Source organism: Phyllobates terribilis, unplaced genomic scaffold (assembly GCF_046119375.1).
Source record: "Phyllobates terribilis strain yellow unplaced genomic scaffold, ASM4611937v1 Scaffold_47__1_contigs__length_9908305, whole genome shotgun sequence".
In the NCBI taxonomy this organism is placed as follows: Eukaryota; Metazoa; Chordata; class Amphibia; order Anura; family Dendrobatidae; genus Phyllobates; species Phyllobates terribilis.
This window is the reverse complement of record NW_027362807.1, coordinates 425596-497684: the sequence shown is the minus strand read 5'-3', so window position 1 is coordinate 497684 and position 72089 is coordinate 425596. Positions and strand designations below refer to the sequence as shown.

Sequence of the window (72089 nt, the reverse complement as noted above, 5' to 3'; positions counted from 1 at the left end):
GGAATAACAGATGGACAGAACTGGAGAGATGAGGACTCTGGAAATGTCTGGAGTGAGATTTATTAATGTGTCTCTCCATAACCAGGATTACACAGTAGTGAAGAAGACCTCTAGTGATCGCTGTCAGGACCCTGTGTCTGAGGGATGGGGAAGACCCCTGAGCCCAATCACAGGACCTCCATCTCACCCCCTGATACGTGAGGATATCAATGACCAGAAGATCCTAGAACTCGCCTACAAGATGATTGAGCTGCTGACTGGAGAGGTGACACTGCTGGGACATTATACAGTAATGCTATGAAAGGATCGGGGAGATAACGGTATCATTGTATGTGTCAGGTTCCTATAAGATGTCAGGATGTCGCTGTCTATTTCTCCATGGAGGAGTGGGAGTATTTAGAAGAACACAAAGATCTGTACAACAATGTCATGATGGAGGTTCCCCAGCCCCTCACATCACCAGGTAATAGACAGGACTAAATACACACGGCCTAAAATTATCTGTATGTAAAGAATGAATTCAGTTCCTGTATGTGTTTCCTCCAGATCTATCCAGTAAGAGGACAACACCAGAGAGATGTCCCCGTCCTCTTCTTCCACAGGACTGTAAACAAGAAGATCCCAATGTTCCTCAGGATCATCAGGTAGATGGAGAGAAGCTGTCATGAGATCTCCCCTATGATGTGTAGACAGCTGTGAAGGTCTTGTGCTCAGTCTTGTTTTATCCACCAGTATTATATGGTTTATACTTGTGTAATGAGAACGGTGGAGATGGCAGGATTAGAGCTGATCATAGATGGGACTTCTCCATGTTTACAATATTTGTTTCAGGTTGAAGATCTGACCCATATTAATACTACAGAGACATATGTAAGGGGTGATGAGTGGTGTAAGAAGGAGATTCCTACATATGACTACCCAGGTGAGTAGCGACCACTAACTGCTGACAAATCACAGATTCTTCTCAGTCACGGGCTGTGGCTGCTTTATCGGTGGTGTAGTCCAGCTGTATCACAATCGTGTGATCACCATTTTACCGCTAGACCACAACATTTTCCTCCATCCGAAAATGTTCACATTACTTTGTGTAATTGTAAAAGATCTTTTCTGTAAAACTTACAACCTGGAGGATCCACCTACCCCCTGGGATTAGTAGACGCTGACCCTTACCTTCCCAGATCTGTAAACTACAAAGCCAAATGGCAGCGTACGCAGAATGTGCTGACAAGTGAGAAAATCAAAATTATGATGGGCCTGTAAGAGAAAGCGGAGGGTAATGATGCTGTTGGCTTCCTAGACCCCTGATATCTTATTGGACGAATCTACCTTCTCTCCCTTCTGTGCTGCTGAATGTCCTCATACGGTCCCTACAAGACCAGGTCCAGTCTTTCTGGCCAAACTTCACTTTTATGATCGACAACATTAAATGTGCGGTGAGGCCAAGTGTGAATTTCTGTACAATAACAACAGAGTTTCCCTTTATCCTGAGTTTTCAATTTCTTTTTAAACCAACTAACTTCAAACAGGATTGTGATAAACTACATAAAAAAACATTACACCTGTGCCATGGTACATATCTAAGCTGTGCGTGGCTGATGGCTGTAATATACATTTATTCACGCCTGCAGGAGATGTGTTGGCTCCAGCCCTGGTTTCATGGATTCACTCCGCGTCATAAATTCCATTGTTTTCCATCCTAAGGAATTCAGATTACTGCACAATCTCTCCTGAAATGGGGGCATTAATACTTTCTCTACTCTCCTGGTCAGGACTCATAGTAGCTCCAATGGTCCACCATAAATGAGTGTGACTCCGGTTTAGTGTTCGAGCTCTCCCTTATATATACATTGTTGTTGGGGATGTAACATATCTTTTATTTTGTCTTTTTTTACAGGTTCACTTTGTTTGATTGTGATGGGATTGGCCTGAATCACTTATGTGAGTCTGCAACTCCCTGGTAGTCTTTAAAAGAAGGTCTCCATTACCTCTTCCCAATGCCCGAGGTCTAAATTTAAGACGCCTCATCTCTGCACTATTATAAAAAGTTCTCTTTGAATGTCTAATATTTCTTCTTGAAACTCATCTCACAGAAAATATTGGCCCTTACGATAGTTTAGATTACTAACAGCCACCGAGCCCCATACTCTAATTACCCCAGAGAGGTTTCACCACTAGTTACTCACTATTTACTGATGGAGACTGTTGAGTTGAATCATTTCAGTAGATGTTATTGTCTATAGTCACAGTTTTTGACTGCAGCAGTTAGTTCCCAAAATATTCTGATTTAACCCCTTCCTGCAGCCAGTTTTGTGTTCCTATCTGGGCCCATTTTCAAATCTGACGTGTGTCACTTTATATGGTGATAATTTTGGAATTCTTCACAAAGGATAATAGGAAACAAATGGACCTTACAAACTATTTACCAACTTCTCTTGAATCCAACAATACTCTATATAAGGTTGTACAGGTTGTATAGAAGGAGCGCCATTTAGCTATCTGAATGCAGATCTTGCTGGAATATATTTCAGACACAATGTATTGGGGGCACTGTTCATTGTCACCTGGCAGCTCAAAAGATGGCTACCATGAACAGACTTGGTGCTATATACTTCATTTTCCATCTCAGGAATTGCCTTGCTCATCACCCTTTAACCCCAAGAAGAATAGTCAGGTAGCCGGGTCAGAACCAGGAGGGCAGAGAAAATACCAATCAGAAGACACAAGAGTAGTCAGTAAACGGGCCGAGATCACAACAGGAAACAAATACACAAGCCGGGAGCTGAGCACAGAGGATTGAACCAGAGGAGAACAAGGCTGGATCTGGCAGCTTCCGGCAATATACCATAAGCTTTAGTAGGGTGTGGTGCTTTCCGATTGGATGAAGCAGATTACTCCAGCTGGACAGCACACACACCCATACTGCCAGACTGGATGGTACTACAGGTCCCAGGCTACCTAATCTTAGTGTTTGGACAGAGCCTGTGCTGCCCAGAGCTTCTGGTTCCGACGTCTCCTCCATCACCAGCGCTTCCTGCAGAATGATTAAGTCGGCGCCTGGTGACAGAAGCAGATGTTGGAGCAGATCCCAGGGGAGATTGGACACACCATTTACAGAAGCCTTAAAGAAGTTGTCCAGTACTTTTTACAATTGCCCAATGTCTCCCAATGTATTTACCCTGTAGCCTGTGAGTGACGCTATCGGGGATCACGTGATGCCTGAGAGCGGCCAGAGATATTGCCGCTCACAGGCAAGAAGGACTGCAGAAGGTAATTACAAAAAGACTTATGGGCACAGGGTAAATACATTGGGGGACATTGGGGCAATTGTAAAAATTACTGGACAACTTCTTTGGTATAACAAAGCGACTCCATTTTGTAAATTATAACCCGAAGTGAATTAATCTATAGACGTAGCGATTATTTTGATTCCACAGGCACTTTCCGGAAATTAGCACGCAATGGATGGTGGAGAGTGAAAATTGCACATTGGCCATTTTATTACCCAACACATAGTGTCCAGATTGTGCTCCAGGAGACACACACCGTAAATTAAGTGGGTTCTTCTCACTATAGTAATGCTAAATACATGGATGCTGAATGTGGTTTGGGCACACTGCAAGGCTCAGAAGCGAGGGGGAGATTTGACTTTGGGAGAGCGGACTTTGCTGGATTGATTTATGGATGAGAAGAAGTTTTTATTGGTATAATTTTTGCCTACATAACATTTTTTGATGGCTTCTTATTCCATATTTTGGAGGCAGAATGAACAAACAGTTGAACACCACGCTCCACTGGTTCATCCTATGAGGTTTTCACGTTTCACTGTCATTCTGTCAACAACTTGTCGTTTCTACAGACGTTTTAAGTAGAAATGTTCAAAAATATAAATTTCAGAGATATTTTATTCAAAATTAATAATTGGTTTTATCCTTGGCAGATGACTGTACCAGGAGATCAGAGGAACAGCTGACATCTTCAATTTTTAAATCTGATGATCTTGAGATCCCACAGGACACAATTGAAGTGAATGCCATTACTCCAGATAAACCATCATCCCTTCACAGCAAAGATCTATCATCTAGTCCTATGAAACAGGTCCTGTCCTCTGACTCATTACCGACTACTAAGGAAAATCAAAATAAAAAAATAAGCATTAAAAAACAAACTGCTCATAAAGGAACGAAGTCATTTTCATGTTCAGAAAATGGAAATAGTTTTACCCTTGAAAAGTATTTTCTTAAACATCAAAAAATACACACAGCGGACAATAGATTTGTTTGTTCCAAATATGGGAAATGTTTTAACGATAAATCAGCTTTGGTCAAGCACCAGAGAACTCACACAGGAGAGAAGCCTTTTACCTGTTCAGAGTGTGAAAAATGTTTCAACCAGAAAGCACATCTTAATATCCACCAGAGAACCCACACAGGGGAGAAGCCTTTTTCATGTTCAGAATGTGGGAAATGTTTTAACGATAAATCCGCTTTGGTTAAGCACCAGAGAATTCACACAGGAGAGAAGCCTTTTACCTGTTCAGAATGTGGGAAATGTTTTAACCATAAATCAGATTTTGTCAAGCACCAAAGAACCCACAAAGGTGAGAAGCCTTTTTCATGTTCAGAATGTGGGAAATGTTTTAACGATAAATCATCTTTGGTTAAGCACCAGAGAACTCACACACGGGAGAAGCCGTTTTCATGTTCAGAATGTGGGAAATGTTTTAACCATAAATCACCTTTGGTTAATCACCAGAGAATTCACACAGGGGAGAAGCCTTTTTCATGTTCAGAATGTGGGAAATGTTTTAACCAGAAATCAGATTTGATTAAGCACCAGAGAACCCACACAGGGGAGAAGCCTTTTTCATGTTCAGAATGTGGGAAATGTTTTAACCAGAAATCATCTTTGGTTAGCCACCAGAGAATTCATACAGGGGAGAAGCCTTTTTCATGTGCAGAATGTGGGAAATGTTTTTACAATAAATCAGCTTTAGTTAAGCACCAGAGAACTCACACAGGGGAGAAGCCTTTTTCATGTTCAGAATGTGAGAAATGTTTTAACCAGAAATCATCTTTGGTTAAGCACAAGAGAACTCACACAGGGGAGAAGCCTTTTTCATGTTCAGAATGTGGGAAATGTTTTAAACAGACATCAGCTTTGGTTAGCCACCAGAGAATTCACACAGGGGAGAAGCCTTTTTCATGTGCAGAATGTGGGAAATGTTTTTACGATAAATCAGCTTTAGTTAAGCACCAGAGAACTCACACAGGGGAGAAGCCTTTTTCATGTTCAGAATGTTGGAAATGTTTTAACCAGAAATCAGATTTGATTAGGCACCAGAGAACCCACACAGTGGAGAAGACTTTTTCTTAGTCTTTTTTTTTTTAATCCAATACATTTTTGAAATTTTTTTCATAAGTTCTTTATTTTTTGACAAAACAAGAAACCAGTACATACAATAATAAAGTAACATACCATATTGATCACATACATTCATCTCTCCTATATATCCTTTCAGCTTGCCCATTACTGCCTGATAACTTGCAGTTCCTATATCTTCCAATTAACATTCCAAATTCTTGAAATCTCTTACAGTTGTGCTCAAAAGTTTACATACCCCAGCAGAATTTTTCCATTCTTGGCCTTGTTTCAGAGAATATGAATGATAACAAAAAAAACTTTTTCTCCACTCATGGTTATTGGTTGGGTGAAGCCATTTATTGTGAAACTACTGTGTTTTCTCTTTTTAAATCTTAATGACAACCAAAAACATCCAAATGACCCTGATCAAAAGTTCACATACCCCAGTTCTTAATACCGTGTATTGCCCCCTTTTAACATCAATGACAGCTTGAAGTCTTTTGTGGTAGTTGTGGATGAGGTTCTTTATTTTCTCATATGGTAAAGCTGCCCATTCTTCTTGGCAAACAGAACCTTCACTTTGTTGTGCTGTAGCCAATGACAGGTCGACTTGGCCTTGTGTCTTGGATCATTGTTATGTTGGAACGTCCAAGTAGGTCCCATGCGCAGCTTCCGGGCTTATGAGTGCAAATTTGCCTCCAGTATTTGCTGATAACATGCATTCATCTTTCCTTCAACCTTTACCAAGTTTCCTGTGCCATTGTAGCTCATACATCCCCAAAACATCAGTGATCCACCTCCATGCTTTACTGTAGGAATGGTGTCCTTTTTATCATAGGCCTTGTTGACCTCTTTCCAAATGTAACGTTTATGATTGTGGCCAAAAAGTTAAATTTTTGTCTCATCATTCCAAATTACCTTGTTCCAGAAGTTGTGAGGCTTGTCTCTATGCTGTTTGGCGTATTCTAGGTGAGATACTTTGTGGCATTTGCACAGTAATGGCTTTCTTCTGGCGACTCGACCATGCAGCCCATTTTTCTTCAAGTGCCTCCTTATTGTGCATCTTGAAACTGCCACATCAATAGTTTTCAGAGAGTCCTGATGTTCAGCTGATGTTATTTGTGGGTTTTTCTTTGCATCCCAGTCAATTTTCCTGGCAGTTGTGGCCGAAATTTTTGTTGGTCTAACTGACCGTGGTTTGGTTTTTACAGAGCTCCTGATTTTCCATTTGTTAATCATAGTTTGAATGCTGCTGACTGGCATTATCAATTCCTTGGATATTTTTTTGTATCCCTTTCCTGTGTTATACTCTTTTTGCCTCCCTTTCCTGTGTTATACAGTTCAACTACCTTTTCCCGTAGATCCATTGACAATTCTTTTGCTTTCCCCATGACTCACAATCCAGAAATGTCAGTGGCTGGATGAAAGATTACAAGCAAACAGGTCACAGGTGAGGATGTTACCTTTAGTAGCCATTCAAACCCATTTGGGTCAAATTCTGTGCATGTTATCAGGCCAAAATCACCAGGGTACGTGAACTTTTGCTCAGGGTCATTTAGATGTTTTTGGTTGTCATTAAGATATAAAAAGAGAAAACTTAGTAGTTTGACAATAAATGGCTTCACCCAACCAATAACCATGAGTGGAGAAAACAAAAAAACTTTATCATTCATATTCTCTGAAACAAGGCCAAAAAATGAAAAATTCTGCCGGGGCATGTAAACTTTTGAGCACAACTGCATGTATGTGTATATATATATATATATATGTATATATATATATGTGTATATATATATATATACATATATACATATATTCAGGAGCTTTGCTATGCTTTATAACTGTCAGTGCTGCACTGACACCAGTTAGGTAGATCATGCACTGCACATGACCTAAATAACTTGTTAGCTCTGGTCACCCGGATGTTGTCATGATGACATCGAGTCACCATGGCACTGATCGGCCCCTGAGGTGTGGGCTAACTAATTTCTGATGACATATGGGACATCACCGCTTTCAGGAGATATTATTTAATAAATTATGGGGTTCAGTTTCACCTATTAACCCTTGTGTACCTGACAAATTTGTAGCAAATACAAAAATTGTATTTTTACCACTAAAATGTCATATTTCCATGACTCAATGTTATAAAATTCTGTAAGGCGCCTATGGGTTCAAAATACTTACTACACCCCTAGATGCACCCCTAGGCAGTGAAGTTTCCAATATGGGGTCACCGGGGGGGGGTGTTCTGCCACCTCGGGGGCTCAGCTACTGGAGCCCACAATCTATTTTAATGAAATCTGCGTTTTGCAAGCCAAAACCCAAAGCAGAAACACCGAACATGAGGTCATAGAAGGCATATTACCTAAGTGGTCCAGGGTGCCGAGTGTGGCGCATACTCGGTACCTTGGACCACTTAGAGCAGAAGTATAAGGCATATTACCTATCTTGTCTGCTTGTCTACAAGTTTTGACCTGGCCCTCACGTTGAATACTTCCTCTAACATCTAACCAGCATCTTCTGGGCACTTGTCTTGTTATTATTTTTAGGCTACCCCAGTATCATTGACATGCTGCACTAGGTCTATTGCTTTATATGCTTGGCCTCATTCTACTTGTACATACTTGCTCCTTTGTGGTTCAGAATACATGTGTGTGTGTGTATGTATATATATTTAACTATTTGTGTATTTATACAATCACTGTATTTTATGTAGTGTGGGCACCCGTTTCTACAGTGCCACCATGTAACCAGTTGCTTGTGAAATAAAGGATTTTTGACTGACCTCATGTTCGGTGTTTCAGGCCTTGGAATGGAAGGAGCACCATTTGACTTTTTGAAAGTAAAATTTGCTTGAATAATTAGCGGACGCCATGTCGCGCTTGGAGAGCCCCTGATGTACCTAAACAGTGGAAACCCCCCACAAGTGACACCATTTTGGAAACTAGACCCTTCAGGGAACTTATCTAGATGTGTGGTGAGCACCTAGAACCCCCAGGTGCTTCACAGAAGTTCATAACATTGAGCCGTAAAAATACATTTTTTACAGCAAAAATGTTTTTCAGTCACCAATTTTGCATTTTCTTAAGGCTAACAGGAGAAATTTCACCATACCATTTGTTGTGCAATTTCTCCTGAGTAAGCCGATACCCCATATGTGGGGGAAAACCACTGTTTGGGCGCACGGCAGGGCTCAGAAGGAAAAAAGGCCATTTGACTTTTTGAATGTAAAATTTGCTTGAATAATTAGCGGACGCCATGTCGTGTTTGGGGAGCCCATGATGGAGCTGTGTGGCAGTTTGTTTTTTGCGGGCCAAGATGACATTTTCAGCAATACCATTTTTATTTACATTTGTCTTTTTGATCACGTTTTATTCCACTTGATGTTTGATGATAAAGCAATTTTTTTGCTTAGTTTTTTATTTTTACCGTGTTCACTAAAGGGGTTAACTAGTGGGACAGTTTTACATGTCAGGTCATTCCAGACGCGACGATACAAAATATGTGTACTTTTATTGTTGTTTTTTTTTCCACTTTTTTACTTAGTCCCACTATGGGACTTTCACTTTCTGCAGTCTGATCGCAGCTATAATATATTGAAGTGCAGGATCACTGCTGTGCATTATAACCTGTCAGTGCAGCAGACACAAGTTACTTTGATCATGCACTGAGCATGATCCAAGTAACTTGCTGGTGTCTCGGATGTTGTCATGATGACATCGGGTCACCATGGCAACGATTGGGACCCTGAGCTGATGGCGCAGGGTGTCCGATCCAAGAGCAGAGGGGCTTCTGTCCCTCTGTTCGGTCTCTAAATGCTGCGATCGCCGGTGTTAAAGTGCCGGGAGCCGAGTGCCAGGTGTCAGCTGTCAGAATTAACTGACTCCCGGCGTGATCGTCATGTTGTAATAATACGTAGGTGCCATTTAACGAGTCACTCTGACTTACTGGCGCCTGCGCACAAGATCCCTGCAGTACAATGAACATAGAAGAAGTGCGCCTTGGGTAAAAGGAGAAATGCGCAGGTGTGTGGTTTGGCAGTGGCAGCTGCACGTCACAGGGCCCTGAAGTGCAGGGGAGGGGGGAAACATTATAATTCACACAGGAGATGGAATTTCTTGCAGGCCCTGCGACGGGAACGCATCAGAAACTTGCTGTGAAATGTTTTTTTCTTCCTACAAGACCTCTAATATGAGGCATACAGGTAGGTATAGATTTACATTTCTATCACCTTTACATCATTTTAGAGGTCGGATAAGTCCCAGCGAGTGACAGATTCCCTGTAACTTATCTACTACAGCCTCAACTGAGGACCAACACAGACTCGTCATATGGTGAGAACTTTGTACCCACTTACAATTTCAACCTTTTTTCCACAATTTGTGATGTCAACAAATTCATCAGGAATATCCCTCTTAAAAAGCATTCTGACGATTGAATTAATGTACATTGTGGTGAATTGAATCCAGAAAACGCCTTCAGGTCTTTACGCTTTATGGAGCAACTTTCACTGTTCTGCTTGGAAAAAGAAAATACTCCTAACAGTACTGCTGATAATCTCATCAAGATGTCATTAGTGTACCAAATCCAAATTTATATCCAGTACAAAAACACAAACCAGCTATGGATCGATTACAAAATAAGAGAATCAGAGCTGAAGACGCTTTCTGAAAAATTCCAAGATGGATGAATTTATACCAGCAATATCCAACCCAGTTTACAGTGCGCCTTACAGCAACTCCGAACCAAGAACAACTTATCAAAACCTCAGACATAGGAGGATCAGTGGTTGTCACGGATAAAAGGATTATGTGAACTGGGGTGAAGATATGCTGTTTGACAATAATGTGTACAGGCGTTTATCAGATAATCCAACTCAGTCTGTTAAAACTAACATTTCTACTTTGTTGGAACAAGGTTTCAGTTTAGGGTTTTTTCAAACAAAGAAAATGGAGTATCTCAAAATAGAAAATCCTGTCATGCCAATATTGTATGCTCTGCCCAAAACCCATAGAGGAATAAATCCACCCCCCATGAGACCAATCGTGTCTGGCATTGGCTCTCTGGGTGAGAGGCTGGGGGAGTGGGTTACCCGACTCCTCCAGCCCCTCGTCGAGTGGACATCTGGTTTCCTTCAGGATAGTACTGACATGTTGCAGGCCATGAGTGACATCATATGGCAACCATAATAATAATTTTTATGGCGCCAATATATTCCGCAGCACTTTACAATTTTAGGGGGGCTTGAACAGACAAAAAGACATTACCAAATAAGCATAACTCAGATATTAAAAGGAGTGAGGGTCTGCTCGCAAGCTTACAGTCTATGAGGAATAGGGGAGACACAAATGGTAATATATACATATGTTGTATAATACAGCCATAATATGCTAAATAGGGTAAATACATAACACTACATGAACTGGTCGCCAGCCAGTATGTGTGCAGTACAGACAGAGCCTAATCAGTGCATGGATGGTATGAACATGATTTTGAAGAAAATTTTGATATGGGCCAAACTGTGACAGTTAGACAAGTGTGTTAATGCGATAGGCCAGTCTAAAGAAATGGGTTTTTAGGGCACGCATAAAACTGTGGGTATTGGGAATTAATCGAATTGTCCTGGGTAGTGCATTCCAAAGAATTGGCGCAGCATGTGAGAAATCTTGGAGACGGGAGTGGGAGTCACTGGCAGAACAGAGGGCACGGGAAGGGTGGTAGACTGAGATGAGGGAGGTGATGTAGAGTGGTGCTGAATCGTGGAGAGCTTTGTGGGTAAGAGTGATAAGTTTATATTGAACTCTGTATTAGATGGGCAACCAGTGCAATGACTGGCACAGGGAATGTAGCATCGGCGTCTCTGCCTCCTGCCGGGCAGAGATGCCGTTCCCCTCACCGCCGCGGCCCCGGTCCGGCGTCTTCCTGCTCCCCTGTTCCTGCTGCGGCGCTCAGCTTCCCGGGCACTGTGCTTAGGGCGCGCGCTCCCTCCCTCTTCAAGGGGCCACACGCGCTGTCCTAAAGAGTCCCCAGCCAATGGCCGGAGGACTTCTCCTATATAAGGCACCTCCTCCAAAATGGAGGTGCCTGTGCAAAGTTGTTGTTCCATGTGCTAACACTTGCTTCAGCCCTCAGGTCCCGCCAGTCTGTCTATCAGTCCAGCCCCCCAGTCTGTCTATCAGTCCAGCCCGCCAGTCTGTCTACAGTCCAGCCCGCCAGTCTGTCTAAGGGTTCTGCCCACCTGTCTGCCAACTACCAGCCGCGCCTGCCAGCCCGCTCACCTGGAGCACCTGCCTGTTACCTGTTGTGTCCGCCAGCCTGCCTACCCGGAGCACCTGCCTGTTACCTGTTGTGCCCGCCAGACAGCCTACCAGGAACACCTGCCTGTAACCTGCCGTGCCCGTCAGCCTATCTACCAGGAACACCTGCCTGTTACCGGCCGTGCCCGCCTGCTTGCCTACCTGGACCACCCGTCAGCCTTCCTGCCGTGCTTTTCCGCTGTACTGGTTCGCTCCTGTCATCTGACCCATGGGAGTCACCTGCTCTCACACAAGGTCGGTCCCAGAGTGGCACCTGGTCCACCTGTCCGGTCCCTCCCTGGTTCACAGAGTCAACTAAGCCGCCGTGTGACCTGGGTCGGTCTGAGTAGGCACTTAGTTACGCCCCTCTGGCCCCTCCTTGCACCGAAGCACAGAGGTTCCACCACCCGGACCCGTAACAGGGAAGAGGCATCAGTGTATCGGTTGGAAAGGAATATGATCCTGGCTGCTGAATTCAGGATGGATTGGAGAGGGGAAAGTTTAGAAAGAGGGAGCCCGATTAGTAAAGAGTTGCAATAGTCCAGATGAGAATGAATAAGAGCTACAGTAAGAGTTTTTGCCGAGTCAAAGGTAAGAAAAGTTCTGATTCTAGAGATGTTTTTGAGGTGTAGATGACACGAGCGAGCGAGTGATTTGATGTGAGGAGTGAAGGAAAGATCTGAATCGAGTATGACCCCCAGACAGCGGGCATGTTGCTGGGGAGTAATGGTGGAGCCACAAACGGGAATGGCAATATCGGGCACAGGTAGGTTAGTGGAGGGAGGAAATACGAGTTGTTCAGTTTTTGACAGATTCAATTTTAGATAGAGGGAGGACATAGTGTTAGAGACAGCGGAAAGACAATCACTGGTATTTTGTAATAATGCAGGGGTGAGGTCCGGAGAAGAGGTGTATAATTGGGTGTCATCGGCACAGAAACGCTACTGAAAACCGAATCTACTGATTGTTTGTCCAATAGGAGCGGTGTATAAGGAGAAAAGAAGGGCGTCTAGGACTGATCCTTGAGGAACCCGGACAATAAGGGGAAGTGGAAAGGAAGAGGAGGCAGCAAAAGACACAGTGAAGGAGCGGTCCAAATTTTTCTTGCATAGCTTCTCACTGTATGCATCGATCCCCCACAAAATAGCTCTTTATGCTCTAAATTTTCACAAGAAGAAAATACAGTAATTTTTCATCAGATTTACAATTATTTGTTTTGGATGTTGTACATTTGCTCATACAAAACAATTATTTTTCATTTAATGAAACATATTACATGAAAATCAATGGAGTTTCAATGGGGGCAAAATACTCCCCCTCTTTAGCCAACTTAGATTTGAGCTGTGATGAGGAGTCGTATGTATACAGCGTGGACAATCCATATAGAGACTTTATATGGTGGTGCGGCAGATACATCGATGATATGATCATCATATGGAATTCCGATGTATCTGCTGTACAAATTTAATTATTTCAATTGCAACCCATTTAACTTAAGGTTTACTTTCCATCAAGAACGGACACACACAGATTTTTTGTATTTAAATCTGGTTGGCATTCCCTCTAAAATTATGATCACCTCAACTTTCAGAAAAAGTATATCAGGTAATACAATCCTGCACACAAAGAGTCATCACCCAAAACATAGAACTAGAGGTGTACCTGTAGGGAGATGATCCGGGCAAAACGTAATTGTAGCATGGAAACTGACTAAGAGAAGTAAGAAACATCAGAAATAGACTATCCGAGAGAGGTTATAGCAATTGGAGGCTAAATAGAGCCGAAAAAATAGTTGAGGACAAAACCCGGTTCAAACATAGATCTAATCGGATCATAAGGACGTCCCCCTACACTTGTCCTGCAATACAGCAATCAGTTTTCACAATTAAAAGAATCTATTATAATAATTTATCCATTTTGAAGGAGGAACCAGATATAGCTAAAATAATCAAAGGTGGGTGTAGTAGTATCCAGAAAAGCACCATCTTTGGATCGAGCCTCTCTCTTAGATTTTTGACAACTACACAAGCTGCTTCCTCTAGTTGGCTACACTTAAAGGGTTTTTTCAAGTGTGGAACAACATCCGGCGAAACATGCCAATACTCCCACAAATGTCAGAATTTTAATGACTCAAGTAACAAAAGCACCGATCAGATCAAAACGTCTCTTAATTGCAACACGAGCAGTGTAATATACATGATGGACGTGACGCGCCCCCTGGGCCAGTGCTGTAGTGCGGCGCGCGTGCACGCGGGGAATACCCGGAGCCGGATCCGATGGGGGTAGTAGTCTTCGTGTGGCGGTGACCCGGTCCGTGCCCAGGGTGGTCAAACTAAGTGGCAGTTATTGGTATGATGGTATTAGTGTCCGACTACGCCACCCGTTGAATGCGGTTATGAAACCGCCGCTGCAGGGCAGACCGCTGAGGCCGGTGGTATAGGTGTGCAGCGATGTTGATATAACCCCCAACGGGAGAGGTATGGCCTCAGGGCAGCGGATGTGGATGATGTTGGGAGTGATGGTGTGGATGTCCCAGCACTAATGGTGCGACAAGGAAGCACGGAGACGCGAGGGTACAGTTCAGGGCCTTTACTGATGGTACAAGGCAAATTCCCCCGGGAGTACTGGCTAGTAGTTGGGGCCTGGTTAGTCTGCGAGTAAGCCGGAGTTCCCCTGGCCAGGTGGAGTTGTAGGCCTTCCCGTTAGTCTGTACCCTTCCTGGCTACCCTGCTTTCGGCGGTTACAAGTAGCCCACGTCCCTGGGTATACCGTGTGGTGCTCACCCGTATGGCTGGTGACCTGGGGCCTCCTGTTAGCCTCCGCTCCGGGATGGCGGTGCTGGTCCCTTCGTTGTGACAGAGCCTCCGGGCTTTTATGGCCAGAGGACCTGGAATCCCCTGCCGGATGGATTCTGCTGCTGGGTATATCTTAGTCCCCACAGCCTCGGACTCCTGCGTCCGGTTTTAGTACCTTCTCCCAGGGCGAGCTCTGCACAGCTCCAGCCCCTGGCGCTTCTCCTTGGCTCCTACATAGCTCCTGATGTCTATCTGTCCCTGTTTCTGCGTGTCCAGACCAGACTCCGTCTCTGTCTGGAACTCCTCTCTTCTAACCCTGCCTCAGCCCCAGTTTATGTAGGGGAAGTTCTTCCCCTCCCAGGACTGGGCAGGAGGTGTGGCATGCTTAGGATTCCTGCCCAGGAGACCTCCCACCTGCTCACAGACGTAATATTGCTATTACTGTGGAAACCAGACCCCTGTGGTGCCACATTCCCCCCTAGTGAAATTTAGTACTCCCGGACTAAACATATATATATTTTTTTTAAAAAAAACATAACAGGGTATAAACAGGAACAATACAATAACAATTAAATACATGAGATGGTCACGGCGTGTCCGTAACCGGGAAGCAATAAGGGTGTCCATTTCACCAAAGAACAGGGAGCCGTAACCAGGTAGGGGTCTGTCCTGCCCCGAGTCTTTAACAGTCTTTAGTCCATTCCTGGGTTACGCTCCAAACATATTTACAACAGAGTTCCGGTTACTCACTGTCCATAACCTGTCAGTCCATATAAAGAAATCTGTAACTGAAAAACATAATTAGCAACGGCTACAACAAAACAGGTAAACATAAAATAGTTAAAGCAATTAGCCAACTTAGATTCTCCAACGTACGGGCATCTGGCCTCTGGTAACCCTAGTGGACCTACGGAGCTCACTAACTGGTCCTGCACTACAGGGTGAAGGAGGTGTTATGGGCAAGCTGGGCAGCTTTCTGCGCACTCTTTGGCTCACTAGGGGCACGGCAGGCTCACTACTAGCAGAGGGTTGATCCTCCTGTACTGCTGGTGTGGACTCTTCTGCCTCTTGGGCCGGCTGCTCTTCCAGCTCTACCGGTTCCTCTGTAGGCACTTGCGGGGCTGGCTGGAGAAAGGTGAGGACGGGTACCACGACAGCACCGTTTACTTGTGTCCAAGACCGGGGGAAGTCTCCGAGTACAGTCCTGATCATTTCTTCCCTTTCCTCTGCGGGTCGAGGGTTTTCTTGATCTTCTTCTTCAGGGTTTTGCAGCTGCTCGGGACACTTCTTCAGGTGGTCTCTGGAGACAACGGCTGTGGTTTCTCCTCCATCCTTACTGATCACGCAAATCTTTGGGTTCTCATGGCTTGATGGCAGTACGGTGTACGGGTCCTTCTCCCACTGGTCGTCCAACTTGTGGAGCCGTCTTTTCCTCTTCAAGACCTGCTCTCCAGGTACCAGGGGAACAGCGGGAGCATACTGATTATAAGCCCTCTCTTGCCTTTCCCTAGCTTGAGACAGACTTCGCTCCACGCTCTCCTGCACTTTCCGATACTGCTGCTGCCGTCCTGTATCCCAGTCTGCCTCTGGCGAGGTGTCCTCAGGCGTCAGGACTCCCATATCCAGGTCGATAGGCAGCTTACCAGGTCTCGCTCTCATTAGGTAAGCCGGGGTACAGTTGGTAGAACCGACAGGGATGTGGTTGTATAGGTCCACCAGATCAGGCAGCTTCTCAGGCCACAGACTGCGTTCTTCCAGGGGCAGTGTTTTCAGGAGGTCTATCACCACCTGGTTCATCTTCTCGCAGAGTCCATTAGTTTGTGGGTGATAGGGCGTTGTCCTTATCTTCATGCAGCCATACAGGTTGCAGAACTCCTGGAAGACTTCCGCTTCGAAGGCTGGCCCTTGGTCTGTCAGCACTTGGTCCGGGTACCCGTGTGGACGGCAGAAGTGCTGCTGGAAGGCTCTAGCTGCTGTTTGAGCCGTTAAGTCCTTGACCGGGACCACCACCAGGAACCGGGAGTAATGATCTACGATTGTGAGGGCGTAGACATACCCAGATCTGCTTGGAGCCAGTTTCACATGGTCCAGGGCTACCAGTTCCAGTGGCTGTCGGGTGATGATGGGCTGCAAGGGAGTCTTCTGGCTGGCACGGTCCTTCCTTCTTAGGTGGCACGGTCCACAGTCTCTGCACCACCTCTCGATGGCTCCTCTCATGCCTACCCAGTAGAACCGTTCACGCAACAAGAACTCCAGCTTCTTCCACCCGAAATGTCCTGCTCCGTTGTGGTACGCCTCCAGAATCATAGCCGCGTCTCGTCTGGGGACCACTACCTGCCAGGTCAACTCATGTGTTCGAGAGTTAACCATTCTCCGGCACAACTTCTCCCTGTAGAGGAACAGCCTACTTTTCTCCTTCCACAGTTGCTTAGTCTCCTCTGGGGCGTCTGGGTAAAGACTGGCATCGGCTTGGGTCAGCATTTCCTTCACCAGACGGACTGCGGGATCACTGTCTTGCGTCTCCGCCCAGTTGTAGTGGGGCAAGGGGTTGAACATCGCGGAGCGCCTGTCCTTCACACGGTGGGAATACAGGGTAATCCCATGACGGTGGAACGCAGGGAGCTCAACTTCTTCCAGATCTTCTGGATCTTCCCCTACGTCCGGTAAGTTCGGCATTCTAGACAGGGCATCCGCGTTGGCATTGGAGCGTCCTGCCCGGTATTTGATGGTGAATTCAAAGTTGGACAGGCGAGCCATCCATCTCTGTTCCAGAGCACCGAGCCTTGCAGTGTCCAGGTGAGTCAACGGGTTGTTATCCGTGTACACGATGAATTTGGAGGAGGCAAGGTAATGCTTGAAACGTTCGGTCACTGCCCACACTACTGCCAGGAACTCCAGCTTGAATGAGCTATAATTCTCAGGGTTCCTCTCGGTGGGTCGTAGCTTTCGGCTAGCGTAAGCGATTACCCGTTCTTTTCCTTGCTGGATCTGGGACAGCACGGCTCCTAGCCCGATGTTGCTTGCGTCCGTGTGGAGGATAAAGGGCTGGCTGTAGTCTGGATATGCCAGGATTTCATCCCCCGTGAGGGCCATCTTCAGCTGGCAAAAGGACTCCTCTTCCAGCTTTTCCCACCTGAAGGGCGGCTTCTGGTTTTTGGCTTTTCGAGATTGACCTATCAGGAGGTCCTGCATAGGGGCTGCCATTTTGGTGAAACCGGGAATGAATCTCCGGTAGTAGCCTACCAACCCGAGGAACTGCCGCACTTCCTTTATGCTGGAGGGTCTTGGCCAGTCCTTAATTACGGTGATCTTATCAGGGTCGGGAGCCACTCTGTCAGCACTCACCACGTGTCCCAGGTATTGCACCTTTGGTTTCAGGAGGTGACACTTGGAGGGTTTCACCTTTAGGAAGTAGTTTGCCAGAGCTTCGAACACTTCTGCCAGGTGTTTCAGGTGGTCCTCGTAGGTCCTGGAATAGACGATGACATCGTCCAGGTATAACAGGACCGTCTCGAAGTTCCGGTGTCCCAGACAGCATTCCATCAACCGTTGGAAGGTTCCTGGTGCGTTGCAGAGCCCGAACGGCATGCAGTTAAATTCGCTGAGACCCATCGGGGTGGTGAATGCGGTCTTCTCCCGGTCCGCCTCTGCTACAGGAACCTGCCAGTACCCGCTAGTGAGATCCAAAGTAGAGAAGAAGCAGATCTTAAAGCAGCTAAGGACTCTTCTATCCTTGGTAACGGGTACGCATCTTTGTGTGTGATACGGTTGACCTTCCTGTAGTCTACACACATTCTCATAGTGTTGTCCTTTTTTTTTCACTAAGACTAGTGGAGCTGCCCAGGGGCTACAGCTGTCCCTGATTACCCCAGCCTCCTTCATGTCTCTAAGCATCCCCTTGGCGTGTTGGTAGTGTGCAGGGGGTACGGGTCGGTATCTCTCCTTTATGGGAGGATGGTCTCCCGTGGGGATGTGGTGTTCTACCCCCTTTACTCGCCCGAAGTCTAACGGGTGTTTACTAAACACTCTCTCGTACTCTTGAACCACTCGATAGACTCCTTGTTTCTTGTGTGAGGGAGTGGAGTCAGTACCCAGTTGCTGACACCAGTCCTCCATTGGTTTCTTAGAGCCGTTACCTTCCTCTGGTTGAGATGGAGGCAAGGGTTCCACGGCCTGTACAGAATTCTGGTTTATGGTGAACAATTTGGCTAGCGTGGCATACCGGGGCAGGTGTACTTCTCTCTCACCGATATTTATGATGCGAACGGGCACCCTCCCATGACGTACATCGACCACCCCCCGTGCTGTCAAAATGGTGGGCCTACTGTCTGAGTAGACGGGTTCTACCATTGCTTGGTAGTCTCTACCTCTTAGACCAATAGCTGCCCGGCACCAAATCATCATCTCACTTTTTGGGGGCATGGCAATAGGGAACGGGTCACACATTCTCACGCTACCTATCTCACCACCAGATAGTTCCACCTGTTGCCGCTTCATCAGTGCCCGGATCTCTTTTTGGAGCACACGCTGCTGGCCGGAACTGGCGTTCTTGGTAACCTGCTGTAAAATGAGAATCACCTCTGCAAGACAATTTTCAATTACATTGGTTCCCAGGGTGATTCTAGGGTGACTCTCATGACGGTCTATGTCCACTATAATCAGTCCTTGTGCCGCCAGTTCGACTTTACCGATTTTAATGGTCACCTCCTTGAATCCCACCTGCGGCACGGGCTGACCATTGCTGGCGATGATACTCAGGTCGTCGTCTGGGTAGCGGGTTATGTCCGAATCATTCCAGTACTGCTTGAAGAGCACGTACGGGATGGTGGTGACCTGTGACCCAGTGTCTAGTAGGGCACTCATAGGAATGCCATCCAGTACCACAGGCAAGATTGGACGTCCCCCTACGTATTTATCACGCCAGTTTGATGGGCCTGATGGTCTTATGCCTGGGGGTTGGCCCTCTACCCCAGGTTGTGCCCGTTTAAATGACAGTACCTTGCCACATGTCCGGGTTAATTGCAGTGGCGGCAAATAGGTCGTCCGTCCTCGTTGTATCGATCGCTGGGTCTTCCTCTGGCCGGTGGGGTCCTCCTTGGTCGGCGCCACGGGATGTCCTCCGGTCCGGATGCCAGCTCGATCTTCCCTGCAGTAGAAACCTGTAAAGACTGCACAGTTCGGGTTAGCGCGGCAACGCTTTTAGTTAGCTCTTGGACCTGATGGTGCAGGTCTGTAGCTGGGTCATTGTTTAAAGCCTGCGCATCAGCTCCCACAGGCCCTGCAGACAAGGGCGCCGTCTCCTGGTGATAAGTGATAGCAGGGCGCCTGTGGGTCACAGCGCCACCTGGTGCCGGTTCTCGGAGCACCCGGATGGCTCTGTCCTTGAACTGTGCAAAGTCCAGGTCAGGGTCCTGTAAGGCCATTGCCCGCAACTGGGTTCGGTGGGCATTGCACAGTAGACCCTCAATGAATTGTTCAGTCAACAGCTTATCTTCATTTCCCACGCTGTCAGGGTCTGCCTGCTTAATGGCTCTCAGGGCCTCTTGTAGGTTTAGAGCATAGTCTCTTATACTCTCATGTGCCCGTTGTTTGCACCCATAAAATCTTAGTTTTATTTCGGCTGAGGTGCGGGTGTCAAATGTGTCTTTCAGCCGGGTTAGTATGTCTCTGACAGTCCTCTTCCTCCCAGGTGGCCAGGACTTTACCTCCCTTTGGGCTGCCCCGATTAATTGGGCCACCAGGATGCTCACTTTTTGCGCCTCCGTGAGGGGATACACCTGGAAGAGGCTATCCAGCCTTTCTCTGAAGTCATTTAGGGTATGTGACTCCCCGGAGTACTGGGGTAGCCAGGCTGCCCCCGGGATATAGGGCATGGTGAAAGGCATGACCGCAGCAGCGGTGGCGCTGGCGGCGGTTGTGGCGGTGAAGCTCTCCTCCGTATCCGACATCCTCCTCCCCCCTAGTGGACCGTGGCCTACCTTGCGATGATCCTCTTCCGTAGGCCGCGGCTTCGCAGTGGATCGTCAGGGTTGAGGACCTTCCGTCGCGCTCCTGTGACGTCGGCGTCTGCTGGGCTCCTTCCAGGACCTTACGCAACGTCCGGACGTGAGGCGGGGCTTCAGTTCTCGCGGGCTTTCGGAGTCCACGCCCCTCTTCTTCCCGCGCGGCGCCCTCAAGATGGCGTCCAATGGTGGGAAAACTCCATGGATGGCGGGAAGAAGGCAGAAGATGGCGTCGGATGGCGGGAATCGGCTCCAGATGGCGGGAAACGACTCCGGACGGCGGAAAACTTCACCACAGGTAAGTATAAAAGTCTCTTTTTTTCAGGCACGCAGTACCCGGTGGTTGCGGGCACGTAATCCTGCCGACTACGCCAAAATTGACGCGCCCCCTGGGCCAGTGCTGTAGTGCGGCGCGCGTGCGCGCGGGGAATACCCGGAGCCGGATCCGATGGGGGTAGTAGTCTTCGTGTGGCGGTGACCCGGTCCGTGCCCAGGGTGGTCAAACTAAGTGGCAGTTATTGGTATGATGGTATTAGTGTCCGACTACGCCACCCGTTGAATGCGGTTATGAAACCGCCGCTGCAGGGCAGACCGCTGAGGCCGGTGGTATAGGTGTGCAGCGATGTTGATATAACCCCCAACGGGAGAGGTATGGCCTCAGGGCAGCGGATGTGGATGATGTTGGGAGTGATGGTGTGGATGTCCCAGCACTAATGGTGCGACAAGGAAGCATGGAGACGCAAGGGTACAGTTCAGGGCCTTTACTGATGGTACAAGGCAAATTCCCCCGGGAGTACTGGCTAGTAGTTGGGGCCTGGTTAGTCTGCGAGTAAGCCGGAGTTCCCCTGGCCAGGTGGAGTTGTAGGCCTTCCCGTTAGTCTGTACCCTTCCTGGCTACCCTGCTTTCGGCGGTTACAAGTAGCCCACGTCCCTGGGTATACCGTGTGGTGCTCACCCGTATGGCTGGTGACCTGGGGCCTCCTGTTAGCCTCCGCTCCGGGATGGCGGTGCTGGTCCCTTCGTTGTGACAGAGCCTCCGGGCTTTTATGGCCAGAGGACCTGGAATCCCCTGCCGGATGGATTCTGCTGCTGGGTATATCTTAATCCCCACAGCCTCGGACTCCTGTGTCCGGTTTTAGTACCTTCTCCCAGGGCGAGCTCTGCACAGCTCCAGCCCCTGGCGCTTCTCCTTGGCTCCTACAGAGCTCTTGATGTCTATCTGTCCCTGTTTCTGCGTGTCCAGACCAGACTCCGTCTCTGTCTGGAACTCCTCTCTTCTAACCCTGCCTCAGCCCCAGTTTATGTAGGGGAAGTTCTTCCCCTCCCAGGACTGGGCAGGAGGTGTGGCATGCTTAGGATTCCTGCCCAGGAGACCTCCCACCTGCTCACAGACGTAATATTGCTATTACTGTGGAAACCAGACCCCTGGGGTGCCACAGACGCACGGCCGGCAATCCACAATATGTCGGCAGCACAAAACGCCGGTTACAGGCTGGAATCAGAGAATGTATTAATGATATCGAGAACAAAGGGGCAAATAGAAACATATCACAAATCTCCAAACATTTTATACAGGAACACCAAAGTCATCTCGGCACATTAATCATTTATGTAATTGATAAAACACATAAACCCCTTAGAGGTGGTGATACGGAGAAGATACTGAGAACCAGAGAGGATGGTGGTCTGTCAGCGAAACACCGGGGTACCGCATGGTGTAAATCTGAGAAGGGACATCATGCTTTTCTATTCCATCTCCATCTCCACCCTCCTCTTCCTCTCACACTTCTTATCGCCATTTGCGGTTTCTCCATCTCTTGATCACCAGGATTAGAGCCTCCTTTAGTCTCTCCACCTGCCTTGAAACCCTGCAGTCTCGGGTCTTGACATACGGAAAAACTCAGTTCTTTATGGGGGCTGTATACAAGTCTACTGAAAAGACGGCCCGTAAATCCACGCTGTGACTAGTCTGTCTCTCCCCGAATGATCTGTTCTCCTTCCGCAGCATATGGCTGACACGCCAACTTGTCTCCACCTTAGATACCCAGCGATTGTTAGCGTGCGGCTTCCACACATGTTGTTCTAATAGGAGTTTTTTCTTATCCCGCTGATTTTGAATCATTGTCTAAACCTCTGTTCTGTATGCATTGCGGTCTATTGTTAAATTACCGGTCTTGTGTATTTTGGTGCCATATAGTGAGTAAATGTCATCACTAAGAATTCTTATAAAACATAAAATATATAAAAATGTACTATATTATCATAACTGTGCTCCTCTTTATGCGTGTACACACAGTCACAGTGTTTCAATCAAATTTATGTAGCATGCGTTAGAAATAATAAATCAATACCAAATTTGGCATTTTATTTAGCTTAAGTTGAAATTATTTAAGCTAATGTACAATAATATGGAGTCACATATTGTACATAAGGGTTTATCATCTCTCCATAGCTAATATGAGATCACATATACTCACAATAGATTGGCAGCAGGTTTATACGTCTGTATTTATATATGATTAGTTCTATGTATAGCTGCCTCACTTAAAGTGCACCTGTCAGCAGGATTGTGCAAACTAAAGTACATACACAGTCAGGTGGGCGACATTACACGGATTGACATGATACCTTTGTTGATGAAATCCATCCAGTGGTTCTTGTGTAATCTTTATATTCATTTCTGAGATAATGATATGCTCGTGCTCTGGGGCGGGCATTTGGGGAGGGGCTTTATCTTGGTGCTCTGCTTGTGTATTCATTTGTCTGCTTTCTGATAGGTCACTGTGCGTTCAGGACCTGCCCCTATTTTAAATACCGCATATGCAATTGGGTATATGAAAGTCTGACATTTTTATGCATGAAAATGGCGCCTGCACAATAGCGTCTCTCATTTGCCGATAGATGCTACTGCGCAAGCGTGGCCGGCGGTGCCATATTGTTGGAGGAAAAAAAAGAATTGCCTGCAGCACAATGGCGCCCGCGCATGCGCAGTATCACATACTAGAAGTAGATTAGAAAAATTCCAGCACCTTCTCCGTATCCATCACAAGAGATGTGAAGTTAAAACGTCCATTTTATTAGTTCCATTAAAAAAGCGCCATATGTAAGGCAGACCTTACGCGTTTCCAACCAAACAGGGGTTCTTAATCATAGGTTACATTGCTGTAGTTAAAAGACATATATATATATATACAGTTATATGAAAAAGTTTGGGCACCCCTATTAATCTTAAGCTTATTGTTTTATAAAAATTGGTGTTTTTGCAACAGCTATTTCAGTTTGATATATGTAATAACTGTTGGACACAGTAATGTTTCTGCCTTGAAATGAGGTTTATTGTACTAACAGAAAATGTGCAATCTGCATTCAAACAAAATTTGACAGGTGCATAAGTATGGGCACCTCACCAGAAAAGTGACATTAATATTTAGTAGATCCTCCTTTTGCAAAAATAACAGCCTCTAGTCGCTTCCTGTAGCTTTTAATGAGTTCCTGGATCCTGGATGAAGGTATTTTTGACCATTCCTCTTTACAAAACAATTCCAGTTCAGTTAAGTTTGATGGTCGCCGAGCATGGACAGCCCTCTTCAAATGATCCCACAGATGTTCAATGATATTCAGGTCTGGGGACTGGGATGGCCATTCCAGAACATTGTAATTGTTCCTCTGCATGAATGCCTGAGTAGATTTGGAGCTGTGTTTTGGATCATTGTGTTGCTGAAAGATCCATCCCCTGCGTAACTTCAACTTTATCACTGATTCTTGAACATTATTGTCAAGAATCTGTTGATACTGAGTGGAATCCATGAGTCCCTCAACTTTAACAAGATTCCCGATGCCGGCATTGGCCAAACAGCCCCAAAGCATGATGGAACCTCCACCAAATTTTACTGTGGGTAGCAAGTGTTTTTCTTGGAATGCTGTGTTTTTTTGCCGCCATGCGTAACACCTTTTTGTATGACCAAACAACTCAATCTTGGTTTCATCAGTCCACAGGACCTTCTTCCAAAAAGAAATTGGCTTCTCCAAATGTGCTTTTGCATACCTCAGCCGACTCTGTTTGTGGTGTGCTTGCAGAAACGGCTTCTTTCACATCACTCTCCCATACAGCTTCTCCTTGTGCAAAGTGCGTTGTATAGTTGACCGATGCACAATGACACCATCTGCAGCAAGTTGATGCTGCAGCTCTCTGGAGATGGTCTGAGGATTGTCCTTGACTGATCTCACCATTCTTCTTCTCTGCCTTTCTGATGTTTTTCTTGGCCTGCCACTTCTGGCCTTAACAAGAACTGTCCCTGTGTTCTTCCATTTCCTTACTATGTTCCTCACAGTGGAAACTGACAGGTTAAATCTCTGAGACAGCTTTTTGTATCCTTCCCCTGAACAACTATGTTGAATAATCTTTGTTTTCAGATCATTTGACAGTTGTTTTGAAGAGCCCATGATGCCACTCTTCAGGGGAGATTCAAACAGGAGAACAACTTGCAAGTGGCCACTTTAAGTAGCTTTTCTCATGATTGCATACACCTGGCTATGAAGTTCAAAGCTCAATGAAGGTTACAAAACCAAAAAAAGTGCTTTAGTAAGTCAGCAAAAAGTAGGTAGGAGTATTTAAAACAAGAAAATGATAAGGGTGCCCATACTTATGCACCTGTCAAATTTTGTTTGAATGCAGATTGCACATTTTCTGTTAGTACAGTAAACCTCATTTCAAGGCAGAAACATTACTGTGTCCAACAGTTATTACATATATCAAACTGAAATAGCTGTTGCAAAAACACCAATTTTTTTAAAACAATAAGCTTAAGATTAATAGGGGTGCCCAAACTTTTTCATATAACTGTATATGGACTGAAAACAAAAGAGGAAATAGGGTGGAGACCAATCTCTTCCCTTTCATTGGGAATAGGATGAAGACTGTTTCGTTTTCTGACCTTACTAGCCCCGCCTCTTTTGTACTCCGCTACTGGGCGCATCGCTCATTCTCCATCTCCTGTGTCACGCTCGGTGGGTGCGCATGCGCAGCCGGCGGCGCTCGTGGACTTCTGGTCAGGCGCACCTAGGAGGGCGAAGAGTTCCACGCTTGCGTTCCAAGTCTCTTCTGTAGTTACGAGATGCCAGATGGCGTTCATGCGCCCAATACACCGAGCGTCACATGTACATATCAGTGCAATTTGATAGGGCACGGGCACTATTTAAGGAGCCAGTTAAGCTATAGTGGTTAACGCCCCCTGGAAGAAGCGTGGCGAAACGGCGTCGTCGGGGTGCAGCACCAGGATCACTGGGTCACTTTCTCTCTCCTCTGGCTGTAAGTAATTGACATTATGACAACTGGGGATATAGTGGTTGGGTCTCACCACAATATTATTATCTGAATGTCCCTTTGATATAGCTATATTGGGGCAATAAGCCCATGCTGCTGGCACTGACACTTTATAGGACATTTGCACTTTATACACTCTGGTCATCATGTATCAAAAAACTGGAATGTTGATATCTGTATATCTATTAGGGTAACATGCCCATGCTGCTGGCACTGACACTTTATAGGGCATTTGTACTTTATACCCTCTGGCCAGTAAGCATTAAAAGCTGGATTGCTGATATCTATATATTCATTGAGGGAATAAATATCTTAACCCTACCCTCGATCCTAGAAGAGCCTTTGGATTGAGTCCCATATACCTAATCCTGGACAGCTGAAAATTTTCCTGCTTAACTTTTTAATCATTGTTGTGTTGGAAAAAACCTTTTTCTTTTAATATATGACTTAATAAAAACTGTAATTTTTAAAATTTCATTGTGTCTAGACTCCATTATACCCCCTAGTATTGCCTATAGTGGGTGACGTGTGTTTTATGTGGGAATTGTTATTTATTAACTAATCTCTGATTTAAGGGCATGAAAATTCAAATTTCGTCAAATTTCTGATTTTTTCACAAAGTAACGCAAGTCTCATCGAAGAAATTTTACCACTATCATGAAGTGCAATATGTCACACAAAATAATCTCAGAACCAGGGGGATCCGTTGAAGCGTTCCAGAGTAATTACCTCATAAAGTGACAGTGGTCAGAATTGTAAAAATTGGCCTGGTCATTAACGTGCAAACAGCCTTCGGGGGTAAAGGGGTTACCACAACAAAACAAAAATTAAACGAAGCAAATAATATATATTAAACCAAAGGAAAGTATCTACGTATCAGACAATTGTCTAGTACCAATAAGATGGTGACATATCTATGCTAGAATATGAATGGCAGATCATTTGGGAATAATCAGAAACACCAAACAGGAGTTCGGTCATAAACCTTTATTTCACAAGCAATTGTTTACATGGTGGCACTGCAGAAGCGGGTGACCACACTACATAAAATACAGTGATTGTATAATACACAAACAGTTATATATGTACAATATATCCAGAAGTCTATTGATCCTATTCTGAACATTATTGGAGAGTTTGGTGAATGGTCAGGCCTGTCCATTATTTGGGATAAGTCGGTTATTCCACCATTTGATGATATCCCTAATTCGAGCATATTAGAACATACACGAATACAAGCGGTTGAGAAATTCTAATACCGAGTAGAGGTATAACAAAAAGATCTCCGGATTACATTGTACTGAATCTATATCTTCTTCTGGAGAAGTATAAAAAGAAGATAGATATGTGGTGGAGATTACCATTATCAACTGTAGGAAGAGGGAACTTATTAAAAATTATATTGATGCCCCAACTCTTATACGTTCTGCATAATGCCCCTATTTGGATCCATAATTCGCATTTTCAGAAAATTCATAGCAAGTTTCGTTCTCTTATATGGAAAAAGAAATCGTCTAGGATAAAATGTGAATATCTACAAAGTAACAAGGAATCTGGTGTTTTGGCGATTCCTAATGCACTAATATACAGTGGGGAAAAAAGTATTTAGTCAGCCACCAATTGTGCAAGTTCTCCCACTTAAGAAGATGAAAGAGGCCTGTAATTGACATCATAGGTAGACCTCAACTACGAGAGACAAAATGAGAGAACAAATCCTGAAAATCACATTGTCTGATTTAGAAAGAATTTTTTTTCAAATTTTGGAGGAAGATAAGTATTTGGTCAATTACAAACAAGCAAGATTTCTGACTCTCACAGACCTGTAACTTCTTCAAGAGGCTCCTCTGTCCTCCACTTATTACCTGGAGTACTGTCACCTGTTTGAACACCTGTCCGCAACCTCAAACAGTCACACTTCAAACTCCACTTTGGTAAAGACCAAAGAGCTTTCGAAGGACACCAGAAACAAAATTGTAGCCCTGCACCAGGCTGGGAAGACTGAATCTGCAATAGGCAAGCAGCTTGGTGTGAAGAAATCAACTGTGGGAGCGATAATTAGAAAATGGAAGACATACAAGACCACTGATATTCTCCCTCGATCTGGGGCTCCACACAAGATCTCACCCCGTGGGGTCAAAATGATCTGAAGAACGGTGAGCAAAAATCCCAGAACCACACGCGGGGACCTAGTGAATGACCTGCAGAGAGCGGGGACCAATGTTACACAGGTTACCATCAGTAACACACTACGTTGCCAGGAACTCAGATCCTGCAGTGCCAGACGTGTCCCACTGCTTAAGCCATTACATGTCCGGGCCCCTCTGACGTTTGCTAGAGAGCATTTGGATGACTCAGAAGAGTATTGGGAGAATGTCATATGGTCAGATGAAACCAAAGTAGAACTGTTTGGTAGAAACACAACTCGTTGTATTTGGAGGAGAAAGAATGCTGAGTTGCATCCAAAGAACACCATACCTACTGTGAAGCATGGGGGTGGCAACATCATGCTTTGGAGCTGTTTCTCTGCCAAGGGACAAGGATGACTGATCCGTGTACATGAAAGAATGAATGGGACCATGTATCGTGAGATGTTGAGTGCAAACCTCCTTCCATTTTGTGCGTGGAGAGGGGGTGAATATTCATGCCCTTTAATAGCGGGCACACGCGATCGCTCGGCAGCAGCAGGAGCCGCGCTGCTGATACACTGTGAATATAGAATCCGGCACTCATTCAGTAGTATGAAATATAATTTTTAATCAAATAATTAAAGTTCCTTTAGAGATTCATGAACAATGCAATCCACAACATGTGACGTTTCGGTCGTTCAACCACGACCTTCATCAGACTCTAATGCATGCCAAAAAACAAAATATATGTACAGAAACATTATGTGGATAAAAAAATAAGGGAAAGGGTAGAATTCAAAAACATCATACAGGAAAGACGGACAATAAATCATTTCATTAGAGCATGTGGAGGATAATCTCTACTATAATCTCAATGTAATACAATATTCAATGATATAGTACAATGCAGCGTGATGATCAAGCCTCATCAAAAGCAAAGGTGTAAGTAAATATGGTGTACCTGAAAATACTCCATAGGGAGCCTGAGAATCATTATATCAAAAGAGAAAAAAATGCAAAAAGAAAAAACAGGGGAAAAGTTTATAACCCACTTGTGGTGTCATATAATAAGATCTGGACCCTTAAAATAGAAAAAAACTTTGGAAAGGGAGAAAAAAGGGGAATAGACACTGAGTTGTTGATATACTGTGTGCCGCTATTAAGGAGCATGAATATTCAATGATCCCCACGCCTATGGGCGTGGGGAGCAGTGAATTTTCATTTTCTTCAGCAGCGGGGACAGTGCAGGCTGCAGCAGGCGGCTGCTGCCTCCTGTGCCCCACTCCTCCGCCACGACTGCTCCCCCCAGTACAGTAATATATATATATATATATATATATATATATATATATATATATATACACCCCCCCAGCAACATTCGGACTATAAGACGCACCCCCCATTTTCCTCCAAACTTTTGGAGGAAAAAGGTGCGTCTTATAGTCTGAAAAATACAGTAAATACTGGAAAGGAGTTCTGTCTATTATAAAGAGGGTATATAAAATAGATATTCAGCCAGACCCAAAAAATGCCTATTAGGTATATTAGAGGATGATATGGAATTTGACCCAATTTCAATAGGGATTTCACATATTTTATTTCAAGCTAGGAAACATATTACATCCAACTGGATTAACCCCTTATCTCCAGAAATTAGTGAACTCAAAAATAGGATAAATAATATCAGATTAGAAAAAGGGGTATATAAAAAACAAAACTCAATGAATACATTTGAGAAAATATGGGGCTTATAGTTGGATACACCTGGAATGCCATCAAGGTTATTGTAGGAGAGACAATGACTTATGGAAGAAGGGGGGTATTGGCGAGGTCTAATGTTTCATTGTAATGTGTATTGGAATTCCTTAACATGTGGTATGGGTAATATAGCACATCTATATGTGTATAGGGATTATAATGTTTATTACAATATTATGGTTATATAAGAGATTTCAAGAATGTGGAATGTTAACTGTAAGATATAACTGCAAGTTATCAGACGGTAATGGGCAAGCTGAAAGGATATATAGGAGAGATGAATGTATGTGATCCCTATGGTATGTTATTTTATTATTGTATGTACTGGTTTCTTGTTTTGTAAAAAAAAAAAAATGAAAAAAATCTCAATAAAAATTTACTGGATTAAAAAAAAATAGAATAGGAAAAAGGCTTCTCCCCTGTGTGAGTTCTCTGGTGCTTAATCAAAGCTGTTTTTTGGTTAAAATATTTCCCACATTCTGAACATGAAAAAGGCTTCCCCCCTGTGTGGGTTCTCTGGTGCATAACCAAAGCTGATTTTTGGTTAAAACTTTTCCCACATTCTGAACAGGAAAAGGGCTTCTCCCCTGTGTGGGTTCTCTTGTCACTTTCAAGAATCATTTTACGATTAAAACATTTCCCACATTCTGAACAAGAAAAAGGCTTCTCCCCTGTGTGAATTCTCTTGTGACTATCAAGAATCATTTTACGATTAAAACATTTCCCACATTCTGAACAGGAAAAGGGCTTCTCCCCTGTGTGGGTTCTCTGGTGGCTATCAAGATGTGCTTTCCGGTTAAAACATTTCCCACATTCTGAACATGAAAAAGGCTTCTCCCCTATGTGGGTTCTGTGGTGGCTATTTAGATATGCTTTCTGGTTAAAACATTTCCCACATTCTGAACATGAAAAAGGCTTCTCCCCTGTGTGGGTTCTGTGGTGCTTAACCAAAGTTGATTTCTGGTTAAAACATTTCCCACATTCTGAACAGGAAAAGGGCTTCTCCCCTGTGTGGGTTCTCTGGTGGTTATTGTAGTGCCGGCGTCCCTGCCCTCTGCTAGGCAGGGACACTGTTCCCCTCACCGCTCTGCTCCGTGCCCGGCGTCCCTCTCCCGCTCTGCTGGCAGCGCGCGCTCCTTCCCGGCCACTGTGCTTAGGGCGCGCGCGCGCTCTCCCTCCCTCTTAAAGGGGCCGCGCGCGCCGTCCTAAGGAGTCCCCGGCCAATGGCCGGAGGACTTTACCATATATAAGGCACCTCCTCCAAAATGGAGGTGCCCGAGCAATGTTGTTTGCACCTGTGTCTCACCTGTGCTTCAGCCCTCAGGTCCCGTTGCCAGTTACCTGCCAGTTACCTGCCAGATTCCTGCCAGTTTGCTGTCCTAATCCTGCCTGATTTCCTGTTACCTGCCTGCCTGCCTGAGGTCCGACGGTCTGCCTTACAACCCCGGTCAGTCTGTTTAAGGACCAACTTGCCCGCTCACCTGGGAGCGCACCTCAGCTACCTGCCTGCTTGCCTGAGGTCCGACGGTCTACCTTGCAACTCCGGTCAGTCTGTCTATGGACCAGCTTGCCCGCTCACCTGGGAGCGCTTCTCCGTTACCTGCCTGTTTGCCTGCCCGGAGGCTCCGTTGTCACGTGCTGTGACCACCAGCTACTCCAGACTCTTGCCCGCTCACCTGGGAGCGCTTCTCCGCTACCTGCCTGCTTGCCTGCCCGGAGGCTCCGCTGTCACGTGCTGTGACCACCAGCTATTCCAGAGACTCTTGCCCGCTCACCTGGGAGCGCTTCTCCGCTACCTGCCTGCTTGCCTGCCCGGAGGCTCCGCTGTCACGTGCTGTGACCACCAGCTATTCCTGAGACTCTTGCCCGCTCACTTGGGAGCGCTTCTCCGTTACCTGCCTGCTTGCCTACCTGGAGGCTCCGCCGTCACGTGCTGTGACCACCTGCTATTCCAGAGACTCTCGCTTGCTCACCTGGGAGCACACATCCTCCATCTGCCTTGCTAGCCTACCTGGAGGTTCAGCCATCACAGGTCGTACCTACCCTTTATCCAGAGACTGCCCCGATCACTTGCCGTGACCTCCTGCCCGTACACCCAGAGACTGTCCCGGTCACCTGCTGTGACTGCCTGCCTGGTCGCCACCCGCTCCCTTACAAGGATCGCCCCCTTGTATAGTAGCCCAGAGGTTCCGCCTCCCAGACCCGTTACAGTTTGCTCGGGCCATGGAACCCGGTGGCACCCAAGCTCCCTCGCTCTCGGACCTGTGTCATGAACTGTCCCGTCAAAGGTCCCAACAGGAGTCCATCCTGGGTCACCTGCGGAATGTCAATACTCGCCTGGACACTCTGACTGCTCCACCAACAACCTCCGCCAGTGCCATGTCTCGCAATCCGGCAGCTCCGCTGTCCACTAACACCATGATTTCTTACCCCGGACCTCGGCTTTCTGCACCTCCTCGCTTCGGAGGCGACTCCGCCCAGGCTCGGGGCTTCATAAATCAGTGCACCCTGCACTTTGAACTATTGTCCCACCAGTTTAACTCCGACCGAGCCAAAATTGCATTCATCATGTCCCATCTCACCGGGGAGGCCCTGGCCTGGCTAAATCCTCTATGGGAGAGAGGAGACCCCCTGGTGTCCAACTTGCCTGCTTTTCTCACGGCTTTCCGGAAAGTCTTCGACGAACCCGGACGGAAGACCTCATCCGCATCATCATTGCTACGCCTCCGTCAGGAAAGCCTCACCGTGGGCCAATATGCCATACGGTTCCGTACCCTTGCCTCGGAGCTGGCCTGGGATAACGACGCTCTGGTTTCCGTCTTCTGGGAGGGTCTGTCCGGCCGTATTAAAGATAAACTTGCCGGTCGGGACATTCCTACCACTCTCGATGACTTAATAACTCTTGCCACCCGGATTGACCTACGGTTCCAGGAGCGTGCCAGAGAGGTCACCCGTGAGAGGAGGTTACCACGTCTAGCTCCTACTTTTCAGAAACCCGTCACTCCTTCTGTCTCTAACCAGGTACACCCTCCTGAGCCTATGCAGGTCGACCAGACCAAGATGGTCAAGACCCATCAGGACTTACGCCGTGCCGAGGGGACCTGCTTCTACTGTGGCAGTAAGGAGCACCGGATCCGTGCCTGCCCGGAGAGGTCGGGAAACGCCTGTGTCTAGGTTCGCTCAGAGAGGTCCACCTAGACAAGAATAAATCCTCTCCATCCCTGCTGTTGTCAGTTTCAATCGTCTACGGGGAGAACCGTTATTTCGAACTAGCCCAACTGGACTCTGGAGCAGCCGGGAATCTTATTTCACAGTCCCTGGTAGAGAAATACCGCATCCCCACCAAACCTCTGGCTGTACCCTTGTCTGTTGCTGCCGTGGATGGGGGGCTCTTACCACGCCCCATCCAACTCATCACCGAATCCATTACTCTGCAGGTGGGAATGCTGCATTCTGAAAGTATCTCCTTCCATGTTCTGCCTGGACTCTCTCACGCCCTCTTGCTAGGTCTACCTTGGCTCCAGAGACATGCACCCGTGCTTGACTGGCAGACCGGAGAAGTCCTTCGCTGGGGACAGGGCTGCCATAAGACCTGTCTGGTTCCCGTTCATCCCGTCTGTCCTTCTCCTACCCCAGCTAATCTACCTGGACTTCCGATTCCTTATTGGACTTATGCTGATGTCTTTAATAAAAAGGAGGCAGAGACACTACCCCCTCATAGACCATACGACTGCCCTATCGACCTGTTACCTGGTACTTCTCCTCCCCGTGGGCGTATTTATCCATTATCCGCTGCTGAGACCCGGTCGATGTCCGAATATATTGAGGAGAATCTGGCCAGGGGATTCATCCGGAAATCTACCTCCCCGGCGGGAGCAGGCTTCTTTTTCGTCAAAAAGAAGGACGGCTCTCTCCGTCCCTGTATAGACTATAGAGGCCTTAACCAGATCACGGTGAAGAATAAGTACCCCCTTCCGCTCATTCCGGAGTTATTTGATCGTCTGAGGGGGGCTAGAATCTTCACCAAACTGGACCTCCGTGGGGCGTACAACCTGGTTCGTATCCGTCAGGGGGATGAATGGAAGACGGCATTCAACACCCGGGACGGCCACTATGAATATCTGGTAATGCCCTTTGGCCTCTGTAACGCTCCTGCCGTCTTTCAAGAGTTGGTCAATGACATCTTCCGGGACCTTCTCTACTCCTGCGTAGTGGTGTACCTGGACGACATCTTGGTCTTCTCTCCGGATCTCCAGACTCACCGGAGGGACGTTCGTCAGGTCCTGCTCAGGCTCAGGCAGAACCATCTCTACGCTAAATTTGAGAAGTGCCTCTTTGAGCAGACCTCGCTTCCGTTTCTGGGCTACATTATCTCTCAGACCGGCCTACAAATGGATCCTGAGAAACTGTCTGCCATCGAGAAATGGCCCCGACCAGAGGGGTTGAAGGCTATTCAACGGTTCCTGGGCTTCGCCAACTATTACCGCCTCTTCATACCGCACTTCTCTTCCCGGACTGCCCCAATTTCCGCGCTCACCCGTAAGGGTACTAATCCCAAAGAGTGGCCACCCGAAGCAGAGGAGGCCTTTCTTTCCCTAAAACAGGCCTTCTCTTCCGCCCCGGTGCTGCATCGCCCGGACGGCAACAAGCAGTTCTTCCTGGAAGTTGACGCCTCCTCCTCTGGAGCCGGAGCGGTTCTTACTCAAAAATCATCTTCCGGGAGAATGGTAACTTGTGGCTTCTTCTCCAAACTCTTCTCCTCTTCTGAGCGCAACTATTCCATAGGAGACCGAGAGTTATTGGCCATCAAGCTGGCGTTGGAGGAGTGGCGTTACCTACTCGAGGGGGCTCTTCACCCGGTAATAATTTACACTGACCACAAGAACTTGGCTTACCTCCAGCATGCCCAGAGACTGAACCCGCGCCAAGCCCGGTGGTCCTTGTTTTTTGCTCGCTTTGATTTTGTTCTTCATTTTCGCCCGGCTGACAAAAACGTCAAAGCAGACGCCTTGTCCCGATCCTTTCTGGTGTCCGATCTCGAGGAAGAACCTAAACATATCATCGATCCCGCCAGAGTAATGCAGGTGGCTCCCGTGAGTCTAAATCGTCTCCCTCCCGGTAAGACGTTTGTTTCAGTACCTGATCGGGAGAAGATCCTACACTGGGGCCATTCGTCTAAACTAGCTGGCCAAGCCGGTCAGAAAAAGACCCTCCAGCTTATTGCCCGGCACTATTGGTGGCCTACCCTGCACAAGGACATAATAGACTTTGTTTCTGCCTGTGTGTCCTGCGCCCGCAACAAAGTCCCGAGACATCTGCCAGCCGGACGCCTCCTTCCGCTTCCTGTACCTGCTGCCCCCTGGCAGCATATAGCGATGGACTTTATAACTGATCTCCCCGTCTTTGCCGGTTGTACGGTCATTTGGGTGGTCGCTGACCGCTTTTCCAAGATGGCTCACTTTATTCCCCTGCCAGGTCTTCCGTCTGCACCCGAGCTGGCTAAAGACTTTATCCGCCACATCTTCCGTCTTCATGGCCTGCCCCTCCACATCATGTCGGATCGTGGGGTACAGTTCACCTCACGTTTCTGGAGAGCCACTTGTAAACTACTAGACGTCACCCTGGACTTCTCTTCCGCTTACCACCCACAGTCCAATGGTCAAGTGGAGCGGATCAATTAGAACCTGACCAGTTACCTCCGGCACTTCGTTAATGCCCACCATTCTGACTGGGTGGATCTCCTACCATGGGCCGAGTTCTCTTATAATAATCACGAGAGCGAATCCTCCTCCAAATCCCCGTTTTTTGTAGTCTTTGGTCAGCATCCTCGGATTCCTTTTCCTGTCTCCACCTCTGTGGACAACCCGGCTGCGGAATCTCTCGTTAGCAAATTTTCCTCCATATGGGAGAGTACCCGGTCCGCACTCCTTCTGTCATCCGAGCGTATGAAAAGACACGCTGACAAAAAACGCCTGGATCCTCCACAATTTCGTCCAGGAGATAAAGTCTGGCTCTCATCTAAATATGTTCGACTCAAGATACCTTCTTACAAGTTAGGGCCTCGGTTCATCGGTCCTCTGGAGGTCATCAGTCAGATCAACCCGGTGGCCTATAAATTGAAACTCCCGGCCAACTTACGGATCCCTAACTCCTTCCATGTATCTCTCCTCAAACCCGTGGTGCTTAACTCTTTTTCCAAGTCTACAGGTACGCCTCCTGCTCCAGTTTCTGCTGAGGACGAGTTTGAGGTAGAGAACATTCTTGCCACCAAAAGGGTAAGAGGAAAGACCTTTTTTCTGGTAGATTGGAAGGGGTTTGGTCCTGAGGAGAGAACGTGGGAGCCCCGGGAGAACATCCATGCCCCTCTCATCCTAGCTAAATTTCTATCTGGCCTAAAAAAGGGGGGGCCTAAAGGGGGGGGTACTGTAGTGCCGGCGTCCCTGCCCTCTGCTAGGCAGGGACGCTGTTCCCCTCACCGCTCTGCTCCGTGCCCGGCGTCCCTCTCCCGCTCTGCTGGCAGCGCGCGCTCCTTCCCGGCCACTGTGCTTAGGGCGCGCGCGCGCGCTCTCCCTCCCTCTTAAAGGGGCCGCGCGCGCCGTCCTAAGGAGTCCCCGGCCAATGGCCGGAGGACTTTACCATATATAAGGCACCTCCTCCAAAATGGAGGTGCCCGAGCAATGTTGTTTGCACCTGTGTCTCACCTGTGCTTCAGCCCTCAGGTCCCGTTGCCAGTTACCTGCCAGATTCCTGCCAGTTTGCTGTCCTAATCCTGCCTGATTTCCTGTTACCTGCCTGCCTGCCTGAGGTCCGACGGTCTGCCTTACAACCCCGGTCAGTCTGTCTAAGGACCAACTTGCCCGCTCACCTGGGAGCGCACCTCAGCTACCTGCCTGCTTGCCTGAGGTCCGACGGTCTACCTTGCAACTCCGGTCAGTCTGTCTATGGACCAGCTTGCCCGCTCACCTGGGAGCGCTTCTCCGTTACCTGCCTGCTTGTCTGCCCGGAGGCTCCGCTGTCACGTGCTGTGACCACCAGCTATTCCTGAGAGTCTTGCCCGCTCACCTGGGAGCGCTTCTCCGTTACCTGCCTGCTTGCCTACCTGGAGGCTCCGCCGTCACGTGCTGTGACCACCTGCTATTCCAGAGACTCTCGCTTGCTCACCTGGGAGCACACATCCTCCATCTGCCTTGCTAGCCTACCTGGAGGTTCAGCCATCACAGGTCGTACCTACCCTTTATCCAGAGACTGCCCCGATCACTTGCCGTGACCTCCTGCCCGTACACCCAGAGACTGTCCCGGTCACCTGCTGTGACTGCCTGCCTGGTCGCCACCCGCTCCCTTACAAGGATCGCCCCCTTGTATAGTAGCCCAGAGGTTCCGCCTCCCAGACCCGTTACAGTTATTTAGATGTGCTTTTCGGTTGAAACATTCCCCACATTCTGAACATGAAAAAGGCTTCTCCCCTGTGTGAGTTCTCTGGTGATTAACAAAAACTGATTTCTGGTTAAAACATTTTCCACATTTGGAACAAAAAAATCTATTGTCCGCTGTGTGTATTTTTTGATGTTTTAGAATAGACTTTTCGAGGGTAAAACTATTTCCATTTTCTGAACGTGAAAATGATTTCTTTCCTTTATGAGCAGTTTGTTTTTTAATGCTTATTTTATTTTTATTTTCCTTAGTAGTTGGTAATGAATCGTAAGACAGGATCTGTTTCAAAGGATCAGATGACAGATCTTTGTTGTGAAGGGATGATGGTATATCTGGAGTAATGGCATTCACTTCAATTGTATCCTGTGGGATCTCAAGATCATCAGATTTAAAAATCTCCTGTCCCTCTGATCTTCTGGTACAGTCATCTGCCAAGAAAAAAACAATTATTAATTTTGAATAAAATATCCTTGAAATTTATATTTTTGAACATTTCTACTTAAAATGTCTAAACACACACATCCCTGGGCTACATGCTAATCCAGGGAAATGAAGAGATATATGCTCAAGTTTAAATATTCCTCTATTTTTTAGATTTGTGTCTAATAAAATTGATTTTTAAACTTGAGCATATATCTCTTCATTTTCCCGGACTAGCATGTAGCCCAGGGATGTGATTGATTTAGAAGTGGTATGCAATCTTTATTTATTTTTCTATGGGATTCTTGTGTTAATTGTGCTTAAAATGTCTGTAGAAATGGGAAGTTATTGACAGAATGACATTTCACAGTCTAATAGAAAACCTCATAGGATGAACCAGTAGAGCGTGGTGTCCAACTATTCATTCTGCCTCCAAAATATGGAATAAAAAGCCAAACAATGTTATGTAGTGTAGGGTTCGGTACTCACTTAGCCACGTTAGAGGTAGGCACGGGACACTGTCTCTTTAAAAATGTCCAAGGCAGGTTTATTATGCTGCATAAACCGCACTTCCAGAAGTAAGCAAAAGAAAACCTTGTCCGGCACAGTGTAACAAAACAGAAAGGGAACAGTCCATCCAATATGGCGGATTCACCCGCTCACGGTCAGTGTCTTTTTACCCTCAAACACTCTGGAGGTCTCCACACCTCTAGCCACAGACACTGAATGAGACACTTGGTCTCCATTTTATACACACGCCCTGGGGATATGTGAGCAGCCAATCCCCCCCCATCTCTTATGACTGCACAAAAAAAACGGCCCTGATACGCCCTATTAAAACTATCAGCACTATGTGTGCTGGAGCATGCTTTCCCGATTTCACATCACTGAAGCTGCCAACTTCAGGGACACATATCTTCCCTCAAGGACATGTCCGGCGGCCCTCTTACAGCAGGCAAAAATGATACCAATAAAAATTCCACATTATTAGATTCTCAAAGAGTCTTGAGAATCAACATGGCTTCTGTGGCGCCCCTGCGGGTTCAGTTGCCACAGAGGTACTGCATCTCACCCAGAGGTGTGGTACCCCACTCTCAGGTAAGGTGGGAGTACAACCCGGGACCCACACACACGCATCCAATACACTCCACTTCAGTAGGGAAGGGCGAGATTGCTCCTAAGGGAGAGCACAGTTCCTGGTCCCTAGCTGGAGGGTGGAACCATGTAGTGGGTATGGGAAGTAGATCAAGGGAGCACCGACAGAAGGAGTATAAGAAGTAGGGGAACCATCTAGAAGGAGTTCAGTCAGTCCAGTTCAGAGGAGAGAGAGTTGGGAGCAGGAGCTCAGGTCAGAGGAGTGGAGAAAGGAGCAGGGCCCAGTCTGAGAGGCCCAGGAGGAGAGACTAAAGAGAAGAGAGGAGCGGTGAGGAGGGCTCCAAGAGGAAGTGAGGGGATCCCAGGGGCACGGAGAGTGCGGATGCCACCTGTGCACCCGAATCTACACGGACGTGGAGGGATCAGGCCGCAGAGAGGGGACTGGCCCCTAAACTAGTAGAGAACAACCAGGCTCAGCTAGATAACCGGAGGCTGCTGCATTTTCAAGGTGCTGCAGCCAACAACCACAATTACATCGCCGAAAAGGTGGCCACATAGGGTCCAGGGGATTGCACGTCGCCCGACAAGACCCGAGGCTACTGACTTGGGACATTGATTGTGAGGCGCAGGGCAGGAGGGTGAGAGCCAGCGCAGTGAGACAACCAGGAAAGGTACATAGATCGGGGTCCCGTGCAAGTTATCCTGAAATACCTGAGAGTTTGCTGGATCACTACCCCGGAGGACACAGGACGGTATGGGCGGTTATAATCAGGAAAGTGCAACCTGAGGAACTTAACAACTGTGAGTAAAATCTGAAGACTGCACCCCACTGTGTCCTTGAATAATTGCTGCACCATCACCAGCCCTGCACTACACTGCACCAACAAACATCTACCTCATAAAATCCCCATCTACTGCCCTGGAGCTAAGCTCTGCCTGTGGAGAGCTGAACCAACTCTGCTGCGTCACCATCAGCTCCAGAGGATCTGCACCGCAGCGGCGGCTCCATATAGCCGCATACCATAGGTGGCGTCACGAACGTTATTTCTAAAAACTTTATTCCCCTTTTACTTTTCCCCTTTAATTGACCACCCTGGGTCACGGACCGGGTCACCGCCACAGTGACCTCTCCCAGCATCGACCAGGACGGCTACCTAGTAGCCTACAGCCCAGGGGGCGCGTCACTTCCATAAACCAATCCAGCAATATCCACTCTCCCAAAGTCAGATCTCCCCTCACTTCTGAGCCTTGCAGTGCGTCCAAAACACATTCAGCATCCATGTATTTGACATTACTATAGTGAGAAGAACCCACTTAATTTACGGTGTGTGTCTCCTGGAGCACAATCTGGGCACTATGTGTTGGGCAATAAAATGGCAACTGTGCAATTTTCACTCTCTAACATTCATTGTGTGCTAATTTCTGGAAAGTGACTGTGGAATCAAAATAATCGCTACGTCTATATATTAATTCACTGAGGGCTATAATTTCCAAAATAGTGTCACTTTATGGGGATTTCTACTGCTCTGGTTTTCTACCATTTTGTTATATTAGGGCTTCCGCAAATGGTGTGACCCATCTCCTCTTGGATCTGCTCCTGTAATGTCTGCTTCTCTCACCAGGAGCTGCTTTATTCATCCTGCAGGCGGCGCTGGTGATGTTGGAGACGTCAGAACCAGAAGCTCTGGGCGGTGCAGGCTCTGTCCAGCCACTAAGATTAGGGTTGCTGGGACCAGTAGTACCATCCAGTCTGGCAGTATGGGTGTGTGTGCTGTCCAGCTGCAGTAATCTGCTCCCTGCTTCAGCCATTTGGAGAGCACCGCACCCTACTAAAGCTGGAAGCATATTGCCGGAAGCTGCCAGATACAGCCTTGTTCTCCTCTGGTTCAGTCCCCTGTGCTCAGCTCCCGGCTTGTGTATTTGTTCCCTGTTGTGACCTCGGCCCATTTACTGACTACTCTTGTGTCTTCTGATTTTGTATTTTCTCTGCCCTCCTGGTTCTGACCCGGCTATCTGACTATTCTTCTTGACGTTAAAGGGTGATGAGCAAGGCAATCCCTGGGATCTGGAGTAGATGACGCCAAGCCTGTTCGTGGTGGCCATCTTTTGAGCTGCCAGGTGACCATGAACAGTGTCCCCAATACATTGTGTCTGCAAACTATTCCAGCAAGATCTGCATTCAAATAGCTAAATGGCGCTCCTTCCCTTCTTAACCTGCCATGCGCCCACACAGTAGTGTACAACCATATATAGGGTATTGTCAGATTCAAAAGAAGTTGGAAAATAATCTGTAAGGTCCATTTGTTTCCTATTATCCTTTGTGAAGAATTCCAAAGTTATCACCACATAAAGTGACACACGTCAGATTTCAAAAATGGGGCCTGATTAGGAACACAAAACTGGCTGCAGGAAGGGGTTAAATCAGAGTATTTTTGGCACTAACTACTGTAGTCAAAAACTGTGACTATAGACAATAAAGCATCTACTGAAATAATCAAACCTAACAGTCTCCATCAGTAAAAAATGAATAACTAGTGGTGAAACCTCTCTGGGGTAATTGGAGTATGGGGCTCGGTGGCTCTTGGCCATCTAAACTATGATAATGGCCAATATTTTCTGTCAGACGAGTTTCAAGAAGAAATATTAGACATTGAAGGAGAACTTTTTATAATAGTGCGGAGCTGAGGTGTCTTAAATTTAGACCTCGGGCATTGGGAAGACGTAATGGAGACCTTCTTTTAAAGACTACCAGGGCCAATCCCACCACATTAAAGCTATCATACAAAATGAACCTGGAAAAAAATACAGAATAAAAGATAAGTTACATCCCTAACAACAACGTATTTATCAGGGGAGAGAACTTCAGATCTAAACCGGAGTCACACTCATTTGTGGTGGACCATTGGAGCTACTATGAGTACTGACCAGGAGAGTAGAGAAAGTATTAGTGCCCCCATTTCAGGAGAGATTGTGCAGTAATCAGAATTCTTTAGGATTGAAAACATAATGGAATTTATGATGTGAAGTGAATCCATGAAACCAGGGCTCGAGCCATGCCAACACATCTCCTGCAGACGTGAATAAATGTATATTACAGCCGTCAGCCACGCACAGCTTAGAGATATATCATGGCACGGGTGTAATGTTTTTTATGTAGTTTATCGCAATACTATTTGAAGTTAGTTGGTTTGATAAGAAACTGAAAAGTCAGGATAAAGGGAAACTCTGTTGTTATTGTACAGAAATTCACACGTGTTCCTCACTGCACATTTAATGTTGTCAATCATAAAAGTGAAGTTTGGCCAGAAAGACTGGACCTGGTCTTGTAGGGACCATATGAGCACATTCAGCAGCACAGAAGGGAGAGAAGGTAGATTCATCCAATAACATATCAGGGTTCTAGGAAGCCAACAGCATCATTACCCTCCGCTTTCTCTTACAGGTCCATTATAATTTCTCTTCAAGTGATTTTCTCACTTGTCAGCACATTCTACGTACGTTGCCATTTGGCTTTGTAGTTTACAGATCTGGGCAGGTAACGGTCAGCGTCTTCTAATCCCAGGGGGTAGGTGGATCCTCCAGGTTGTAAGTTCTACAGAAAAGGTCTTTTACAATTACACAAAGTAATGTGAACATTTTTGGATGGACTAAAATGTTGTGATCTAGAGGTAAAATGGTGATCACACGATTGTGATACGGCCGGACTACACCACCGATAAAACAGCCACAGACGGGGACTGAGAAGAATCGGTGACTTCTCTGCATTTAGTGGTCACTACTCACCTGGGTAGTCATATGTAGGAATCTCCTCTTTACACCGCTCATCACCCCTCACATATGCCTCTATAGTATTAATATGGGTTAGATCTTCACCCTGAAACAAATATTGTAAAACTCACAGACAGATGAGAAGTCCCATCTATGATCAGCTCTAATCCTGCCATCTCCACCGTTCTCATTACACAAGTATAAAACACATAATAATGGTGGATAAAACAAGACTGAACACAAGACCTTCACAGCCGTCTACACATCATAGGGGAGATCTCATGACACCTTCTCTCCATCTACCTGATGATCCTGAGGAACATTGGGATCTTCTTGTTTACAGTCCTGTGGAAGAAGAGGACGGGGACAGCTCTCTGGTGTTGTCCTCTTACTGGATAGATCTGGAGGAAACACATACAGGGACTGAATTCATTCTTTACATACAGATAATTATGGGGCGTGTGTATTTAGTCCTGTCTATTACCTGGTGATGGGAGGGTATGGGGAACCTCCATCATGACGTCCTTGTACAGATCTTTGTGTCCTTCTAAATACTCCCACTCCTCCATGGAGAAATAGACAGCGACATCCTGACACCTTATAGGAACCTGACATATACAATGATACCGTCATCCCCCCGATCCCTTCATAGCGTTACTGTATAATGTCCCAGCATTCCCAGCAGTGTCACCTCTCCAGTCAGCAGCTCAATCATCTTGTTCAAGTTCTAGGATCTTCTGGTCATTGATGTCCTCATGTATCAGGGGGTGAGGTGGGGGCCTGTGATTGAGCTCAGGGGTCTTCCCCGTCCTCACCTCTCCAGTTCTGTCCATCTTTTATTCCCATAGATAAGAATGATGTAATGTGACATCATCAGAATCTCTCACCTCTCCAGTAAGCCGGAAGAGGATCTCTAGGGTGAGGTGTAATATCCTCTCCGCCATCTTGTCTCTGTCCATATCCATCCTTGATAGGTGATTCAGAAAAATTCTCTTAATATAGAATATCTTCACTGAGAGGATCTGATATTGTAAGGACCTGAATGAGAAGAAGATGAGCCGATGGAACATCGTAAAGAATTCTGTGTATTAATACAATTACTGGAGACAATAAGGGAAATATATCAGGAGATAGAATGTGTAGATGTTGTATTCGCTAATCTTTTATGGAGTGGAATATAAGTTGATTGGCTGACTTAGACATCTCCTCCATACTTCCAATCACTGGCTAAGTTGGCCACTGTTTCAGTAAGAATCACCCAGAAACCCAATCAGCAATGGTATTTTTATTATTTTTACAATATTCTGCTTTTGTCCCTGACATACTAATAAAACCTATATATTTTAGGCCACAGACAACAAGCAGTTTCTTCCTCGGAGTCTGCAGCTGAATACGTTTCTTATAGACTCATCTTCCATAACGCTAATTCTCGTCATATACATTACACGTGACATGAGAAATAACAACTTCATGATGAGGATGAGATCCTCATCTTCTAATACGGCTCTAGAAACAAATTTGACCAGAGTCCGTCACTAACTACATCATCACTGACTGTCTATATGAATGTTTCCCGTCTTTCCCAGGTTGTGATCTTTTATCACGTTAGATCTCATTTATAAGAGCTTGTTTGTAAGAACACAGACAGGAGTTATTTGATGCTAAAGTCTCCTTGTACAGTGTTTTTTTTCCTGGATATTATGTTTCTTTTAGCATTTTTATGTTGGCTCCATATATTACATGAAAAACAGTAAAAAAAAGAAAACCAAGTGTAAAAACATAAAATAAAATTAAGGGATGGCGGCACTGTGGGATCATTATATTGTATGTGGGGGGATGGTGGTATTATGGGAATATTATTATTGTATATGGGGGGTTGGCGGTACTGTGACAACATTATACTGTATGTGGGAAGATTGCGGCACTGTGGGTACATTATACTGTATGTGGGAAGATGGCGGTACTGTGAGAACATTATAGAGTGTGAGGAAATAGAGGTACTATGAGAGCAGGGGTGGATTAAGATTAGCAAGGGCCCCGGGCAGTTTAGAAGGCGCGGGCCCCCCCCCTCCCACACACACACACCTGATGTATCACGTAACATGTCACATGATCCCCTGTGATAGATCATGTGATAGTTCACGTGAAATTAATTTGGCACAATATTAATTATAATAATTTTTTTTAGGCTGTGTGCCCACTACGCGCTTTTTAAGCATTTCCGCAGCGGCAATTCCGCTGCAGAAACGCTTAAAAAAAAACGCTTGGTACAATGCCTGCCATGTCCCCAATGATAATCTGCTTGTGCTGAGCACATGCTGCGGAAATTTCTGCTGCGGATTAGCATTGTGGAAAAATCCACAGCACTACCAATTATTTTGCGGAAGCACAGCGCTTTCGCCGCCATTGACTTGCATTGGAACACATGGAATCCGCATCACTGCATCTGTACATGCAGAATCCATGCGTTTCAATGTGCGGATGGTACTCAGGTTTGGAGAAGAGGAGACTCTCCTCCGGACCCGGGTACCACGGAACCTGTAAAAAAAGAATAAAATAAAAAATAAATATCATACTTACCTTCTGATGGCCCCCGGTGTCTTTATCCGCTGCGTCCTGGCTTGCCGGCAGCTCACGATGGTCTGAAAAGGACCCGCCGTGACGTCATTTAGTCATGTGATGGGTCACGCGACCGCTGACGTCGGCAGGCTATCAGAAGGTAATTGTATATTTATGTTTTACCATTCTTTTACGGTCACACTATATAAATCCATGCCGGTTGCATGGATTATATAGTGTGACCAAGTTGTCAAGCACTTTCCAAGTGATGCTAAAATCGCTTGTCAACCCGCATGCAGAAATGCATGTGAAGAACGCTTCACATCCGCATGTCCCTGGCAGGAGAAACGCATGTACAATCCGCATGCGTTTTTTCTGCCAGGGAGATGCAGAAACGCTCAAAAAAAATCCGGAGCATTTCTGCATCGTGGGCACATATCCTTACATTAATTGTATGTCTCAATATTGAGCACACGTAGCCATCTATACACAGCAGGAAGCCGCACGTACCCATCTATACACGGCGGGAGGCCACACGTAGCCATCTATACACGGCGGGAGGCCGCACGTAGCCATCTATACACGGCGGGAGGCCACACGTAGCCATCTATACAAGGCGGGAGGCCGCACGTAGCCATCTATACACGGCGGGAGGCCGCACGTAGCCATCTATACACAGCAGGAGGACGCAAAAAGCCATCTATACACGGCGGGAGGCCGCACGTAGCCATCTATACACGGCAGGAGGCCGCATGTAGCCATCTATACATGGCGGGAGGCCGCACGGCGCCCCCCCAGAGACAGCAGGAGGCCGCACAGCGCCATCTATACTCAGCAGGAGGCCGCACGCAGTCACGCACACACACACACACACAAACATATACATACACGCATAAACACATTTGAAACACAAAAATACATATAAACAGACATCACACAATGATATTTGCCTGCACACACACATACACACACACAGAGACACACACACAGACACACACACACAGAGACAGACACACACACACACAGACACACATACACACACACAGACACACATACTCACCATCCCCCGGCTCGGCTCCAGCCCTCCTGGCTCCTGCTCCTCTCCGGTGGTAAGTAGCAGTGCAGGCCGGGCACGCACTGCGTGACGTCACAGCTAGGAGACACGGCCGCGCACAGGGCTGTGTCTCCTAGCTGTGACGAGGCCGGGCTAGAACAGGGAAGTTAACTGCTGCAGTGCTGGCCCGGCCGAAGAGCCCAGATTGCCCTCATTATAATCCGCCTATGTATGAGAGCATTATATTGAGAGGCTTAATGACCGCAGTCGCTCCTGCGACCTGGCCCAGCCAACACCAACCCCTGCTTCAGCTGGATGTGTGTTCTCGGACTGACATTCCGCTGAAGTGCCACAATACACGCTGCTGACCTATCAGAGGCCAGCAGCTGACATCGGCATGTACGTCATTAGGGGCTGAAGTCAGCTGGCAGCTCCAGAAAAAAGACACCGTGAGGCGAGGGAGTGGAGAGAAGCTGAGTATAATGTTTTTTTTTTTTTTAAATCAGCGAGTACACGATGCCCTTGGCCACACTACTACATGTAAGAGTATGGGCTGTGCATTATACTACATGGATGACTGTGGGCTGTGCATTATACTACATGTACGGACTGTGGGCTGTGCATTATACTACATGTATGACTATGGGCTGTGCATTATACTACATGGATGACTATGGGCTGTGCATTATACTACATGGATGACTGTGGGCTGTGCATTATACTAGATGTGTGGACTATGGGCTGTGCATTATGCTACATGTATGGACTGTGGGCTGTGCATTATACTACATGTATGACTATGGGCTGTGCATTATACTACATGTAAGAGGATGGGCTGTGCATTATACTACATGTACGGACTATGGGCTGTGCATTATACTACATGGATGACTATGGGCTGTGCATTATACTAAATGTGTGGACTATGGGCTGTGCATTATACTACATGTATGGGCTGTGCATTATGCTACATGTATGGGTTGTGCATTATACTACATGTATGGACTATGGGCTGTGCATTACACTACATGTATGGACTATGGGCTGTGCATTACACTACATGTATGGACCATGGGCTGTGCATTACACTACATGTACAGACTCTGGGCTGTGCATTATACTACATGTATGGACTGTGGGCTGTGCATTATACATGTACGAACTATGGGCTGTGCATTATACTACATGGATGACTATGGGCTGTGCATTATACTACATGGATGACTATAGGCTGTGCATTATACTGTATGGAGGATTATGGGGAGTGCATTATACTTCTGTTATGGGGCCCCATCACTTCTATGTTCGCCCCTGGTGAGTGTAATAGTTTATTTTTTTTCTGTACACTAAAGAACAGAGGCAGAATGGAGGACATATACCAGGTTGGGGTCAAGGATAAGGGACATACATGTACACTGGGTACGGAAAGTATTCAGACTCCTTTAAATTTTTCACTCTTTGTTTCATTGCAGCCATTTGGTAAATTCAAAAAAGTTATTTTTTTTTCTCATTAACCCCTTTACAACCCAAAGTGGTTTGCACGGTAATGACCAGGCCAATTTTTACAATTCTGACCACTGTCACTTTATGAGGTAATTACTCTGTAACACTTCAAGGGATCCCCCTGATTCTGAGATTGTTTTTTCGTGACATATTGTAATTCATGATTGTGGTAAAATTTCTTCGATATCACTTGCGATTATTTGTGAAACAAACAGAAATTTGGCAAAAATTGTGAAAATTTTTCAATTTTCAAAATTTAAATTTTTATGCCCTTAAATAAGAGATATGTCACACAAAATAGTTAATAAATAACATTTCCCACATGTCTACTTTACATCAGCACAATTTTGGAACCAAAATTTTTTGTTAATTAGGGAGTTATAAGGGTTAAAAGTTGACCAGCGATTTCTTATTTTTCCAACAAAATTTACAAAACCATTTTTTTAGGGACCACAACACATTTGAAGTCACTTTAAGGGGTCTTTATTAGAGTTGAGCCACCCCTGTAGTGTTCGGGTTCGGTTCGTCGAACACCGGTATGGTCGCCGAACTGTTCGTCGAACACCATTAAAACCAATGGCAGGCAAACAAAAAGACATAGAAACACATAGAAAACACCTTCAAAGGTGTCCAAAAGCTGACAAACTGCTCAGAAGACACAACTAACACATGAAAAAGTGACAAGTACATATAGTCATGCGAAAAGAAAAGAGGTGGAGGAGTAAAAGGAGGAGGAGACACAGATATAGGCATGTCATGCCCTTCTAAAATCAAGAAAGGCTGGAGTAAAAATCTAAAATCAGCCTACCAACACCCAAACGTCGTGACAAGAAAATTAAAAAAATAAATATCTTTAGGTAGAATGGCGGCTCCATTCAGAACACTTTCCTTACAAGACGTAGTGGTATCCCCGTTGAGAGTCGTGCCAAAAACGGAACCCAATACATTCGGACTAATCCACCATTTGTCATATCCAAGGGGCAGGTCAGTAAACGACAACATCTACACAGAACCAAGTACAGTAGTATATACTGTACATCCTTTGACAAGGCAATCAGGTGGGTCAAGAAGTTTGGAAGGGGCACCCTAATGGCCAAAACAGACATTGAGGGGGCGTTCTGGTTACTTACTACCTGTGCCTATGAATAGTGTCCGCCTATTGGGCTGCTTCTGGGAAGGAGCATACTATATAGATCGCTGTTTGCCCATGGGGTGCCCCAGATCCTGCTCACTATTTGAGGTGCTTAGTTGCTTCCTCGAATGGGTCGTCATGGACTTTTCTAAGGGGGCATATATTATCCATTAGCTCGACGACTTCTTGTGCCTGGGCCCAAAAGATTTGCCACAGTGTAAATACACGTGGTAGTCCACCTGTGAGAAGGAGAGAGCTGGAGGGAGAGCGGACACCACAGAGCCGAGGGGTTAGATGGAGAGCGGAAGAAGGAAAGAGGGCAAAGGAGGTAAGGGAGTACGGTGGAAGGCCGACCTGAGCTCCCCCACGTTCCTCCTGCTGTGGGGGAACAGCCCCGGGAAGAAAAGCCGCTTGCACATCCCTTTGAGGTTACGGGCACGAGCGGGCAGAGGGACTACGCTGGAGTGCGAAGCCGACACGCCTGCCCGTGCAACCTCCGTGTCGCTGGGTTTGTACCAGAGCCGCGGTGGACCCTGATGGCCAGTCCCACTCTCCTAATACTGGTGCCTGTCCACTGGTGGGTCGAGACCCCCTGCGGTGGAGGCAGGTCTAAGTTCTGTAATATGAATGAGTACACTTTAAATCCTTTTACAAGGATCTATTGGCGGGCAAGTCTGGTGCCAGCAGCCGCGGTAATTCCAGCTCCAGTAGCGTCCACTAAAGCTGCTGCAGTTAAAAAGCTTTTATAAGGATCGAGTTTGGCGGTCCACCGCAAGGCGTGCTACCGCCAGTCCCAGCCCCTTTTCCTTGGGGCGCCTCCCCGATGCTCTTCACTGAGTGTCCCGGGGCCCGAAGCGTTTCCTTTGAGAAAATTAAGTGTCCAAACCACAGGTGGTGTAGCTTGCTTAACAGCTGGGCTACTCCGCTGACTAGCAGACACTGCTACTAGGCCCAAAGTATTGCCTGGGCTAGATGCAGTTAAAAATTGTTATTAGATACAAAGGCGGTGTAGCTTGCTTCAGATGGGCTACTCCGCTGACTACGAGACACTGCTACTATCCCAAAATGATTGGCTGGGTTAGATGCAGTAAAAAATTGTTATTAGATACACAGGCGGTGTAGCTTGCTTCACAGCTAGGCTACTGCGCTGACTAGCAGACACTGAAGCTTTGGAGCAGACCTCTGATTCCCAGGCTATAGTATGAGTAAACTGCTCTTCAGACTCAACCATATGTGTTACCCCAAGCCATAGTGTATGTAGTTTCTTACGGTTAAAAGGTGGGGGGGAGCGACCCGACCCACCTGGAATTGACGATGCCAACGTCATGTAAAACACAGCAAGGGGACTCCAAAAAGAGTCTCCATTTTTTCCAAAAATTGTGGCACAGACACCACTTAAGTGGCATCAATTGCCCCAGAGTTGCTTAAAATGGTTGGTGAGGTGATTTTCCCAAATCCTCAAGCTTTTAGTCTCCACAGGATGACACAGGGGTAGAAAAGTCCTTGCGGATCCATGATTTGTTCAACTTTATGAACGTGAGTCTGTCTACATTGTCAGTGGACAGCCGCGTGCGCTTATCTGTCAGCACACCACCAGCAGCGCTGAACACACGTTCAGAGAGAATCCTGGCTGCGGGGCATGACAAGATCTCCAAGGCATGAGTGGCGAGTTCAGGCCATTTTTCCAGATTGGAAGCCCAAAATGAGCAAGGGTCCAGTGACACAGTCATGGCTTCGATGTTCACTTGGAGATACTCCTATACCATCCTCTCTAGGCGTTGACTATGTGTCAGACTTCTTGTCTCCTGTGGCCTTGCAAAGGATGGTCTAAAAAAATTGGTGAAACGATTCCACAAAATTGCTGTTACCAGCAGATACGGTGTTACTGTTACGGTTTGAGTGATGAAGACTCGACAGTCCCACGGTTGGCAAGTTAGAACTGTGAGATTCACTACGTGCACCACTGGTGTTTTGTGGAAAAGGGCCTGTAAGATTTTGTAACAGCCTCTGCTGATACTCCTGCATGCGTGAATCCCTCTCTATGGCAGGAATTATTTCGGAAAATTTACTTTTGTACCGTGGATCTAAGAGTGTGGCAACATAGTAGTCGGGATTACTTCGAATTCTGACAATCCGAGGGTCATGTTGCAGGTACTGCAGCAAGAAAGCACTCATGTGTCTTGCGCATCCAGGAGGACTAAGTCCTTGTGGTGTTGGTGGTGAGGTAATAATCATGCTTCCTTCCTCTGCCGTCTCCCCCCAACCTCACACTCCTATACTTAATCCCCCTCCTCTTATCCCACCACTTAACTCCGAATTCTGTTTAACGTGTGCTCCAGCATGTAAATGACCAGAATAGTCATCTTGATAATGGCATCCTCAGCACTAAACATCTTCATCGCCGGTGCTGCCACAATCGCTGCAACAAGTGCAGAGTTGAATTCCACCGTGTCAGCACGTTGCATTTCAGCCGGTGAACTGGCAGGCCCAACGACTTCTGTAGAGATGTAAGTCGTTGAGCTGCGAGATGCGAACGGCGGAAGTGAGCACACAGCGACCGTGCCCTCTGCAGAAGGCCATCTAGTCCGGGATAGTGGGCTAAAAATTGCTGGACAATCAGGTTCAACACATGAGCCATACAAGGCACGTGTGTGACATTGCCCCGGCGAAGGGCCGCACCCAGGTTTGCAGCATTGTCTCACATGGCCTTCCCTGGCTGCAGGTCCAGTGGAGCCAACCATTCATAAAACTCGGTCTCCAGAGCTGACCACAACTCCTCAGCTGTGTGACTCACACTTCCCAGACATTTCAAAGTAAACACCGCCTGATGCCGTTGAGCCCTGCTGCCAGCATAGTAAGGAGGTGTTCAGGATTCTTTCTGCGCAGTTAGAACACGGGCAGCATTACCAGACAGGCTTTGGGTGGAGGTGGAGGACCGAGAGGAGGCTGAGGAGGCAGAAGCAGTGGAGGAACTTCTAGATAAAAAGGATTGATGCACAACTCGTGGGGATGGCAAGACTTGGACAGCAGCCCCTTGTCCTGCTGTCACCATAGTTACCCAGTGCCCAGTCAGCGACATGTAACGCCCCTGTCCATGCCTACTCGTCCAAGTGTGTGGTGAAATGCACCCTGTCACACACAGAGTTTCTCAAAGAAGCCGTGATGTTGTGTGCGACATGCTGGTGTAGCGCAGGCACACCTTTCTTTGAGAAGTAGTGGCGACTGGGCATCTGGTACTGGGGCACTGCGACGGACATAAGGTCTCGAAAATCCTCTGTGTCCACCAGGCGGAAAGGCAGTATTTCTGTAGCCAACAGCTTGCAGATGGTGAAATTCAACCTCTTAGCTTTGTCATGGCTAGGAGGAAATGGTCTTTTACTTGTCCACATCTGAGGGACCGAGGGCTGGCTGTTGTGATTAGACGGGGTTGAGTAGGGTGTCCCCGGCAAACTGCCGGTCTGTGAGGAAGATGCAGGCGGACATGTTAGGTTGCCTTGATCCAAAGATGGTGCTCTTGATGTCGGAGAGGGCTCAACACCAGCTGGTCTTTCCACTTCCAAATGAACTGATGACCTGCCAATCACACTGGCTGTTGCGGGTAAAGAGGTGGCAGGTCTGCGTCCAAACACATGTGTGACTGTTGTCCCCCCAGTCACAGAGGATGAAGAGGCCACGGATGCACCAGATGGGGCAGACGGTGGTTGGCCCGGCCTGCTAGGCCGCATTGTAGCACAGCGAGCTTCCCACTGCAACTTATGCTTCATATCCATGTGACGGTTCATGCATGAAGTACTCAAACTATGGATTTTTTGGCCTCTACTTAGCTTTTGGTGACAACTGTTACAGATAACATGAGTTGGGTCATCCTTATCGATCTGAAAAAATGCCCAGGCTATGCAAGGCTTAGAGCCCATGCGACATGAAGAGCCACCACGACTTGAGGTCAGAGGCAGAGTTGTGGTTGAGGATGCAGTTGTTGACGTGCTTCCAGTACTCCGTCTCTGTCCAGGAAGGCGCAACCTAACCTCGTCGTCAATAGCATCCTCCTCCACCTCCTCTGCTGACCTCATCGACTGGCTGACTGTGGGTTGACAGTAAGTGGGATCTCCAACCTCGTCATCATCACCCTGTGTGTTCTCACACCCGTCGTCCTCAGAGCCAACCTCTTCCTGCCCTAACCGAAAAGTCAAGTTGTCGCTCCAATCAGGTATCTGAGTCTCATCATCGTTTTCCTCATAAACTCCACCAACAGGAGTTACAGTTTTGGAACGAGGGTCTACATTATGCTCAGAACCTTCTTCATCTGGGCCTGGATCCGACTCATAAACATTCTGGGCATCAGTGCAGATCATTTCCTCGTCTGGATTCACAGAAGCTCTGGAGCAGACCTCTGATTCCCAGGCTATAGTATGAGTAAACAGCTCTGCAGACTCAACCATCTGTGTTACCCCATACTCAGACGGGCAGCTGTAGACTTGGGAGCTGTGAGGAAGCAAGTTCGATTGGGGTGACACCTCTGAGGACTGGAGTATTTGTGATGTTGAAGTTGAGGTGGAGGAGAGCCCACTTGAAGGAGCACTTGATATCCGTTGAAGCACCTGCTGTTTTTGTGCCTCATCTGGAATTTGTAGCGATGGGCGTGTTCGTAAGAAAGGGATCGTATCACATTGTCCGCTAAAAGAAGTAGACATTTTAGTTTGGCTGGAAGATGGTCTTTCTTCTGCAGATGTTACTGTTGCTTTAACACCTACCCCACGGACACAAGTTTTTTTTTCACTTTCCAACACGCCTATTCCCCTTTCCACCAGCAGCAGGCCTTTTGCCACTCATTTTGGTGGTTAACTAATTGGCAACTCTGTAGTTGTTTGCACAAAAAACGATGGATGGCAACCGAGCAGAGCTGAGTGGCCAAACTGTGGTACTAGCCCAAAAGGATTGGCTGGGTTAGATGCAGTAAAACAATTTCATTAGATACACAGGAGGTGTAGCTTGCTTCACAGGTGGGCTACTCCGCTGACTACGAGACACTGCTACTATGTCCAAAAGGATTTACTGGGCTAGATGCAGTAAAAAATTGTTATTAGATACACAGGTGGTGTAGCTTGGTTCAGATGGGCTACTCCAATGACTAACAGACACTGCTACAGGCCCCAAAGGATTTACTTGGCTAGATGCAGTAAATAATTGTTATTTGATACACAGGTTTTGTAGCTTGGTTCAGATGGGCTACTCCAATGACTAACAGACACTGCTACAGGCCCCAAAGGATTTACTTGGCTAGATGCAGTAAATAATTGTTATTTGATACACAGGTTTTGTAGCTTGGTTCAGATGGGCTACTCCAATGACTAACAGACACTGCTACAGGCCCCAAAGGATTTACTTGGCTAGATGCAGTAAATAATTGTTATTTGATACACAGGTTTTGTAGCTTGGTTCAGATGGGCTACTCCAATGACTAACAGACACTGCTTCAGGCCCAAAAAGATTTACTGGGCTAGATGCAGTAAATAATTGTTATTTGATACACAGGTTTTGTAGCTTGGTTCAGATGGGCTACTCCAATGACTAACAGACACTGCTACAGGCCCAAAAGGATTTACTTGGCAAGATGCAGTAAAAAAATGTTATTAGATACACAGGTGGTGTAGCTTGGTTCAGATGGGCTACTCCAATGACTAACAGACACTGCTTCAGGCCCAAAAAGATTTACTGGGCTAGATGCAGTAAAAAATTGTTATTAGATACACAGGTGGTGTAGCTTGGTTCAGATGGGCTACTCCAATGACTAACAGACACTGCTACAGGCCCAAAAGGATTGGCTTAGCTACATTTAGCCAAATGCTGTGAAAAACACTGGCACAGCACTGGCACAGACCTGCCTGGCAAAAAGTGCTAGGAACTGCTGTAACCTAGCCCTCAAAAGGGCTGCAATTACAACTAGTCCCTACTCCCTAAACCTCCCTCTCTATTTAACAGGAAATTCGCTCCCAATTCACACAGTTATACTGTATAGCTCCCACAGCAGCAGTGGTGCCGTCTAACACTCAGCTGCAGCAGTGAGAAAATGGTGGCGACGGGGAAAATGGCTGGGTCTTACAGGGCAAGGACATGTGACATACACAGCCAATGACACATGCCCTTGCTTGTGTGAAAAAAAAGCACTTCGCTGCGTGTGTGCGCTGCTGATAGGCTGACAGACTGCACCGCGCCACTGTAAATGTGGGAAAGAAAAAAAAATGGAGATCGGCTTTATTTCTGCAGAGATCCATCCCCTGCCCACTCTACACTGAAACTGTCTATTAACATTGATTAACAGTATTACCATGAAAAAATCCAGTTACGCTTTTGGTGCACGAACAGTTATCAAACATAACCTCGAACAGCCGAATTTTTTGCAAATCGTTCGGGTTCGTCGAACGGCTCGAAGACTGCCCAAAACAGCTCGAATTTGAGATTGGCAAACAGTTCGAGTCGAACACCACTCATCTCTAGTCTTTATGACAAAAAATACCCAAAAGTGACACCATTCTAAAAACTGCACCCCTCAAGGTGCTCAAAACCACATTCAAGAAGTTTATTAACCCTTCAGGTGCTTCACAGGAATTTTTGGAATGTGGAAAAAAAAATTAACATTTAACTTTTTTCACAAAAATGTTACTTTAGACCCATCTTTTTTTTTATTTTCGCAGTGATAACAGGAAAAAATAGACCCCAAAATTTGTTGTGCAATTTCCCCTGAGCATTGGGTCGTCATAGCAACATCCTAGAAGCCGCGGCAGACAACGTTGGACGCCGGCAGGAGAGGTGAGTATCGGCGATCACCTCCACTTGCCCCCACAATGCTGCGATCGACTTTGATCGTCGCATTGCGGGGGTTAATGTGTCGGGAGCTCCCAGCACATAGCATCGGGTGTCAGCTGTGACAATCAGCTGACACCCGGCGGCGATCGCGCCTGCACAGCCTGTGTGCGGGCGAAATCCACAGGGCGTACTAATACATACCTGGCTCTTAAAGCCCAGGGTGCAGGTACGTATTAGTACGCCCTGGGCTTTTAAAGGGTTAAAGTACACTCAGCACCCCACTTGACTGAAAAAAAAACAGAAATGTAGAAATTTTTGCAAATTTATTAAAAAAGAAAAACTGAAATATCACATGGTCATAAGTATTCAGACCCTTTGCTCAGTATTGAGTAGAAGCCCCTTTTTGAACTAGTACAGCCATGAGTCTTCTTGGGAATGATGCAACAAGTTTTTCACACCTGGAGTTGGGGATCCTCTGCCATTCTTCCTTGCAGAACCTCTCCAGGTTGGATGGTGAACGTTGGTGGACAGACATTTTCAGGTCTCTCCAGAGATGCTCAATTAGGTTTAGGTCAGGGCTGTGGCTGGGCCAGTCAAGAATGGTCACATAGTTGTTCTGAAGCCACTCCTTTTTTATTTTAGCTGTGTGCTTAGGGTCATTGTCTTGTTGGAAGGTGAACCTTTTGTCAAGTCTGAGGTCCAGAGCACTCTGGAAGAGGTTTTTATCCAGGATATCTCTGTACTTGGCCGCATTCATGTTTCTTTCAATTGCAACCAGTCGTCCTGTCCCTGCAGTTGATAAACACCCCCATAGCATGATGCTGCCACCACCATGTTTCACTGTTGGGATTGTATTGGGCAGGTGATGAGCAGTGCCTGGTTTTCTGCACACATACCGCTTAGAATTATCACCAAAAAGTTCTATCTTCATCTCATCAGACCAGAGTATCTTATTTCTCATAGTCTGGGAGAACTTCATGTGTTTTGAGCAAACTCTATGCGGGCTTTCATATGTCTTGCACTGAGGAGAGGCTTCCGTTGGGCCACTCTGCCATAAAGGCCCGACTGGTGGAGGGCTGCAGTGATAGTTGACTTTGTGGAACTTTCTTCCATCTCCCTACTGCATCTCTGGAGCTCAGCCACAGTGATCTTGGGGTTCTTCTTTACCTCTCTCACCAAGGCTCTTCTCCCACGATTGCTCAGTTTGGCAGGACGGCCAGGTCTAGGAAGAGATCTGGTGGTCCCAAACTTCTTCCATTTAAGGATTATGGAGGCCACTGTGCTCTTAGGAACCTTGAGTAATGCATAAATTCTTTTGCAACCTTAGCCAGATCTGTGCCTTGCCACAATTCTGTCTCTGGGCTCCTTGGGCAGTTCCTTTGAGCTCATGATTCTCATTTGGTCTGACATGCACTGTGAGCGGTGAGGTCTTATATAGACAGGTGTGTGCCTGTCCAAATCAAGTCCTATCAGTTTAATTAAACACAGCTGGACCCAATGAAGTAGTAGAACCATCTCAAGGAGGATCACAAGGAAATGGACAGCATGTGACTTAAATATGAGTGTCTGAGCAAAGGATCTGAATACTTATGACCATGTGATATTTCAGTTTTTCATTTTTAATAAATTTGCAAAAATTTCTACATTTTTTTCAGTCAAGATGGGGTGCTGAGTGTACTTTAATGAGAAAAAAATGAACGTTATAGAATTTACCAAATGGCTGCAATGAGCAAAGAGTGAAAAATGTAAAGGGGTCTGAATACTTTCCGTACTCACTGTATATATCAGTATGGGGGGTGGTCAAAATCTCACAACGTGTCCCATCAGACCTTAGCTGTACCTCTGATTATACTGTGTGGGGGGATGGCGGTACTATGGGAACATTACACTACCTGGGGCAAGAAAGAGGCCCTGTACTATGAGAACAATACGTCTCCTCCCTTCCTGTCTCCATAGTTGGGTCGTATGTATCTATTACAGGAAACAGAACAAAAACCTTATGATTCTTATAAAGGGGCAACACAAGACCCCAAAAGAGTCTCGGTGCTGAAGGGGTTAATGCCCGCTGCGCCCAGTAATGGGGGTCTCCACATACCTCCACCTGCAGAGCCGCCACCACATATATGGCTGCTCTGTGCGCACAGGAGCTGTGATGAGGTCACAGGAGGGGAGGAGTCAGGGGTCACATGATCAGGGGCCTCAGTGGATGCAGGACTCTGCTGTGCTGGTTGTCATGGTGCTGGATGAGCTGAAGTTTATGTGTGGGGTCAGGAGGGGTTTACAGTTTGGATGTAGCAGAGCCGTGTGTGTACGAGGTGTACGGAGCAGAGCCGTGTGTGTACGAGGTGTACGGAGCGGAGCCGCGTGTGTACGAGGTGTACGGAGCGGAGCCGCGTGTGTACGAGGTGTACGGAGCAGAGCCGCGTGTGTACGAGGTGTACGGAGCGGAGCCGCGTGTGTACGAGGTGTACGGAGCGGAGCCGTGTGTGTACGAGGTGTATGGAGCAGAGCCGCGTGTGTACGAGGTGTACGGAGCAGAGCCGTGTGTGTACGAGGCGTGCGGAGCGGAGCCGCGCGTGTATGAGGCATGCGGAGCCGCGCGTGTACGAGGCGTGCGGAGCGGAGCCGCGCGTGTACGAGGCGTACGGAGCGGAGCTGCGCGTGTACGGAGCAGAGCCGCGCGTGTACGAGGCGTACGGAGCGGAGCCGCGCGTGTACGAGGCGTACGGAGCGGAGCCGCGCGTGTACGAGGCGTACGGAGCGGAGCCGCGCGTGTACGTGGCGTGCGGAGCGGAGCCGCGCGTGTACGAGGCGTGCGGAGCGGAGCCGCGCGTGTACGAGGCGTGCGGAGCGGAGCCGCGCGTGTACGTGGCATGCGGAGCGGAGCCTCTCGTGTACGAGGCGTACGGAGCGGAGCCGCGCGTGTACGAGGCGTACGGAGCGGAGCCACGCATGTACGGAGCGGAGCCACGCGTGTACGAGGCGTACGGAGCGGAGCCGCGCATGTACGAGGTGTACGGAGCGGAGCCGCACGTGTACGAGGTGTACGGAGCGGAGCCGCGCCTGTACTAGGTGTACGGAGAGAAGCCGCGCGTGTACGAGGCGTACGGAGAGGAGCTGCGCGTGTGTACCAGGTGTACAGAGCGGAGCAGCGTGTGTACGGAGCGGAGCCGCATGTGTACGAGGTGTACGGAGCGGAGGTTTTATTTGATAATCTCGTCCTCCCATTTGGATTCTCCAATGCACCATGAGGATTTCACAACTTTCTGAATGATATTTCTCTGATTACATTGGGAGATTTCTTGTGATTTATCTTGATGATAAATCTTCTCTCCTGATTTGGATTCTCACCAGGAACATGTCCGTGTTGTATTAGAAAGGTTGAGGGAGAATTCTTTCTTTGTTACAATTGAGAAATGTTTTTTTTTCTGTTCAGGAAGTTTCATTCCCGGGGTTAATTTTATCGGCTGATGGGTTTACGATGGATCCTGGGAAGGTGAAAGCCATAATAGATTGGGTCCAACCTCCTGACCTGAAAGTGTTGCAACATTTTGTAGGATTCGCCAACTATTACAGGAAATTCTTTAGGTTTCTTTTCTCAGATTACTGACCTCACACATAAGGGGGCAGATCTTAAGGTTTGGCCACCGGATGCTATGAGGGCTTTTGAGAAATTGAAGGAGTGTTTGTCTGCTCCTGTTCTAATCCAACCCCATCTCCAAGAACCATTCATTGTGGAGGTGGATGTTTCGGAGGTCGGGGTAGGGGCCTTTTTATGTCAGTGTTCCAAGACTCTGGCCAATTTGCGGCCATGTGTTTTTTTATCAAGAAAATTTTCATCTGCTGAAATAAATTCTGCTGTTGGGAATTGTGAGTTACTCACTGTTAAATTAGCCTTTAAGGTTTGAAGACATTTTCTGGAGGGAGAAGTTCATGAAATCACTGTGGTCACTGACCAGAAGAATTTAGCGTATATTGAATCAGCTAAATGGCTAACTCCTAGACAGGCCAGAGGGTGCTTTTTTTTCTCTAGATTCAATTTCTCTATCACTTTCCAAGCAGTTTTAGTTCTGTTTCTCCTCCAAAACCTCCATTCTCCCTGAGGGCATTGTGGTTTCTGTGATATCCTTGGAGGTTGAAGCTGAGATCCGTAAAGTCCAATCGTTTGCTCCTTTCGCCACGCCTAGGCCCGAATTATTTGTAGTTGTATACCTAAGATTGCGTCTGTTTCAGGAGTTTCATGATTTAATCATGAGTGGTCATCCGTGGTTGACAGCTATGCAGAAAGCTATTACTAGGCTTTTTTGGTGGCCATCTATGAATAATTATATTAAAGATTTTGTATCTGCTTGTGTAGCTTGCGCACACACTAAAGTCTGTCATAACAGTCTGGTTGGAGTATTGGCTCCATTGCAATTCCAGAAAGACAGTGAACTCATCTGTCCATGGATTTCATCACGGATTTGCCTCTGTCTGGTGGGAAGACTGTCTTTGGGTGGTTGTTGACTGATTCAGTAAACGGGCTCATTTTGTTCCTTTGTCAGAGATATTCTCCATGTTTTTTATTTCTCATAAAATAAGGCTACATGGGATCCCTCTTAACATTGTGTTTGATAGGGGAGTGCAATTTGTCTCCAAATTCTGCAGAGCTTTTTGTAATAAACTGGGAATTCATTTATTTTCCTGTGCCTACCACCCTGAAAACAATGGTCAGACAGAAAGGACTAATCAATCTCAAATTTTAAGGTGTTTTGTTGCAGCTCAGTGTTTTGTTGCGACTTCATTCTTACTTCTTGCTGAGTTTGTCTTTAAGGCCACCGCCCCACTATTAGTATTTGGTCAGTATTTTTTCTCAGGAGTGGGAGCCAAAACCAGGAGTGGGTGATAAATGCAGAATTGGTGACTTGTTTCTATTATACCTTTTCTCTGATTGTTCCTCACCTGGCTTTGGCTCCCACTCCCGAGGAAAAATACTGACCAAATACTGACAGTGAAGCCATGGCCTAACAGTTGGATCAGTCAGTCTGCTGGAACCTTGCCGTTTTATTGTAATTATGGTGATCATCCCCATTTTTTTTTAATTTTCCTTCCTTTTCCTGTTTGCCCGAATGGCCATTTCTCCACCCATAATAAGTGCTCCCTAGTCCTTAGTATCGTCTTTGGAAGGAATAAGTCAGCTAAAGATAGTCATCATCATGTTCTCCAGAGACCCCCGAGCATCCCCAAGGAATAATCGTAAATCATCGGCAAACAGTGCCACCTTCTCTTCCTTGGTCCCATATTTAAATCCATTTATCTCAGACATTTTACTAATTACTGCCACAAGAGGTTCAGTTGCTATTGAAAACAATAAGAGAGACAGGGGGCATCCTTGTCTTGTACCTCTGTGCAACAAAAATCGATTAGCCATAGAGACATTCACTCTTATTTTGGCCTTTGAGTCCGAATAAAGCAATTGCACCCATTATATAAATTTGTCACCAAAGCCCATCTGCCGCACTGTAGCTCACAAATATTGTCATTCTACACTGTCAAAGGCCTTAGCTGGGACCAAAGACAGGATCACCCTATGACCAATATTATCAGCCCTTGATTGTATATTAATATAAAGCCTTCTGAGATCGCTGTGGACTTATTTGACATAAACCCAGACTGATCGGGGTGTATTATTGAAATTACTTTTGAAAGTCTGTTAGCAAGAAGTTTGATGTCTACTGTTAAAAGAGAGATGAGTCTATAAGATACCGGCAAGCTGGGGGTCTTTGCCTTGTTTAGGTAACACTGTAATTATGGCTTCGTGCATGGATGTGGCAATGATCCCCCTTCGAATTGTATACCTCCAATAATACTGGTAGTAATACTTCCTTATATCTCTTATCTACTTCCACTGGAAGACCGTCCATTCCCGATGCTTTATCGTTGGTCATTGAGCTCAGTGCACATTCTAGCTCTTCTACATCAAAGCGATTCATTTAAGAGTCTTAAGGAAAGGACGGGGAGCTGAGCTTTATCTAGGAAGGTCTGGGTATGTTCTTCTGAGGGTTGAAACTGAGAAGTATACAGCTTTGCATAGTATTCTTCTAACACTTTCAGTGTGTCCACTGTGGACTCTACCACATTACCCTCCCTAGTCTGCAGACTGGATATAAAGGAGGAGTCCCTCTGGGTGGCAGCTGTCACAGATATAAGTGACCTGCTTTATCTCCCTCTTCACAATAGTGCATCTTGGGAAACATCTTCTTCCTTCCTGCAGCTGCAATGTTCCCTGATTCAGCAGGTCCTGAGCTGCTTTCAGCCTGTTTCGCGCAGCCGGCGTTGGATCTGTAATGATCGCACTCTCTGCATCGCCCAATTCCTGAAACACCAATGGATCCTGCTGCTTAGTCCGAGATTCAGCTGCTGAGATTTTGTTCTAAATATTCCTCTAAGGTCGGCCTTCATGGCTTTTCATACATATGAAATAGAAGTTGTATTTTTAATAACACAAGATTCTCCTTTAGTTCCCCTTCAATTTTCCCCTCAAGATCCATAACTTGCAACTAAAAGGGGTTAATTTCCCTGTGGGTCTGTACTGCATTGGGGGATTAAGCTTAGGGAGACACAGAGGAGAATGATGGGATAGCTCTCTGGGCAGGAGCTGATGTCAGATATAAGACCCGGCATCCGTTCATTTCCAAGAGACAAATCCATTCTCCACAAAGAGGAGAATGTGGACGAGAAGCAGGAGTATTGGTATATATTAGGAGGACGGGCTCTCCAAAGATCAATTACGACTGTCTCCTTAAAGGGGTGGTGCCACCATAGAACATATAGGTAATACTGTGGACATCATGTAAAGAAATGCTTTTGTAAATTAAACCTATTATAAATGATGCCACATTCAAAATATATGTCCCTCTGATGGTCAGTATGGCGCCCCCTAGGCGATAGCATTACTGGTATCTATATCCATCCTTATAGCCCTCTCTATAGGCCGAGCATGCATGGTGCCCTCTCCCATGCAGGTTGGATCCCTCCACCCGTCAGCCTGCCAGATCTCATCCAGCTGATTAACAGCCGCTGTGAAGTCCCTGCGCTGCTGGAAGTCCCTGCGCTGCTGGAAGTCCCTGCGCTGCTGGAAGTCCCTGTGCTGCTGGAAGTCCCTGCGCCTCTGCTGTCCTCACTCAGGTGTTTTCTATCGATGGCGGCAGCTGGAAAACAGCTGAGTGTTGGCGCTGATCCTGATAATACATAGAGGAACGCACAGACCTAGGACATTACATGTTAGGCTATGGGTTGAACTAGATGGACTTAGTCTTCCTTCAACCTTAGAAACCATGTTACTATTGTCCTCCCACAGACATACAGGACAGGTCACCAGCAATTCTGGCTCCAGCACAGCGATGTCTCAGCTCTTCCCTGCAGTCAATGAGTGAGGTGAATATTGATAAGCCACATGTAAAGCCAGAGCCGGGCAAAGTGCAGAATGTGAACACAGGCAGAGGACAACACCTTTCTCAGGGACACAGATAACAATAGGAAACAACTTTACATCACATCTACGTCCCCTAAACCGGTTCATTCAGTAATAGTGACCGCAGACACGGGATTACAATATCTGTGAGTGCAATACAGAGAACGAGTATACGAGGAGTCCTATATACCATTTATGAAGACGGAATCCATATCACCTAATCAATCATATAGTGAGTTTCATTCAAATAGCGTTTACTGTAATTTGCCTGTGGATGAAGAAAGCAATAATTCTGAAGACACTTCCTCAGATCCTGATAAGAAAATAAAGGACGAAATCCTTAAATTTGTATCAAAAAGTCCCAGTGAATACACCGATGTCTCATCTTATGCAAAACACGTACTAGATAACCAGACCGCACGTGTACTTTATATTTTATTCTTTAGGATTCTTTATTCTCCCTCCCCCCTTTCCCCTATTTTCTTTAGGCTTTTAGTATGGTATATACAGGTGCATCTCACTAAATTAGAATATCATCAAAAAGTTAATTTATTTCAGTTCTTCAAAAAAGTGAAACTCATATATTATATAGAGTCATTACACACAGAGGGATCTATTATATAGAGTCATTACACACAGAGGGATCTATTATATAGAGTCATTACACACAGAGGGATCTATTATATACAGTCATAACACACAGAGGGATCTATTATATAGAGTCATTACACACAGGGATCTATTATATAGAGTCATTACACACTGAGGGATCTATTATATAGAGTCATTACACACAGAGGGATCTATTATATAGAGTCATTACACACAGAGGGATCTATTATATAGAGACATTACACACAGAGTGATCTATTATATAGAGTCATTACACACAGAGGGATCTATTATATAGAGTCATTACACACAGAGGGATCTATTATATAGAGTCATTACACACAGAGGGATCTATTATATAGAGTCATTACACACAGAGGGATCTATTATATAGAGTCATTACACACAGAGGGATCTATTATATAGAGTCATTACACACAGAGGGATCTATTAGATAGACTCATTACACACAGAGGGATCTATTATATAGAGTCATTACACACAGAGGGATCTATTATATAGAGTCATTACACACAGAGGGATCTATTATATAGTCATTACACACAGAGGGATCTATTATATAGAGTCATTACACACAGAGGGATCTATTATATAGAGTCATTACACACAGAGGGATCTATTATATAGAGTCATTACAGACAGAGGGATCTATTTCAAGTGTTTATTTCTGTTAATGTTGATGATTATGGCTTACAGCCAATGAAAACACTAAAGTCATTATCTCAGTAAATTAGAATAATTTATAACAACAGCTTGAAAAATGTTTTTTAAAATCCAAAATGTTGTCCTACTGAAATGTATGTTCAGTAAATGCCCTCAATACTTGGTCGGGGCTCCTTTTCCATCAATTACTGCATCAATGCGGCAATGTGGCATGGAGGGATCAGCCTGTGGCACTGCTGAGGTGTTATGGAAGCCCAGGTGGCTTTGATAACAGCTCCTCTGCATTGTTGGGTCTGGTGTCTCTCATCTTCCTCTTGACAATACCCCATATATTCTCTATAATAGATTCTCTATGGGGTTAAGGTCAGGCGAGTTTGCTGGCCCATCAAGCACAGTGATACTGTTGTTTTTAAACCAGGTATTGGTACTTTTGACAGTGTGGACAGGTGCCAAGTCCTGCTGGAGAATGACATTTCCATCTCCAAAAACCTTGTCGGAAGCATAAATTAGGAGCTTTTCTATATAGTATATAAACACCGCCATAGGTCACAGGCACCTATATAAACATTGCCATAGGTAACAGGCACCTACACACGTTGTCAAAATTGTTGGTACCCCTCGTTTAATGAAAGAAAAACCCACAATGGTCACAGAAATAACTTGAATCTGACAAAAGTAATAATACATTAAAAATCTTTGAAAATGAACAAATGGAAGTCAGACATTGCTTTTCTGATTCCACAGAATTAAAAAAAAAATTTAAACTCATGAAATAGGCCTGGACAGGAATGATGGTACTCCTGAAAATAATGTGACAAAAGGGACATGTTAAATCAAGTTGTGTCCACTAATTAGCATCACAGGTGTCTACAATCTTGTAATCAGTCAGTGGGCCTGTATATAGGGCTACAGATACTCACTGTGCTGTTTGGTGACATGGTGTGTACCACACTCAACATGGACCAGAGGAAGCAAAGGAAAGAGTTGTCTCAGGAGATTAGAAAGAAAATTATAGACAAGCCTGTTAAAGATAAACATTATCAGACCATCTCCAAGCAGCTTGATGTTTCTGTGACTACAGTTGCACATATTATTCAGAAATTTAAGATCCATGGGACTGTAGCCAACCTCCCTGGACGTGGCCGCAGGAGGAAAACTGATGACAAATCAAAGAGATGGATAATAGGAATGGTAAAAAAAAAAACAGGATAACTTCTAAAGAGATTAAAGGTGAACTTCAAGCTCAAGGAACATCAGTGTCAGATCGCCCCATCGGTCGTTGTTTTATCCAAAGTGGACTTCATGGGAGACGACCAAGGAGAACACCATTGTTGAAAAAAAAATCATAAAAAAGCCAGACTGGAATTTGCCAAACTACATGTAGACAAGTCACAAAGCTTTTGGGAGAATGTCCTACGGACAGATGAGACAAAAATGGAACTTTCTGGCAAGGCATATCAGCTCTATGTTCACAGACCGAAAAATTAGGCATATCAAGAAAAGAACACTCCCTACTGTGAAACATAGTTGAGGCTCGATTATGGGGCTGCTTTGCTGCATCTGGCACAGGGTGTCTTGAATCTGTGCAGGGTACAATGAAATCTCAAGACTATCAAGGGATTCTATATAGAAATGTGCTGCCCAGTGTCAGAAAGCTTGGTCTCAGTCGCAGGTCATCGGTCTTGCAACAGGATAATGACCAAAAACACACAGCTAAAAACACCCAAGAATGGCTAAGAGGAAAACATTGGACTATTCTGAAGTGGCCTTCTATGAGCCCTGACCTAAATCCTATTGAGCATCTTTGGAGAGAGCTGAAATATGCCGTCTGGAAAAGGCGACCTTCAAACACGAGACAACTGGAGAGGTTTGCTCATGAGGAGTGGGCCAAAATACCTGTCGAGAGGTGCAGAAGTCTCCTTGACAGTTACAGGAATCGTTTGATTGCGGTGATTTGTTCAACAAAATATTAAGTTAAGAGTACCATCATTTCTGTCCAGGCCTATTCCATCAGTTACATTTTTTTTTAAATTGTGTGGAAGCAGGGTTGACAAGCAATGTCTGACTTTCATTTGTTAATTTTCATAGATTTTTAATTTATTATTACTTTTGTCAGATTCAAGTTATTTCTGTGACAATTGTGGGATTTTCTTTCATTAAACAAGAGGTACCAACAATTTTGACCATATGTGTATATAAACACCGCCATAGGTAACAGGCACCTATATAAACACTGCCATAGGTAACAGGCACTGTCAGGGATCAACCGCAGGGACGACAACGGGGAGATCACGCAATATCTCACCGTGCCGTCACGCTATCAGTGTTTCGTCCGGAATCGCGAGCACACAATCCAAACTACTCACTCCTTGGGCATTAGCAAGCACACAGAAAGCGTATGGCGTCACACCGCCGAATTCCAGCTCCAGAATTATGGGTGTACGCCCCGCACGGTTGCTGCTGGCTGCATGATAGACTGATTATTAACATCAAAATCACACAAAAATCATCAATGGAAATCAAATTTATTAATCAATGGAGGCCTGGATTTGGAGTCACCCCCAAACTTAAAGTGGAAAAACACACTACAGGCTGATCCAACTTTGATGTTATGTCCTTAAAACAAGTCAAAATGAAGCTCAGTATTGTGTGTGGCCTCCATGTGCCTGTATGACCTCCCTACAACACCTGGGCATGCTCCTGATGAGGTTGCGGATGGTCTCCTGTGGGATCACCTCCCAGACCTGGACTAAAGCATCCGCTAACTCCTGGACAGTCTGTGGTGCAACGTGACGTTGGTGGATGGAGCAAGACATGATGTCCCAGATGTGCTCAATTGGATTCAGGTCTGGGGAACGGGCGGGCCAGTCCATAGCTTCAATGACTTCATCTTGCAGGAACTGCTGACACACTCCAGCCACATGAGGTCTGGCATTGTCCTCCATTAAGAGGAACGCAGGGGCAACCGCACCAGCATATGGTCTCACAAGGGGTCTGAGGATCTCATCTCGGTACCAAATGGCAGTCAGGCTACCTCTGGTGAGCACATGGAGGGCTGTGTGGCCCTCCAAAGAAATGCCACCTCTCACCATTACTGACCCACTGCCAAACCGGTCATGCTGAAGGATGTTGCAAGCAGATCGCTCTCCACGGCGTCTCCAGACTCTGTCACTTCTGTCACATGTGCTCAGTGTGAACCTGCTTTCATCTGCGAAGAGCACAGGGCACCAGTGGCGACTTTGCCAATCCTGGTGTTCTGTGGCAAATGCCAAGCGTCCTGCACGGTGTTGGGCTGTGAGCACAACCCCCATCTGTGGACGTCAGGCCCTCATGCCACCTTCATGGAGTCGGTTTCTAACTGTTTGTGCAGACACATGCACATTTGTGGCCTGCTGGAGGTCATTGTGGCATGCTGGAGGGCTCTGGCAGTGCTCCTTCTGTTCCTCTTTGCACAAAGGCGGAGGTAGCAATCCTGCTGCTGGGCTGTTGCCCTCCTATGGCTCCCTCCACATCTCCTGGTGTACTGGCCTGTCTCCTGGTAGTGCCTCCAGCCTCTGGACACTACGCTGACAGACACAGCAAACCTTCTAGCCACAGCTCGCATTGATGTGCCATCCTGGATGAGCTGCACTACCTGAGCAACTTCTTTGGGTTGTAGAGTCCGTCTCAAGCTACCACGAGTGTGAAAGCACAACCAACATTCAAAAGTGACCAAAACATCAGCCAGAAAGCATCGGTACTGAGATGTGGTCTGTGTTCCCCACCAGCAGTACCACTCCTTTATTGAGGATGTCTTGATAATTGCCAATAATTTACATCTATTGTCTATTCCATTTGCACAACAGCATGTGAAATTGATTGTCAATCAGTGTTGCTTCCTAAGTGGACAGTTTGATTTCACAGAAGTTTGATTTACTTGGAGTTATATTCTGTTGTTTAAGTGTTCCCTTTATTTTTTTGAGCAGTGTATAATGCAGGCCTGGACGGACGCCTGCGTTTTGGTAGCGTATATGGCTTTGGGGGAGGGAACAATTACAGGACAAAAGAAACAGAACAATGCGACGATTCAATATAGGTGGAGGAGGGGCTCCTCAGCTTGATTTGAGCATTATCGAACACGACCAGGTGTTTATAATCCTTTTACTCCCCTGGCAATGAGTGCTCTTGTATTGTCCATGTGTTCTCTTATACCTAAGGGGAGATATGTCCACACGCCCCCTTTGGTGACATCATGTGGGCCGGTCTCCAGCCTGTACATTTTTATTAAAAATGCTAACTTCTGCAATAACTCATCGCTCGTTGATCCCAGAAGCCCAAAAGTGATATCATATTTTCTATTATGATTTTACATTCATTTACAGACTACACATCGCATAGCTGCAGTCTGCTATTCTGGTGTTTTTGCGCTGCATCTCCCTGATTTTGCTTACAGCCATGGAAAACTATGGATACATTCCTGGGCTGTTGCTATCACTAAAAATATGGGTCCCGCTAGAATTATGGAACATACAATATTTCATATCGGAGACAAAGTGGCTGGAGGTTTCTTTTTTAAGTTCGGGGAAAGCAAACCTTCCCCATCACACACAAATTACTGTGATCTTGACACTAATTGCATCCTAAGTAGCTTGGTGGCACCTCTTGGCTGCCAGTTGTTTGTATAAGCTATTTTGGCTGTGGGTGATAATTTGCAGGAATACATTGTAGATTGTCATCTCTGAACTGTATTAATTGGGGCTTTTGTGCTGAGAAAAAGGGGAATAAGGGAGGGGGGTGAACATCTATGTCAGGCAAATATGGAAGAACATTTTCCTGACAATATTTCCCTGACAGGCACCTATATAAACACCCCCATAGGTAACAGGCACCATCTCTGATGAAGGCGGTCGTAACCGCTGAAACGCGTAAGAACTGTACTCACTCCGGAATTCATTGCCTGAGTGATTCATTGCCTGAGTGATGTCACTTACCTGCAAAGGCAGCAGCCTGTTGGAATCACTGTGCAATATACGGTGGCCAGACGGCACCGCATTCATATCGCTCAGCTCCTTCTCCACCACGTGGATTGTAGATACATACACCACACGAGTGCACCTAAGATTGGGACACACAATCCAGTACCCGGCACAACGGGATGTACTTTTTCTGGCATTTTGCCAGGATCTTGATTGAGCATAGTGCAACACTCTGCAGGATATTTCCCAGGATCTCTATTGAGCAGCATGGAACGCTCTGCAGGGCAGTTAATTTAGGAGCGAACAAAAGGATCATCATACGGATATATCCATAATTTTCATATGGCACAGATCATTAGTGCCAGAAGATAACAGAAGGTAGGAAACACTGTTTTTGGAACCTTTACCTATATATTATATTGGTTTATATTCATATGAAATACTGCAATTATTTCTATATTTTTCAGTTTTGCATTTACTTCTTACCGCATCTCTAACTTTTTACATTGAAATCACAGATATATTCCTTTAATAATTTGTATTCCCACTTATCAGTTTTTAATTAATCCTTGGATCAACCCCTCCCCCCTTTTTTATTTATCCCTTTTTTATCTATATTTATGAACTAATTCATTGAGATTTTAACATGATTAATAATATTCCAGGATCCACAAATGACAGATGATCTCGTTTATCAATTATTTATTTTAAAATTGTTTTTTCAATGAGCAGTTATTCATTTATTTTTGAGATATTTAGCGCGTTTTTCACAATTCATATATACAAAGAGCTCATATTCGATTGGCAGCATATGCAACACATTTTTTTGGTATCATTGGATATATTTTAAGTATAGATTAAAGATTAGCACGTAGCCCTTCACTTAGTATAGCTTGTCGCAAAGATGTGACAATAATCTATTCCTAACAGCTCAGTACACATGAAATGCTTTCCAATACACATTGTAAGCGTTTGATCCATTCTCCTTCGTTTAATACATCTTATTATATGATGAAGCTCACCCATTTTCCCTTCATCTCTTGCTTTCTCACATCCACCATCCTGTTTCACCGGACAGCCTTCTTTGTGCTGCTGCTTGCCTCTGACCCGGAGCGCTTGTCGACCGGAATCCTCTGGTACGGCTTGGGAGATCAGCCGACGTTCCTGAGTGTTATACTATTCATCTTAATTAAACCGAAGTGTAATGTATCTGCCCCCCCCCCCTCCTTTTATAGCGACAAAGCTACAAATGTATATATAGCCACACACACATATATACCTCTTACATAGTCTCCTTTATTATGTACAGTATATTGCCACCCCTTATTACACGGTGCCCTCTCTTGTTATGTTCAGCACCGTCCCTTACAAAGCGGATTATCTATAGCCCCCTGTCTTTATTACATACCATCTTCTTTTGTTAGATATATAATGCAATGATGGCTGATGGATCATGGGAAAGCTTCTTTTCTTATGGAGGAGCTGATGGACTGGTCTTCTGATCACCGGCTGCTCCATCAGCCATCATTTTATATCTAACAAGAGAGGACGGTGTAATAAAAAAGGGCACTGTGACAGACAAAAACAACAAGAATATGCTATGTAAGGGACAGCACTATACATAACAGCAGAGGAAGATATATAATAAGAGACGGCACCATATATAACTAGAGAGGATGGTATGTAATAAGGGAGGGTGTTATACATAATAAAAGAGGAAACTACAGTACAGACCAAAAGTTTGGACACACCTTCTCATTTAAAGATTTTTTTTCAGTATTTTCATGACTTTGAAAATTGTACATTCACACTGAAGGCATCAAAACTATGAATTAACACATGTGGAATTATATACTTAACAAAAAAGTGTGAAACAACTGAAAATATGTCTTATATTCTAGGTTCTTCAAAGTAGCCACCTTTTGCTTTGATGATAGCTTTGCACACTCTTGGCATTCTCTTGATGAGCTTCAAGAGGTAGTCACCGGAAATGGTCTTCCAACAATCTTGAAGGAGTTCCCAGAGATGCTTAGCACTTGTTGGCCCTTTTGCCTTCACTCTGCGGTCCAGCTCACCCCAAACCATCTCGATTGGGTTCAGGTCTGGTGACTGTGGAGGCCAAGTCATCTGGCGTAGCACCCCATCACTCTCCTCCTTGGTCAAATAGCCCTTACACAGCCTGGAGGTGTGTTTGGGGTCATTGTCCTGTTGAAAAATAATGGTCCAACTAAACGTAAACCAGAAGGAATAGCATGCCGCTACAAGATGCTGTGGTAGCCATGCTGGTTCAGTATGCCTTCAATTTTGAATAAATCTCCAACAGTGTCACCAGCAAAGCACCCCACATCATCACACCTCCTCCTCCATGCTTCACGGTGGGAACCAGGCATGTAGAGTCCATCAGTTCACCTTTTCTGCGTCGCACAAAGACATGGTGGTTGGAACCAAAGATCTCAAATTTGGACTCATCAGACCAAAGCACAGATTTCCACTGGTCTAATGTCCATTCCTTGTGTTCTTTAGCCCAAACAAGTCTCTTCTGCTTGTTGCCCGTCCTTAGCAGTGGTTTCCTAGCAGCTATTTTACCATGAAGGCCTGCTGAACATAATCTCCTCTAAACAGTTGTTGAAGAGAGGTGTCTGCTGCTAGAACTCTGAGTGACATTGACCTGGTCTCTAATCTGAGCTGCTGTTAACATGCGATTTCTGAGGCTGGTGACTAGGATAAATTTATCCTCAGAAGCAGAGGTGACTCTGCACATTTGCATACACATACACTGTATATACAGTACAGACCAAAAGTTTGGACACACCTTGTCATTTAAAGATTTTTCTGTATTTTCATGACTATGAAAATTGTACATTCACACTGAAGGCATCAAAACTATGAATTAACACATGTGGAATTATATACTTAACAAAAAAGTGTGAAACAACTGAAAATATGTCTTATATT

General features: G+C 46.0%; 2 protein-coding genes across 2 annotated transcripts in view; one reads left to right on the top strand and one right to left on the bottom strand.

Annotated features, from left to right (window-relative positions):
• The window catches only part of LOC141191521 (uncharacterized), a 5699-nt gene extending 227 nt beyond the window's left edge, over positions 1–5472 (top strand). Inside the window, exons 2-6 of the mRNA XM_073661410.1 lie at positions 86–265; positions 340–463; positions 547–644; positions 832–922; positions 3938–5472. Of these exons, the coding sequence (XP_073517511.1) occupies positions 86–265; positions 340–463; positions 547–644; positions 832–922; positions 3938–5373 (1929 nt within the window). The 3' untranslated portion in view covers positions 5374–5472. The remainder of the gene's footprint in view (positions 1–85; positions 266–339; positions 464–546; positions 645–831; positions 923–3937) is intronic.
• Positions 5473–29598: 24126 nt separating this feature from the next.
• Positions 29599–69625, bottom strand: LOC141191584 (uncharacterized). The gene is made up of 4 exons (XM_073661516.1): positions 69621–69625; positions 69150–69273; positions 63142–63196; positions 29599–30845 (listed from the first exon to the last, which is right to left on the bottom strand). The coding sequence occupies exons 1-4, from the start codon at positions 69623–69625 to the stop codon at positions 30049–30051; spliced, it is 981 nt and encodes a 326-aa protein (XP_073517617.1). The 3' UTR covers positions 29599–30048.
• Between the last annotated feature and the right edge of the window lie 2464 nt (positions 69626–72089).

Excerpts from the sequence above, each read along its gene's own strand:
- LOC141191584 (XM_073661516.1), bottom strand. Across the intron at positions 63,197-69,149 it reads ACAGGCTGCTGCCTTTGCAG|GATCTGAGGAAGTGTCTTCA; the intron begins GTAAGTGACATC and ends TTTTCTTATCAG. Across the intron at positions 30,846-63,141 it reads TCATCCACAGGCAAATTACA|AGGGAGGGAGAGCGCGCGCG; the intron begins GTAAACGCTATT and ends GGCCCCTTTAAG.